The sequence below is a fragment of the Ochotona curzoniae genome, unplaced genomic scaffold (assembly GCF_017591425.1).
Source record: "Ochotona curzoniae isolate NIBS_2020 unplaced genomic scaffold, NIBS_Ocur_1.0 contig_3622, whole genome shotgun sequence".
NCBI lineage: Eukaryota > Metazoa > Chordata > Mammalia > Lagomorpha > Ochotonidae > Ochotona > Ochotona curzoniae.
In genome coordinates, this window is record NW_024465926.1 from 20,613,693 (window position 1) to 20,665,521 (window position 51,829).

General features: G+C 51.2%; 2 protein-coding genes and 1 pseudogene across 2 annotated transcripts; 1 reads left to right on the plus strand and 2 right to left on the minus strand.

The window, feature by feature from the left end:
• Positions 1-5,968: 5,968 nt before the first annotated feature.
• On the minus strand, positions 5,969-16,478 carry CX3CL1 (C-X3-C motif chemokine ligand 1). Its single transcript, XM_040982182.1, has 3 exons — positions 16,409-16,478; positions 8,849-8,975; positions 5,969-6,956 (listed from the first exon to the last, which is right to left on the minus strand). The coding sequence occupies exons 1-3, from the start codon at positions 16,476-16,478 to the stop codon at positions 5,969-5,971; spliced, it is 1,185 nt and encodes a 394-aa protein (XP_040838116.1).
• LOC121158134 lies at positions 13,855-13,955 on the plus strand (annotated as a pseudogene).
• Positions 16,479-22,546: 6,068 nt separating the features above from the next.
• On the minus strand, positions 22,547-26,469 carry CCL22 (C-C motif chemokine ligand 22). The gene is made up of 3 exons (XM_040982112.1): positions 26,397-26,469; positions 25,300-25,423; positions 22,547-22,631 (listed from the first exon to the last, which is right to left on the minus strand). Exons 1-3 carry the CDS (start codon positions 26,467-26,469, stop codon positions 22,547-22,549), a joined length of 282 nt encoding a protein of 93 aa, XP_040838046.1.
• Positions 26,470-51,829: the final 25,360 nt, after the last annotated feature.

The window sequence follows — 51,829 nt, forward strand, 5'->3', positions numbered from 1 at the left end:
GGTTAAGGCCTGAGAAAGCAGTGGAGCATGGCCCAAGTACTTGGACCCTTGCACCCACATGGGCAACCCAGAAGAAGCTCCTGGCTCCTGGCTCCTGGCTTCAGACTGGCACAGTTCTAGCTAATGTCACCTTTTAAGGAGTGAACCTGGGGATGGAAGAGCTCTTCCTCCTCCGATCTCTGTGATTCTGCCTTGCAGATAAATAAAACTTTTGAAGATTTATCTATTTATACTTGCAAGTCTGAGAGAGAGTTTCCATCCATGGGTTCACTCTCTAAATGGCCATAGCAGCCAGACTGAAGCAGGAAACCAGTGGCTTCTTTCGGATCTCCTGTGTGGGAGCAGGAGCCCAAGCACCTGAGCCAGCTTCTGCTGCCTTTGTAGGTGCATTAACGGGAAGCTGAATGGGGAGTGGGACAGTCTGGATTCCAGCCGGTGTCCATGTGGGATACTGTTATCACAGGCAGAGGCTTAGTCTACTATACCACAGCGCAGCCCCACCTCGTGACCTCATTACTCAGGCAGTGAGTTTTTATTATTCTCATTTCACAAAAGGGGAAACCCAAACCCCAGGTCACACAGCCAGGGAGCCCCTGGCTGCTGCTCCCCGCACTGCTGCCAAAGGAGCTGCTCACTGCCAGTTCTGCTCTGTGCCCCTGGGGACTATGAGGTTCCCTGAAGGCAAATGAGGGGCAGCATTTCCTTCCAAATGTGCCCCTGGCAGCATGCTGCTGCCTTGAGAGGTGGCATTCTCCCTACTTAGGCCAGATGGAGGTTATCCTGCACCAGGACCAGCCACTGCACTTGAGTGATTCAAGCAAGCCAGCTTGGCACAGGGTCTTTTCTGAAATTCCTGTGGCTGAGTCATTATTTATCCAGAAAAACACGTGACTGAGCAGAAGACAGCGGCCTCCTGGAGTGCCATCACTCAAAGAGGAGCAGCTGGGCACGCTGCAGCCATGCACACACACAGAAGCACACAATACACACACAGAAACACATAGAAACATACACACATAATACACAGAAACACAGAGAAACACACACATATACACACAATACACACAGAAAGAAACAGAACACACAGAAACACACAATACACACCAATATATACACAGAAACACACAATAACACAATATTCACACAGAGAAACACATACAACACACACACACACAAACCTGCTAGATGCTTAGTATTCAGCCTGAAGCTTGGAAATTCCCAGCCATTCAATTCTCTGTTTTCCGGCCCAGCCTCACCCCAGTGGGGAATGTACACAGGACCCGGGGTGGCTGAGGAGAAGGGCGAAGGGCAGAGGTGACGAAGTCTCAAGTTGCTCCCAGTGTCCTTGGTTACAGGGAAAACAATGCAAAGGAGGTGACCTGGGTCCTTCTCTGCCACCAAAGAAGGACTCTGGTCCAGACAAAACAGGGAGCCAAGTGGTGTTTATTCACAACTTAGAAAACTCCCACCGAAGCAGGACCAGCAGGGAGGCTTCAAGCAAGGAAAGACCCGGGACAACAGTGGGGGTGATATCTTATAAGCACAATTAGGGTGAGCAGAGTAACAGCTAACAATCAACAAAAGGGAGGAGATGAAACCCATCAGAAGGCCATAATTGTAATCTTGCTTAGCCTGTTAGAGATAAGACAAAAAAAAAAAAAAGTCACCAGACAGGGGACCAAGCGTGGTAGCTTAGTGGCCAAAGTCCTTGCTTTATGTGCAGCATGATCTCATATGGGTGCCAGCTCCTCACTTTTTTTTCCTTCTCCTCACTCTCTCTGTAAATGCCTTTTCAGTGAATAAAATTTTTAAGATCTTTTAAAAAGTCTACATTTTGTGTAGTACATAGAAAGGATGGAATGAACAGTGGCTGTCGTATCTGCAGTAGCAAAGCTAATGTTACATCCTCACGACCCCATTCACCTTATGCACTAACGGTGGGAATCGCTTCTGTAAATGCCTTCAGCTGTAACAGAGAGAAAAGGCAGCACGAAATACCACAAGCTCACGGGACGAAACCTTCTCCCCGCACCTACCAATCCAGTTGCTGGGACAAGTGCACCTTTCCTTGAAAGGTCTTGGCAAACTGCTAATAGAGAGGGAATGAGGGAGTGGTCACTGTGTGTGTGTAGGGGGAAGAGCTCCTCCCTGGGGGTGGGAACAGGTGGCAAAGCAGTGGCAGAGTGGTTTTGGGAGCAGGGAGTGTAAGAGCTCATGGCACAGGGGAGGTGGGGGCAGCTGTAGCAATTCCTGCAGGAACTGAGCCCCTCAGAACTCTAGGGTGGCGAACAGCTTGGGAGCGGGAGATGAGCAGGGCGTGACAGGAAAAAAAAAAGCCCTGTGCCTGTCTCAACGCACCTTTTTGCTATTTGTTTTCTGCAAGGCAGAGACACACAAAGAGATCTCCTATTTGCTGATTCACTTTCCAAATTCCCACGCAGCCTAAGCCAGGCTAGACTGAAGCCAGGAACCCAGAACTTAATCCAAAGTCTCCCACAAGCATGGCAGGAACTTGAGCCAAAAACCCTGCTGCCTCCCAGGGTGTGCAATAGCAGGAAGCTGGAGTTGGAAACCCAGCCAAGACCCCCTACTCAGGCGCTCTGAAATGGCTTGCAGATGTCCCATACGGTGGCTTGCCCACTGCCAAGCCAAACACTCACTCCTCTCTATGGCCTACTTTCGCTGGGGACTTTGCTGGGCTGAGCTCTCAGGAAACCACGATGCAGGCAGAGGGGACAGAAGGACATAGGGCCCTCTCCGGTCCTGCCCCAGCTCAAGGAGCAGCTGTCACTGAGGTCTACTTGCTGTCGTCCTGAGGGAATGTTGCCTATGGGGTCAGCACTTCTGAGCATTCTTCTGCAAGAATATAGGACAGTGAGTTGATGGGGCAATGTCCTGCTGTGAAAATGTTGCCTCTCATTTTTAAAAACCCCAGCTAGACACTGACATTATTGATGGCAAGATATTCTGACAAGTAGTAAACTAATAAAGATCCTGCCCATCAGACTCCAACAAACCAACAATTGCAAAATAGATTCCCATTTCAAAGCACATGGTAGCATAAAAAATGTGCATCTGAATCTGGGAACTAAATTCAACTAAATCTGATAAACTGAACTTGACCTGTGACATCCTTGTGCAGTGTCCAATTTGCACAACTGGATGAAGCCATGGTTGTGATGCCACCCCAGGACCCTGGAAGACTTATGGTCCCATCTGTGAACCTTGGGAAGCAGTCACTGCTCTTTGCCTCAGTCTGAGACAGGAGTGATGCAAGGCAGCGACAAGAAGTTGGACCCCGCTTGTCCCCTGAGTCACAAGCTTGTGGCCCTGTAGGCCCCTGGAATAGTGGCTCACTGGGCATGAGGTAGACCTTCCCAAGGGACTCTGAATCCTGCCAGAAATGCCAGCTGCTGGGAAATGTTTCATTTCTTCCTTTTTCTTCTTCTTTTCCTTTCTTTTTTTTTTTTAAAAAGATTTATTTATTTTTATTGGACTGACAGATTTACAGGTAGAAGAAGAAACAAAGATCTTCCATCCACTGATTCATTCCCCAAGTGGCTGCAATGGCCAGAGCTGAGGTGGTCTGAAGCTTCTTCTGGGCCTTCCATGTGGGTGCAGGGACCCAAGGTCTTGGACCATCCTCTACTGCTTTCCCAGGCCACAAGCAGGGAGCTGGATGGGAAGTGGAGCAACTGGGACATGAATTGGCACCCATATGGGATCCTGGTGCATGCAAGGCAAGGATTTAGCCATTGGGCTATCGCGTGAGGCCTGGAAACGTGTCATTTCTCTATTGACACAGGCGAGTAGAACAGAGCCAGGAACCCAGCCCTCCTTACTCCCCTCAGCAGGCTGTAGACAGGGCCCCTCCCTTGCTCCATCCTCCCAGAGGGACTACCCCACTGTCATGGTCCCATCCCCCAGAAAGCACTTTTTGTTTAATTCACAAGACTTTTAAGTTTTATTAATAAAATACAAAATGGCACACATACATTAGTGATGAGGGTTGGGAGAGCAAAAGGGTCAATCAAGTCCTTCCAAAGTCCTTCCCAGATTACCCTTGGCCATGTCAGGCCTGCTGGGAACCCACAAAGTCTGTTACAGGACTAAATCACAGCAGCTTCCTTGCAAGGAAGGACTCCATCTCCAGGTGTCCTGTCCTTGCAGTCTCTCCCAGCCTGGGACAGCTGGGTCAAAGTGCATCAGGCCTGCTGTCTCCTCCAAGCCATCATCAGTGACCTGAGCCAGGCCCTGGGTATCCCACTCATGCCAGGCTGAAGAGCAGGTGGGCATGACCACAGGTCTTCCTCCCCGTCAGGGGTAGAGCTGGGGTTTCTTCCGAGCATGCACCTGCCAGGGACTGTATCACTGGTCCCTGGGTAAAGCCCAGCCCATGAGAAAACAAAGGTTACTGTTAGGGACAATCCGAGGGAAGGGATGAGCTGCCTTCAGGATCCAGAAGGGGGAGACCTGCAAGGTCCCAAGGCTGGTCCACGGGGTATGCAGCCAGCTTAGGTCCCTTCTCGCAGTCAAGGAGGGACCTGCTAACTTCATGGCCACGACCTCCACCTCTCTGGCAGGGTGGAGGGAGGATATGTGCAGGCTCTAGGCCAGGACCATACCTGCAATAGACCCATGGAAATTCCAGGCCCTGCATTAGTGGGGAAAGGGGGAGGGGAGGAAATCCTGGAATGCAACGAACAGTGTTTTCAGGGATGACCAAGGTGGGAGGAGACTCAAGGCCGTGGGAAGGAGCCTGGGGTGCAGGGGACCAAAGGGGATGCGAGCCAGACCACCTACAGTCAGTCCCTAGAAGGGCAGCTGAGAGGGTCACTGCACCCAGAGCTTTTTTCTGGACCTCTCAGGAGTCCCAGCCTCCCCAAGGACACATGTGTCTGGCAGTCACTGAGGCTGGCTGGGAGCCTGGCAGAAATGAACTCCCACAAAACCCCAGCCAAGTTCCCATCTTAGGGAACACAGGGCAGGCCTTGCACTCCCCGCTGCTGCCCCTGCAGATGCCCTTGGGTTGTAGGCCCCATGGCAGTGTCGCTGCAATCCATACCAAGGCTGCCCTTAGGGTCTGCAGAAAGGAGGTCTGGGCCCAGGTAGGGACATCATCGCTCAGGTCATAACCACTGACCCCTCCTCCCATTCCAGAGGGAATGCCCTTGCCGAATGGAGGCTAGAGGCAGGACACAGACACTCTGGAATGGCATGCAGATGTCTCACCGCCAAGCGACCGTCAGGCCCTGCCAGCCTCCAGCCTTGTTGTAAAGGTGCCCTCGCAGCATGACAGAGAGGAGGAGCACCAAAGCCACTGGGTCCCCTGGTCTTCATGTCCCATGAGGCCTCACTGAGGACAGTGCCTTCTGGGAGTGGTCCCCGGAGGCCCCATGCTAGCCTCATGCAAGGCAAGACTGGTCCCCAGGTGGGGCTCTGGGGACATAGCACCGCGGTGGCCCTGAGGGGGGCGGGGGGGAAGGGCAGGGATGCATGTAGCAGGACCAGGAGACACGATGGAGTGGGAGGGAGCAGGCAAGAGGGCCTGGCCGCGGCTCACCTGGGAGATGCAGGACCTTGACAGTCCTGGCGAGTCCTGGGGAGTCCCTGGCCAGAGGGGGCTTGGTGCACAATAAATAACCATTCGATGGGGTTGGGGCAGAGGCTGTGTCAGAAGGAACCTCAAACCAGCCAGCAGCAGAGGAGAGCTTCCAGATTTCAGGGTGGGGTGGGGTAAGAGGTTGTCCTTACTTTCCTCAAGAGGTCAAGAACGGCCAAGGGCAGCCCTGGGATTGGAGCAATTTACATGGGGAGGACCAGCCTCCTCTGTGAGTCTGTGGATGATCCCAGCCTAGGCCTGGCTGTATGGGAGGTGGGGGAGGAGGGGTAGGAACCTGGGAGGTGGGGGGGGGGGCAGCTCATGGATGGAATAAGAGGGTGTGGGCAGGCAGGTGGCAGCAGCGGCTCACACGGGCACCAGGACATAGGAGTTGGTGCCACAGCTCCGGGGCACATAGCGCAGGCCTTCCACCATCTCTCCTGCCATCTTGCGGGGACAGCCCTGGAGGCTCTGATAGGCGAACATGGCCACACCCAGGCAGAAGAGGAGGCCAAGGAAGGCTAGCAGCCCAACCGCCTGCCTTCGGGTGGCCTCCTGGGTGTCAGGGACGGGAGTGATGCGGACGCCCAGCCTCTGGGGCTCCACAGTGGCATGGATGGGCTCCTCGGCCTTGGGGACCCAGCTGCCTGAGGCCACAGGCTCCCTGCTAGGGGTCCCTGCCGAGGACACATAGCCCACACTGCCAGGTCCCCAGTCCTGGAAGGTATCTGTGTCAGCGACCATGGGAACTGTCTCTTGGACACCCTGAAAGTTCTCTGGCCCAGAGCTCTGTGTGGTGACCTCCAGGGAATGACTTTCAGGTCCAAAGTTCTTCTCTGGGGTGGGGTGTGAGGTGGTTGGGATCTGAGTGAAGGATTTATCAGTGGATGGCATCTTGATGGAGGGGGCCTCAGTGGCCTCAGGTTGGAAAGCAGTAGAATGCGGCCAAGGGACAGCAGCAGAGGAGGCAGTGGCTGTATTGACAAACTCAGGGCTTTCAGACTCTGCTGGAAGCTCTGTGGTTCCTGAGGAGCCAGGCACTGCAGTGGGCAGTGCTGGGGAGGTGCCCACAGCCGTCTGTGCCTCCTGGGTAGAAGGAGGCAGCTCAGGGCTCCCTCCATGCCCTGTGGCTCTGGGCTCTGAGACCGCAGCTGATTCGGGTATCCCACTGGGTGCTGCTGTGATCCCCGCCTTCCCCAGGCCCATGTTTGGCTTCTTAGCGCCGATCTGCTTCTCGAATGTGCCGCTGTGTAGGGTCTGAGCAGTGGCCTGGCGGTCGAGTTCTTTCATCACATCCTGGACCCACTGTTCCTCAGGGTCAGCACAGAAGGTCCTGTTTTTCTTCGTTTTCAAGCTGTAAGGAAGACAGGAACTCCATGACTTCTCCAAACACCAGGAACCCAGGCCAGTGTGGTGGGGTGGGTCAGCGGAGGCAGGCCTGTGCACCTGCTCTGCTGACTGCGGATCCTGCGCCCGCTCCCTTCTGGGGCACCTGGAGCAGCTCTGAGTTTTCAGGACCTGGGGCCTCACCTGAGAGCTAGGGGCAGGGAAGCATGCCAGCTTTGGGGGGGTGTGTCTCAGGAAGAGGGACTTCTTATTTGAAACTGGAAAGTCCCCGGAAACAGGGACACATGAGTAGCCTTACTTCAGTGTTACAGTGCCAAGGTAAATTAGCTAAAAAGCTTCGTTCAAAATAGGAGAGAGGAAGAGCTAAAAATAATCATGGTGTTAACTAGCACTTGAGAGTACCTCAAAACTGTCCATAGGAAACAAAGTCCATAGGAAACCGGAATGAAAGGTTTATGGGGGCTCAAAAGATTGTCCAAATCCATACATACTTTTTTCATAGCATGTGTTTCTGGGAAACTTCTGAAAATCTGTGCATAGTTACCATTGAGGCAGGGGGTAACTTTGTTACCAACATGGCTGGGAGCCTCCTGAGCAGCAGGCATGCGACAGGTGAACTCCACAGTGGGAAGGTCTGGATGTCCCCAAATCCTAACTCCTCCCTCCATTTCATGACCACTGCTGCCCTCTGGCTCCTCCTGAAAGGGCAACCTGTAAGGTCCCAGCCCTGTAGAGGATGGCCCTGTTACAACCCCAAGTGTCTTTCCAATATGGAGCCCTCTGCACCTTCTCTCACCAAGCCCCAAAGCTGGTTAGTTCCCACAGCAAGAGTCTGAGCTGAGGGGCCCTTGTTCCACACCACACCAAGGCCTGTCTTTGGCATTCTGTTGCTGTCTGGCCCTCTCAGCTACCCTATAAGGTGGCAACTGCCCCCACTACTGTGTGGGGTGGCACACCAGGCTTCAGGGGGCAGAGTGAATGCTGTGCATATCCCTGCTCTGGAAAGCCAGCATGTGCAGGGAGTGCAACCCTGTGAGGCTGCCCACTTCTGCTTCTGTTTCCCAAGAAAGCAGAGGCCAGTGGTATCCAGGGGAAAGCAAGGCCTACTGGTAGGGCAGGTGAGCAGAGAGGTCAGGGAGGGGCACACTGGCACATTTTACCCCTTGCAGAAACCGTGAGGTGGTGGGATAGGGGAGACTGCAGGGCCACTGGCCATTTCCTGCTGAGTGCCCCTAAATCAGCTTTGCAGAAAAGCTTCAGGGCCGGAGGCTCCAGTAGCAGCAAGTAACCGGGATGGGCAGGGCAGGGCCAGGGGAGTTGGAGGGGTCCCAATAACCAATAGAAAATGACCCAACCCCATCCCTGCCCACAGTCTGGAGTGAGTGCTGTCTCCTTCTCTGCCATTGGTCCAGTGAAGAGAGTGCCCCCTGTTGCTCACAGGAGCTCTGTTCAGCACCATGCCCCTAAGGAACATGATCTTTCATCGTCTGAGCTGTGTGATGGTCAAGGAAACCAGGGCACCCAGCCTGAAAGAGGTGAAGCTGGGACGTGCATGAGATCTGTGGGATTCTGGACCACTCTGTCCCAACACTTGGGTCCAGGATCAATGTGAGAGTGCTTCAGCCTGGTAGGAATTGTCCCTTACTGTGGTTGCTGCAGGCCATAAGCCAAGGTGGCCACCTCACAGCCACCCTGGCCATTCGGGAAGCCACTTGCCATCCTAAGCCCTATGATACCGCTAGTAACATCAGCAACTGGACTGCAAGTTGGGAGCAAGGGGCAAAGCTAGCTCAGGCCTTTGGCTGGGAGCCCAGGTGGGCTGGGCAGGTGTATATGCAGACTGGAAAAGGCCCTGGGCTGTGCTGAGCCTGAGTTCAGGGTCACAGAGGCCGTACTCACATGATGGCATGTTTTTCACAGGACTTCTCATTAAGCTTGTAGCCAGCAAGATGGCTCAAGGGAATCCTCTGGGTCATCTTGCTGTCTCTGCACTCATGGCTGCATTTTTTCATACCGGAGTGCTGACCTGTGACCAAAGAGATCCCTGATCAACATTTGGCCTCCCTCTCCCAATGCACCCAAGCAGGGACCTGTGTCCTGCACACCCTGGCTTTAAGGATCTGGATTCAGTCTCCCCCTTCTCCAAAATCCCCTGGGTGCCTCAGTTTCCCCACCTATAAAACAGGGGAAAAAAGGGTCGACCTCAGGATGTTATTCATGAAAATGAATTCTTTTTGCAGTACTTTCTGTCTGGCACACACGGAGTATTGCATTTTGGAAGTTAAGTTGTGCTTGGTCCATGATTCAGCAAGAGAATGAGACTGACACTGGGGAACTCTGCCCAGGACCCCAGCTCCCAGACCCTCCCAGTCTACAGTCTCACCCTTCCTCCATCCTGCATTCACCCCAGTTAAGTCACCTATCACCCCCTAATATGGATACACCCCATTCCTCCTAAATGCTCAGGGATTTCTATGACCTCCGAGATACATCCAGACCTCTGCCCTACACAGCTCCCATGCCCAGCCTGTGACAGGCGTGCCTGTACACACACACACACACACATATCCACAACTAAACTATAAGGGCCTGAATATTCGTCCCACACAGAACTATATAAACATGTATGCGGCCATGCAGCTGGGTCCCCAGATAGGAAACCTACACACATGACTGCTTTCTGAGGAAGATGGGGGCAGCTGGACAGCCACTGCAGCAAGCTTCTATGTTCTGCCTGAGAGCAGAGGGTGCCTTCATGGCTACCTGCTGGAGTAATTAGGAGGAACAGAGATGGCGGGCATGCAGGTGGCTGGGGACCAAGCACAGTTGGAGAGAAACCCCAGGGCAGGACGGAGCAACCCGGCTCGAGCTTTCAGTATAAGCACTTGAGGTGGTTTGCATTGCGTGTCTGCCTTCCCCCTCTCCCTAAATTTCCAGATTCTTTTCTGCTTGAGGTAAGCTCAAGGCATGGTGAGTTCAAAAATGAGGAAGAGCTCAAGTTTCAGATCTAGGTCAAGGTCATGTGCAGAAGCAGCAAGATCCTACAGAGTCCAGAAACCAAGCTGACTAACTATAGCTAGCATTTCAGGGCCTGCAAGGTCCCAGCTGATAGCTGGGCTCCACCGACATACACACAAGGACCTGTGTGTCGATGTGCCAGCAAGCTCTACTTCCCACTCCATACATGTGGACATGCCAGCATGATTCACTTCTCATTACATGCATGTGAACATGCCAGCAAGCTCCACTTCCCACTCCATACATGTGGATGTGCTGGCATGCTCCACTTTCCAACCTCCCCTGACCCCTCCCCACCCCACCTCCGACTTCTCCACTCCATCACTTGTAACTTTGGCCCACCCCCTGTGGGCTGAGTAGGTTAGGGCTGCAGGCCTGGGCTGGACAATTTGGGCTCCTGGGGCTTCCCTCCATCTGGGGGAAGCAGGATATGAAAGTCCCCACCAGACAGTTTGCCCTCCTTCCTCCCCAGGGGGACCTCGCCATGACTCAGCAGCTGCTTCCCCGGACCTGCGTAGGAGCAGGTGGCTTCCTGGGGAAGCCCCAGAAACGTGGTGCCCCCAGAAACGTGATGCTCCTGAGATAGGAGGAGGCACAGGGCGCTGCACAGAGAGGGAGGGGAAGGCTGTAAGAGCCACAACAAGGACTCCGGGGCCCCAAGTCCCTGCCTCTGCCATGGGGCTGGTTGGTGGCCAGGCTTAAGTTCTGGGTCCTGTCCAGAGGGCTATGTAGCTAACCCAGGAGAGGCCTTTCCCATCTCACAGCTGCCGTTTTCCTTCCTGTAAATGGGAGATATTGCCTCCCGCCAGCCAGTCATCTGTTATCTGCTGCCAGTGCCAAGAGAACGGGGAACTCATCTTTCTTGGTGTCACAGTGTTTACCAGCGTCAAACCAAGGTGGTCACGCCATCAATGTCCACAGAAAGACATAAAGTTTGCAGTTCTCAGTGCTCCTGTGGGCACACAATCACTTACTTGCCCATCCATCCACTTCTCCCACCTGTTCACCTGTCTATCCTCCACACCCCTTCATCTCACTCACCCACTCACCCCTCCATTTCCTGGTCACTTGTTTGCATTCCTTCTGGTTATATGCAAGGACCACAGGCTCTCTTGTCCATAACCTTGAACTCTCCTCCCACAGGTATTGGTGTTGACTTCTTAAGAGCACCCCTATTCTAAACCTACAGGTCATCAGATTCATACATTCAACCAACAAAGGCTGGGCCCACTCCTCCCCAGGCTCTATGCTGGGGAGTAGGGTGACCAAGGCTAGGCTGTGCCCTCACAGGGCTCCCAGCCTAAAAACATGCATAAAGCAGCAGAGGTTTTCTTTTTTGGTTGAGCATATGCTTTGTGTTGGACCCCATGTCACCTGCTTGCATTAACTGCCAGCATCTAGGGCAGACAGGCAGGCATTTAGTGTGGCATTTGGATACGGGTACGTTATCACTGCTGACATTTGAGTCCTGGTTCTGCTTCCAGGTCCAGTTTCCAGCTAATGTGCACCCTGGGTGGCAGCAGGGGATGGCTCAAACAGATCCCTGTCACCCAGTCAAGAGACCCAAGTTGGGCTCCTGGCTTCTGATTTTGGCCTGGCTCTACCCTGGCTGATGGAAGGTTTGGGAATGAACCAATGAATGAGAAATCTGTCTCTCCATTTCTATCTCTCTGCTTTTCAAATAAATCAATAAAAACACAAAAACTATTTCTTACTATCCATTCAAAGAGAATGCTTGGTACCCCCATTTTGTAGGCACAAAAGCCAGGCATCAGAGAGGCTAAATCATTGCTTCAAGCCCACAAAGTTACTTCGTGTGTAGCTAGTTTTTTTCTGGCTCTTAGACCTCCACTGTTTAAGCTACTAAACTGAGTTAAAATTCTACATTCCAGGACATGTCTGGAGCATATTGGCATGTCCACACATATGTACTGGGAAGTGAAGCATGCTGGCATGTCCACACATATGTCTTTGTTGTGCATGTCGGTGCAGCTCTCAGCATAAAGCCTGGAGCCAGGGCAGATGGCAGTGAAGCTACCACCTGTATATCCCATAGGGTATCCCATAGAGTCTCTAGTTCAAATCCTGGCTGCTGTACTTTCCATGAAGCTCCCTGCTAATGCACCTGGAGATGGCCCAAGTGCCTGGCTTCCTTCATCCATGTGGGAAATCAGGATGGAGTTCTAGGTTTCTGGCTTTAGTGTGGCCCAGCCTAGGACATTAGGGAGTGAACCAGCAGATGAAGATACCTCTTTCTCTCTCTCTCTCTCCATTTCTCCTTCTATTTCAGTAATTTGGCCTTTCAAATAAATAAATCTTTTTATAAAACTTAAGTCTGAAGCAGATCTAACCAACACAGATCTTTTGGACCAAAGAACTGTCCTGTGCTGTCTTTAGGCACCCCCTTTGGTTTTGCCAACTCAGATGCCAGCAACCATCACCAAAGCAAAAACGTGGAGTCACTTGTGACAATCAGAACTGTGCACAGCTGAGGGCTTCTGCTGGGGCCACTGTCCTGGCAGCCCTCCTATCCTCACAGCTATGCTCCACCCCATCCCTACCACCCCGGGCAAAAGCAAACACCTGTAGGAGTACTTTGCTTCGAGGTCCTCTGAAGCCGGCATGTTTGGGTCATGGATGAACCTGCCTTTCCCGGAGGAGATAGGGAACACTCTCAAGACACCCTCGGAGGAGGCACCACTGCGTTCTCACTCTCCTCAAACAAACTTCAGATCTCTGTCTTGCTCTTTTGATTATGAACTATTTCTTCCTGTCTGTAGTCCTGGGAACACCCGTGTTCCCACACTAGCTGGCTCTGCCCAAGGGCCTGATCGCACGCAATATCTTATTTGTACATGATTCAAAAACCCACATGTTTTCCAGCTGTTCGCTTCCACTCCACAAGCCGATCACTCGGGGTGCTCTGCCTCCTCCAACTTTGTCCTGTGTACTCTGAGCCTCACTCCTTGCCACCTGGTACATCCCATATAACTGCTCCCTGACTCCTAGCCGCCCACCCCTCCCTTCACAACCCCCATCGCTCCCTTGCAGACTTTTTCAGAGGCCCACCCTGCTTGTCACCTGCCACCAGTCAGAAGTGGCTTTGGCAGCAGTAACTTTAGCTCCCAGGCTGTCCTCTACCAAGGTGACAGCTTGGGCAGATGGAGGCACAGTGGACCCCATGCTTACCCTGGCTGGGTCTGCCTCCCTTTCTATCACAGAAAACCAAGACACTGAGGAAATCTCTGCCACGCTCCGTGCATGTTTGGGAGCAGGACACCCGCTCACCCTGACAAGGCTGGGCTCGTGCAAGCTTGAGGCAGTTCCACAGAGGGCAGAGATGATTGGGCGTGATGGTGGCAGAGGTGGTGGGACAAGAGGGCCTGGCTGGTGTATGAAACCAGGGCACAGAAACAACCCGCGGAGGCGTACTAGAATGCATGGAGTGGGGCCAAGCCAGGATTCATCTCGCAGATGTATAGCATATCATGGAGATATTGGTGAACCCCAGGTGTGCCTCTTGGGGTTGGAGTTTCAGAGCAAGAAAGGGTGTGGGGAGTAGCCCTCAGAGTTGCCAGGGAGGGGACCTGATGGACAGGGTGGGTGGGGAAATACAAAGATCCAGACAAGGAAGGGGTGTGCTTAGCCAGGCCTCAAAACCAGACAGGAAACAGAAGAAGAGGGATCCTATCTATGGTCTGTGGGCCGGAAGCTGAGAGCTGAAGCACATTTGCTATGACTCCACCTGTCAAAGGGTTTGGAAACCGGGAAAGCCAGATCCTGGATTGGGTGTCCCAGGTGGAAGGGAGCAGGGAGCACTGTGGGGTGACTTTAAGCCAGGTCATCTGTGTGCTGTTTTTTATGGTCCCATAAAATGAGCTGATTATGTTCACTTTGGCAGCACATATACTAAAATTGGAACAATATAGAGAAAAAGAGCATGGCCCCTGTGCAAGAATGACAAGTAAACAAATAAATAAAAATAAATAAAATGGGTTGATTATGTTATGGGTTGATTAAGTTGACTTTTTACAAATATAATGAAAAATAACATCTCCAGAAATTGCCTTAGGTCCCTGGAGAGTGAAAGGTGGGTGCTAAAACCACCCCTGAGGCATGAGGACTACTGCCCCGGGCTCCGTCTCAGGGCCCCTCCAATCTCTGCACAGGGAGGCTGGCCCCACCCTCTCTAAATGCCAGCATCTCCCTGTCCCTCTCTCCCTCTCATATTTTTTTAGGGGGAAAAATGTTTAATACTTATTTGGAAGACAGAGAGAGAAGTTGTCACTCACTGGTTCGTCCTCCCAAAGCCCACAAGACCACACCAAGGCTGGACTCAGGTCCTCCAACTGGGTTTCCTCCATGGCAGGGAGGGACCCAAGTCCTTGAGCTATATCACCTGCTGCCTCCCAGGAGGCCCATTAGCAGGAAGCCAGAATCAAGCAGAGCTGTCGCTCGACGTCAGGCACCTGCTCCTCGGCTCTCTGTTTTCTCTCATTCCTGTGCCTTTCCTCTTCCAACCCCTCTCTGGTTCACTGCACCCATTGCTGTCTCCCGCAGCTCAGCTCCGGTTCCACTAGGGCTGGTCTGGCCCCAGCTCTTGGAGCCCAGCTTGGCATGCCTTAGGTGTTCCAGTACATGCCTGGAAGATAGAAGGACTTTGAATTTAAATTTGGTGAGGCCTGGATCTGACATTCTGAATCTGTCCTCCCCTGCCTTCCCCAGTCACCCCCCACTGCCAAGCAGGGGGCCGACTCCAGCCACTTAAAACAGAAATTTTTCTCTCTTGTCGGGACTTGAGTGGGTGTGCATGCGTCAGTGCTGGGCTGTGACTTGCATCTGCAGGTTTTGTTACATAAAGCACGGGAGCCTTCGCCCCGCCCAGCAGCCCCACAGACCTACATGTGGGAATGACGCACAGCTCTCAGCAACCGTGAAGCCCCCCAACCTGCCTCCCGCAGGACTTCCGTAGGAGGCTCCAGGGGAGCAGGGTCCCCTTAAAGCCTAATGAGAAGAAACTGAGGCACAGAAATGATGCCCAGTGCCTCCTGGTAATGTCAACAAACAACACCAGGACCTGGGTCCTGAAGCCCTAGGCTGCTAATCAGGACACCCTGGCACCCCCAGCCTGGGGCACCCTTCCTGCCTAGTATAGGAGCCTCCCACACCCTCCTCCTGCCTCTTCCAAAATACCCTGGGAGACCGTGGAATGCTGCGTGCATGTGCACACACCACACACACAAACACATATATGTATACATGGGAATACATAGGCACACACACATACACACACACACTCCTAGAGAAGCAACAGCTATATTTAAATGTGCAGCATCCGGGACCAAGACCCTGCTCAGAAGCACATTGCAGGGCTGTGGCAAAGCAACCCCCACCTGACACCCCCCTCCTCCGTCTTCCAAGGCTCACTATCCCCAAATGCCCCAAACCTCATGGCCCAAACCTCCAAAGAAGGAAGCCTGAAGCCATTGGTCCCCTACCCCTACCTCCCCACTCACTCCCCTTTCTGCTCCCTGCCCCCTGTTGAGACTGGGCCATGGAAATGCTCCCGCAGCTGGGGTCTGCTCATGTGCTCCCAGCCTCTCTGTGTGCCCTGGGCTGAGTTTCACCTTTTCTGAGCATCAGTCTCAGGGAGGATGAGGCTGACTCCAGCAGTTCACAGAGACTGTGTGACCCCTGGAGGTGGTCAGCATGAGTGTGTGCCCCTTGCTGCAGCCCATCCAGTGGGTCTTCCCTCTCCTGCCTTATGCTGGCTGGTGCTCCCTGAGGTCAGCAGCTAAACCTCTTTGGGCTTCTGACTTCCCCAGAGTAGGTGGGACAGATGGACAGACCTTGCCCTACAGGTCCTGGGATCTACCTGCGAATGACTGAACAGGAGAAAGGCAGTGTGTGATGGGACACTCAGGCACTGTGACCACAGACCCACACAGCACCCCCATACCCCACCCAAGAGCTGCAATGACCTTGACCTTCACTGGTCTTGGGCCCTTTACTCCGGAGGGCTTCACCATCAGGCCAGAGAAAGTACCAGCGCGAACCTGGAACAAGGCCAAGGCTGCAGGTTACACATTAACCCTGGGTGGGTAAGGTAGGGAGCCCCAGCCCATGACCAGCTGGGTCCTCCTTCCCTTCCACCCCTCCACTTGTCATTCTCCCCCTCAGCATCCATCATCCTGGCATACCCACTCTTGGTACCGTGTACACCCCACAGCCCCTCTGCTTGCTGCCTGCACCCTGCACACAGCAAGGGCAGTCCCCTGAGACTATTCCCGCCTCTAGGACAAGGAAGGGTCCAGGCTTCCTCTTTCACAGGGATTTGTGCCTTCGCCAGGCGGGGTATTGGGGTGCTGGGGGGCAGAAGGGGCTGGGGCTCCCCTCCTCCAGTCCCCTAAGCTCTGCTGCTCCAATCCCGGCCACACTCACCAGCCACTAGGATCATGAGATGGTAGAACGCAGCCAGCCACAGCAGCCACGGGCCAGCGATGAGAGCCATGGCGGAGTGAGTCTTAGGTTGGGGCCACGCGTCTGCCCCTCTGTCCAAAGCGACTCAGAACTGCCCCCTCTCCCGCTTGTCCGCCGCCGCTGCCACCGTCGCTTTTTATAACGGGGCTGCGCTGCTGCCTCCGCCTCCAACCCCCGTAGGCAGGCGGCAGGGAGGGGGCCGGAAGGGAGCCAGTGAACGAGCGCAGATTCCTCCCTGGATGTTGCCAGGGAACCGACCTGACTCCGCCGCCGCTGCCGCCGCCGCAGCAGGAGGAGGGCCTGCCGCAGGGGTCCTGGGCCCGGAGCTCTCTGGCCTGCAGTCGTCCTGGGAAGACGATCTAGGGTACAAAGGGCCTGGTACACACCCGTTGCACAAGCCACCTCCCTGCCAGAGCTGATCCACTCCCTAGGGTAGGGCCAGGTGTCCCAGCTCCCGAATGGCCAGTAGACAGACGGCCTGGCACCTCCCAGCAGTGCGGCCTCCCACCTCCCAGTTCTTTTTTGGTCTGGGAGGAATTGTTGGATCCAAACCCTTGACATGAGCTCCTCCTGGGAGACCTTGTTCCTGAATGCAGCCCTCGCACCCTGGAGCAGCCTGGAGAACAAGGGGGACTCAGTGATCCCACCCATCTGTCAGACAGAAACAAGAGGCTTTGGGGGTAGGGAGGACTCTTCTTCCCACTGGCACAAAGAGGGCAAGACACAGCAGGAGTTGGACCACTGAGGACACAGGAGAAGCCTGCCCCCAGCCCCTGCCGCTCCTGCACTACCCCCACCTCCACAGTGTGGGAATCACATGGCTGCCATGCCAACCATCCCCAGTAATGATGATGTACCTCTTTGACGCCCCCTCTTAAATTGTAAGTGGAACTGTTTGAGCCTCAATTTGCCAAAGGAAGGAATTGGGGAGGGTCCTGAGCTCTGACCTTGAAGGCCTGCACCTTTTGGGCCAGGCAGACTTCCCCTTTCCCTGGCCCAGACAAATACAGGCTGGGGGCTGGTGTCAGGAGCACAGTCGGTTCTGAAGGCAGTGGCCACAGTTCCCCAGACTCCAGTGAAAGAGCCAGGAACTGGCTGCACTGGGTTAGGTGTCACTGGGCAGCCAGCCAACAGGAAAACCCGTTCATGTGCCCATGTCCCGGACTATAGAGCTAGCTGTACCAGGTGGGGCTGGGCAAAGAAGCCACCTAGTTCTCAAGGCCAGGGAAACTGTGGCTCTTCAGTTACCTGCCCCCCCTGCTCCAAGAACAGGTGGGCCACCTGAGGTGTGGACATGCCTGTGAGAGGAGGAGCAGCTGGGCATGGGCCAGCGGCTCCCTTCCTCCTAAAGTGTGCAGCTGCAAAGGCAGGAGTTTTCCTATCTCCATTGTCCTGCATTGTGTTTTAGAACTGGGGAAACTGAGGTTCAGAGAGAACCCCAGAAGTCCAGGGCTTTCTCTGCCCTGCTTGTGTAAGAGCAGAAGAGGGAGAAGGAACACGACGAGGGAGAGGAAGAAGAGAGGATGAAGAGAACAAGAAGGGAAGTTGCAGATGGGAGAGTCTGGAGAGGGGAAAGGAAGAGAAGAGGAGGAGGCAGAACTGGGAAGCCTCACCCTTCGGGAAGGGCCAGCAGGTGGAAGTAGAGACCCCTTTCCAACCCAGACAGCACCTGCAAGAAGTGTTGAGGGTTTGGGGGTGAGGCAGCGCCGGAGCTCTGGCACAACTTTTGTGGGATCCGTGGCAGCTTCTCTCCACCTCTCTGAGATTTCGCTTCCTCCTTGGCAAAGTGAGGATAGGAATACGTGCTCGCACTTGCCCTGTTGCACGTGCTGTCCCCACGGTACTCACGGCACTCACGTCCATGGTGCAAAAAATCCCAGAAGCCAACACCCTCTTACACTCTTGTGTGTAGGGACACCAAGCCACGCCCAAGTTCTGAAACTGTCAGCAGCCAGGAGCCTGGATTTATTCTCCTGCCTTCCTTCCCTCACTACCTCCTTTTATTCCTTCCATTCTCTTTTTCCCTTTTTCTTTTCTTTTTGAAACCAGGATCCAGTGTAGACTCAGGCGTCCCGCATGGTTTTTGTTTCACTTCTCCAAAGACTCTCTGTATGTGTTTTGATGACACTGGCTTTTTGAAGCATCAACACCATTTTCTTGTGGTGCAGCATGTTTTACTCCCACTTGTGACGCCAGCATTCCATGCAGGGGCACTCACTCCCATCCAGCTCCCTGCTAATACACCTGGGAAGGCAGCAGATGGCACAAGTATAAGGTTCTCTGCCACCCATGTGGGAGACCCAAAAGAAATTTCAGGCACCTGGTTTCTGGGGTCAAATTGGAAGTGAACTAGCAGATGGAAAACCTCTTTTTCTGTCTCTCTCTGTCACTCTGCCTTTCAAATATTTTTTTTTTTTTCAGAAGATCATCATCTTATACTCTTCGATGTTCTTGTTTTTAATTTATCTTATTTCCTTGAGATGTCATCTAATTTATTTCTCTTCCCTGACCTATTTCCGGTAAAACAGGAAGGCTTGATCAGAATCAGATTGGTTAGTCTTGGCAAGAATCTGTTCTGAATCACACTGCACTTGGAGTGTGTGTGGCTAGGCTCTGCTTAGACTACGACCTTTCAGGATGCATGAAGTGCTGGTGATGGCCGCTGTGTTGCTCTCTTTGGCACCCTGCATGTGCATGCTGCATGTGCACACTGCATTCCAGGTATTGGGGCAAGTCCCACCAAGGCAGAAAGTACGCAACCTCTCTGGTCCCTGGGGACTGGCTAGGGCTGGGGAGCAAGGATGGAGTGGCAGTGATGCCACTGCTGGCCCAGGAGCAAAGGGGTTGGAGGATCAGGGAGGAAATTGTTCATATGACATAGGAGATACTCTCCCAGCCCCAGAAACAGAACACACACACACACACACACACACACACACACACACACACACACACACACACACAGAGCTGTGGAGAGGAGGTTGGGGAGGCTGGGACACTCCCCTGAGGTCCCAGGATGGTGTGTAGGGACGGGGCAAGCTGTGAGGCAGCCCTATGACCGTTCTTGTGGCCCTGGAGGAAGCCCTCAACTAATTTGGTCCCTGCCTTGCCTATTCCACTTCTCCGGCCAATGGGGAGGACTACTCATGCAACTTCAGCATTTTGTTTGTTCCACATTTGGCCAAACTCCCCCTTTTTTTTAAAATTGTGGGTTTTTTTTTTAAAAAAAAAAGCCTACATTACACATCACTTCTCAGCCTTTTGGCTAAGATCAAGTGTAAAAATCTATATAACACAAAAGTTACTGCTTCAGCCAGTTTAGGTGTGCAGCTTGGCAGCACTGGCTCATTCACGCTGCTTTGCGTGATGCTCCCCATTGTCCATCGGCACAACTTGTTCACCTTGCAAGATCAGAACTCTTTACCCGTTCAACAGTGACTTCCTTCTCCCCTCTGCTCCATCCCTGACAGCCAGCACTCTACCTTTTATCTCTCTGATTTTTGTAATTAAAAAAGGGGGCCCAGCATGGTAGCCTAACAGCTGAAAGTCCTCTCTTTGCAAGCACCAGGACCCCATATGGGAGCCGGTTCGTGTCCTGGCAGCCCTGCTTCCCATCCAGCTCCCTGTTTGTGGCTTGGGAAAGCAGTCAAGGATGGCCCAAGGCTTTTGGACCCTGCACCTGTGTGTGAGACCCAGAAGAAACTCCTGGCTCCTGGCTTTGGATTGGCTCAGCTCTGGCCATTGTAGCCACTTGGAGAGTGAATCAGCAGACAGAAGACCTTCCTCCATGTCTCTCCTCCTCTCTGTTTATCTCACTTTCCAGTAAAAGTAAATAAATCTTAAAAATAAAAGCATTCAAGTGTCAGCATTATGATGCAACAAGTTAAGCTACCACATGCAATGCCAGTATTTCATGACGAAGCACCAGTTGAGTCTTACCTGCTCTACTTCTGATCCAGTTCCCTGCTGATGCTGGGAAGGCAGTGGAAGATGGCTAAATTGCTTGGGCCCCTGCCGCTCTTATGGGAGATGAGGACAGAGTTCTAGGCCCCTGACTTAGGCCTGAATCAGCCCTACCTACTTAGGTCATTTAGGAGATTGAACCAGAGGGTTAAATCAATCTCTTTCCCCTTGACTACCCCAGTTCACTCTTCCTGTCAAATCTATAAATAAATTTAAAAACTTAGAAATTGAAAAAAATAAGTTTTTAAATAGAAAAGCATCATGGGAAAAACACATCTTCTAATTCCATTCTTCTAAGATCCTCTGAAGGGTTGGGATGCAATGCAGGCAGGGGACCCTCGCCAGAGTTGCTGCCACGGGTGGGTGAGACTTTTAGCCTCCTAAACAGTGAACTGAATGGATCTCTTTTCTCTATAAAAGGACCCAACCTCAGGGAGTTCATTATGGAAATGAGAATAGACCAAGAGAACCCCTTAGCCCACCTCTTGGAAACAGCAAATGCCAAGGAACTTTGGGGGCCTCCGGCCTAGGGGTTAAGGTGCTCACATCCCACACTGGATGGAGCTCCTGGACTTCATCCCTGGCTCCAGCTTCCTGCAGGTGCAGACCCTGGAGGCAGCAGCAGATGGCCCAGGAGCTGGGGGTCTTTGGCTTTGGTCTTGCCACTCATGGTGCAGACCTGGGTTGAGTTCCTGGCTCCCAGCTTGCACCCCAGCACAGCCCTGACTGCTGTGGGGACTCAGGGGAGTGAGTTAGAAGATGGAGGCTCACTCTCACCGTGATTCTCACTTTCACTCTTGCTCTCATTCTCTCTCTCTGTCTTTTAAATAAGGAAATAAACAAAATAACAAATGTGAGGCAACCAAAGTAGACACGGTTGTAGAGGATTTATTTGCCAGAAGGCCTGAGAGCCAAGGACAAGGCAGAAGGGGGTGGACCCTGGGCTGTGTTCATGAGCAACGGGCAGGTCAGCATGGGTCATCTCCAGCAGGTAGCTGGCCTTGGACTCTAGAAGGCCATGCACACCCCAGCCAGCTGCCTCCGGAGCCAGGAAAGTTCCACTTGCTCCCCTCTCGTACAGTTCCTAATGTTCTCCCATTCATCCACTTGTCCTCTTAGGTATGTACCCTTTAGCAGTATACAAATACACCTATAGCTTATAATACCAATGCACAGGTAGTCATTCACACTCTAGCATGAATTGGATCACCAGCTACTTGGGGAAGGAGAAAGGGAAAGTAGAGGTCTGATCCAGGTGTTGGGGGTTAGAGGAGCACTAAAAGCTAAAGGGAAGGATAATGACAGAGATTCAACAAGTTGGGCCAGTGAGGAATGATGGAAACTCTGGACAAGCTTGGAGCATCATGACGGATCCAGCCAGTCCCTTCCTGTGACTGTGGGAACTGACAGGCAGCAGCTTCCTTGCAGGGGTGTTAGGGAAGGTTACTTTCATTGCTTCAGCTTGCACTCCCTCACTGGGTGCTGGTTCTAAACCAGACCTTGCGCTTCATGCTCTATGCTGCAGGCCAGGAAAGCAGACTAACTCATTGTAGACCTTGGGCCAACCTGTCAGGCTGGAACACAAGGTCCCAGCTCTAGGGGGTCTGGGCTGATTGAGCCCAGCAGTGTGAAACAAGAGCAGAGGGCAGGGGGAAACCTGGCAGCAGGTGGTGTGGACTAAACATTGCCTGTGAGGGGAAGGGAGTGGGGCTGGACACAGGCAGGTGACAGCAGGGTGTTCCAGGTAGCAGCAACCATGGAGAAAAGACCTGATGTAGACATGTTAGGGCTAGGCTTGGAGACCAGGGAGTTGGGCTGGGGGAGCGAGGCTGCAGGCAGGGGTGGAACCCTATGCCCAGCACCTGAAGCTCTGGCCCCAGCTTAGAGCACAGGGGAGCTATGGAGGGGTTTGGAGTAGGGGAGTGACTGGGTAGGATGGAGACCCTGCAGCTGCACTGGGGTGGAGGATGGGTCAGGGGTGAGATGGGAGTGTCAGCGAGCCTGAAGGAGAGATACAGCAACAGGGATGGGGCTGTAGAGTCATCAGCTTCCATGCGACAACAGCTGTGACAGGGCAAAGGCAGGGTTTCTAGAGCTTCCCCGGAGATGTCCAGGCCTGGATCAGAGGACCCCTTTTCATTTTTTGAGCCTCAGGAGGATCTTCTTCACCCAGGGCGCATCGGGGTCAGCACAGATCTCTAGGTGTCTGTTGGTCACCAACCTGGAAAGAGGACAGGGCGACAGCGAAGTCAAGACACCACTCCCTTTCCTCCTGAACCTAGCGGTTATGAGCCACCTTTTGTATGCATGGTCTGCTCTGATGTGTCACCTGCTCTGCGTGGGCATGCCCATTTACCAGAGTAATGCAAACGTGTGAGCCACCTACTGCATGCAGCGCACCTGTTGCAAAAGGGAGATGGGCAGCCACAGCCTTGGAAGCCTGGCCAGGCAGCATGGCCTAGCAGCTAAAGTCCTCTCCTTGAACGTGCCTGGGATCCCATATGGCGCCAACTCTAATCCCAGTAGCTCTGCTTCCCATCCAGCTCCCTGCTTGTGGCCTGGGAAAGCAGTCAAGGACAGCCCAAAGCCTTGGCACGATGCACCAGTGTGGGAGACCTGGAGGAAGTTCCTGGCTCCTGGCTCCAGATTGGCACAGCACCAGCCATTGCATTCACTTGGGGAATGAATCATCGAATGGAAGATCTTCCTCTCTATTTCTCCTCCTCTCTGTATATCTGACTTTGTAATAAAAATAAATAAATCTAGAAAGAAAGAAAGAGAAAGAAAAAGAGAAAGAAAGAAAGAAAAAGAGAAAGAAAGAAAGAAAGAAAGAAAGAAAGAAAGAAAGAAAGAAAGAAAGAAAGAAAGAAAGAAAGAAAGAAAGAAAGAAAGAAAGAAAGGAAGAAAAAGAAAGAAAGAAAGAGAAAGCCTGGCCAGCCCATGAGGTAGCAGCCCCTAGAGGCTCATGGTGTCACTGACACTGTCTTAGGAAGAAGGATGGGGTGGAGGTGCAGGCTGTGGTGTTCAGACTCACATTCTAGCTCATTTGCTAGCAAGTCACTGATCCTCTCTGAGCCTCAGTTTCCCACCTGTCACATGATAATCCCCATTTGAGTTGCACAGGATTGTGGTGAGTTCAGACAAATTCAAGCCCACAGGCAAGCACAAGGCAGGTGCCACATAATTGTGCTGAGTTGACCTGAAGTGTTTGCATTGGTGTAAATTCTTATAACAACCCTCCAAGGAAGGTCCTATGAATTTGCCCATTATATAGCTAAAGAGAATGAGGCCCAAAGAGGGTTTCCCACGTGCTAAAACTGGTGAGAGACGACTCTATTAGTGTTCGCCGGGAAGTCAGACCCTGGGGGACAGGGCCTTTGGACAATGGCCACACCCCCCTTCCATGCCTCCTGAAAGGCCTGAAGCACAAGAGGGGGCAGGCAGGAAGGAGACACTGGCCCAAGTTTGCATAGCACCAACACTGGGCCCAGCCTTGTACCATCCTTGGCAAAGGTGGACTAGGAACTGGCCGGTGGCTGGAGCTGTATCCCTGCACAGGGACTCACTCCCTGACACAAGGCCCAGGAGACACTCATTCTCCTAACCCTTGTCCTGGCTCCCACCCACAGAACTGACAAACAGAATGGCAGCAGTGCTGACTTTGACTGTGTAGGTAGTGGGACTACCCACTGTAGACCCTAAGTAAGACTAGGCCTCTTCCTAAGCCTGCATCTCCCTGTTTGTGAGCCCACATCCTTCCTAGCATCCCTTTTGGCTCCAGCCCAATGACCTGTGTGTGCTCTCTTTGGCTGAGCACTTACTGTGTGCCCAGGCCTTGAACTTTACGCCTGCTCTTTACTACCACCCCCTCAGCACCTTTTTCCTTGCCTGGGGAATGGATGCAGGAATAGCACACATTCCATGGTGCTCTTTTTAAGGTTAATGAATCCATATTTATAAGCTGCTTATGACAGCACCAGGCCCTTTGCAAGCATGCTCAGCACAATGGTTAAACTCACAAAAGCTGTGCTGATGGGAAACTGAGGCACGGAGCTTAAGGGACCAGAACCTGCATTGCCTCATGCTTCAGTCTTCTCCATCATTCACCTGCACACCTTCTGAGAGATGGAGTCACCAGTGTGGGCAAGGAGAGCAAGACCAGAGCAGATGACATGGAGCCCCAAGGAGGATCAAGAGCTCCCAAACCCGACCCCCGGACCAGCCCCAGCACTTCAGGGTGTGACTCAGAGAGGCAGGTGCAGGCATAGCCCCAGGTCAAGTGCAAGAAGCCGAGAGGCAGAGAAGAAGACTGATAGGAACAAAAGAGCCTTGGTGGAGAGGCCAGAAGATCCGGCTCTGCCCAGACACCCTTGGGCAAATCCCTCTTCTCCATGAAGCCCCTGTATCTCTATTAATAAAATCGGAGTGACGGAGCCTGTTGTGGGACTGCCCTGAGGAGCCCATGAATCCACATAGCTGGGTGTACATGTTGGCACATGTTTCAGCTCTCACCAATCAGCTCCAGGAACATGGGAAGGACCCGAAATACTTCCTGTGGGAGTGTCTGCTGAGCCCACGCACCAAGCATGTCCCATGTACTGGATCCTGTATCTTAGAGTCTGATGCTGTCCAAAATGCCAGGCCTCTGCTATTCATTCCCACCCTGGCATGTAGCAAATAGCTGTTGAGCTCATTATCTTTGTTCTAGTACATCCATGGCTGGGCTGAGCTATCACTTCCAGTCAACTTCTTCCAGCTGGCACGAGGAGGCCCAGCTGCATTTCTCCCATCACTTACTGCATGTGGATCACCACCCTAGCCCCACCCCCAGCCCTTCAGCCCTGCCACAACACACACAGTCCCTGTAGCCTCAGCGCCCCCATACTCACACCACGCCAGGCTTCCGGCAGGAGTTAGAAGTCCAATAAAAATTCCTGACCACGCGCTGATGTAGAGGCCGGCGCATATAGCCCTGGCAGCAGATGCTGTCCTCCACGTTGGCACCATAGGGACCTGGGGAGACACAGATGCTCAGCCTGGACCGCAGCCCCAGAGTGCAGGTTCCAGGGCAAGAGACACGGCTGCTCCATTTTGGTGTGCAAGGTCTGGGTCCAGAATCTTCTGGGTCTCCTCCAAAGTCCCTGTGTTAAGGGCAACTGGGGAGGCTGGCTCTTCGGGGAGGCATTGATACTATCCCTGAGCTTCTCCAGGGCACAGTGGGGTCCCAGGGTGGGTACAGTACCAGCTTTGGAAACACCCAAGCCAGTCTAGCCCTGTGGAATCCAAGGTGCGTTTTAACAAGATTTTGGGTGATTTCTGTGACCCCTACCATTCCTGCTTTGTTAGCCTCGGCTCACCGCTTCGTCACCCACTGTTGAGACTGCGGCCCAGAGTCAGGGAGCACTTTCCTGCGGTCACTCAGCAAACCCCATGGAGTTGGAATAAGGATTCAAACACAGGATAGTACCACAGCCATGGGCTGGGGTCCTGCTCACCATCAATTCTCCCCAACCCCCCGAGTGAAGCAGCACTGGCTCCACGAGGTCTGCAGCATGTGGGGCGCTCCCAGGAGACCCTCATCCATGAGGGCTGTTGCTGTACACGGCCATTGACTCCTTCTCCAGTGCTCATTCTGCTACCAGCACAGAGCACAACTGGCCACAGAGGCATGAGAAGGAGGAGGTAGGACTGGGTGGCGATGCTAAGCAAAACCAGTGAGTGGGAAGGCAGGACCAGCACTCCAAGGAAAAGCCCATCCTCTTCCCTCTTTCTCCTCTTGAGCCTGACCACAGCACATTCCAAGAGCCCTGGGATGCTCAGACCACACCTGCCAGAACCTCCCAACCCAGCTAAGGCAGAGCTTTCTTAAGTACCCATTTAGCAGATGTGTAAGTTGAGGCCTGGAGCAGTACCCCTGGCCCAAGGAGACCACAAGAGTTCAAGATAGGCCTCCTTCCTTCCAATTCCTCTCAGTCCTCAATCTTACCTGCCTCCACAGCTTGGAGTATCATGGCAAGGAGGATGAAGGCAGCCAGGAACGAGGCTTGCAGGCTTGCCATGTTCTGTACTGTGGGTCCCAGCCAGGTGTCTGCAGTGGCCTGAGATCAGAAAGGTCCAGTATTTAAGTGTGCTCCACCCACTCTCCCACCAGGCTCAGACCTCTCTTAGTCATTCGTTCCCTAGAGGCTGTGACATTCACATCACGAAAGGAGAACTCCTCACTTCCTCCCGGAGACAGCGGGGAAGCACTGGAGGGGACCCCCACCCCAGCCTGTTTCTAGGTCTCCAGAGACTGCAAAAATCCCCCTTGGGCCGGGCCTCCTGGATGCTGCACTCCTCGGGGGTCTGCTCACAACGTGGCCGTGACTTGGATCGCCCTGGTTGTCTGTTTCCCCAGCAAGGTTACCCCCATGATCCTAACTGTTTGTCTTCAAAGAGAAGATGGCGCCGCCTCATCTGGAAACCAGGGCCTGACCTGGAGCCTACAGGGCCAGCATCCCTGAACTCAATTTCATTTCAAAGGAACAGCCTGCCCCTCCCTGGGCTTCCCTGGGTTTTGGGAGAGCCCAGCAGTTTGCTTCTTCTCCTTCCCACCTCCAGCTGTCCCCGTGTCCCCACTTCCTTGAGGTCTGTCCCCTTGTCCCCATGCTACTGTTCATGCCTAGCATAGGCCACTTCCCTCAGGCTCACAGCCAGGGGTCACCTTGGCGTAGGGCAGCAGGCAGAGTCAGCTGCCCAGACTCCAGCAGCCCACCTTGACCTGGCTACAGGTGTCCCTTGGCACCCCTCCCCCGCCAACCACAGACCCAAGGTCAAGTCCACGCCCCTTGCTGTGGCCACCAAGGTCCACTTCCCAGACGTGTGCTTCCCGGGGGCCTCCCTCACATGAGGAACCCCAACATATTCCTCACGCTTCCTCAGCAAGGTCTGGGGCCCGGCCAGGCCCATGAATGTCACTTTCCACTTCTCTACCTCAGCGGCTATTTGTGCGTCAAGGACTTTCTGACATGTCAAGCCCACAGGAAGGTCAGCCCTCAGCACGTCACGGCATCTGAATGACCTTGCATGTGATGGCTCTGAGCAGTCCCTGTCAGCTCCCAGGAAGGAGAGCATCCAAACCCACCCCAGCGTCTTCTCTCTCTCAAAAAAAAAATATATATATAAATATATTTTAAAATCAGAGTTACACAGAGAGAGAGAGAGAGAGAGAGAGATATTCCACCTGCTAATTCACTCCCCAGATGGCTACAGCAGCCACAGCTTTGCCAGGCCGAAGCCAGGAGCTTGGGACTCCAACTGGGTTTCCGTGTGGGTGGCAGGGGCCTAAATTCCTGAGCAAGGAGCTGGATCTGAAGCAATGTAGTCAGGACTTGAACCAACATTTGGATATGGAGTGTTGAGATTAAAGGCAGTGGCTTAACTCACTGTGCCACATGCCACATCCCATTCTCGTTCCTCTCGTCACTCTGATCACTGCCTCCACCTACAAGGGCCCTGAGAACACACTGGATACAACCAGATACTCCAGGAATTTGTCCGTGAATCAGTCTCTCTCTCTCTCTCTCTCCCTCTTAGAAAGAAGCATACCCACAGATTTGGGGGGTGGAGGATGTGTGCTTTTGCCAGGCCACAATTCTGTCTACCACAGGGTTCAATATATGTTTGTTGAATGAATGAATTGTTAGGCAGATTGTCCTTTGCAAATGGAACCAGGAATTCTGAGTCCCAGGCCTGGCTGGCCTACCGTGTGGCTGTGTAAGCTAGAGCAGGTCTCTGCTTCCCCAAGCCTCAGTATCCTCGGATCAACTCAGCTCCAGCCGTTGTAGCCATTTGGAGGGGTGAATCAGTGGATGGATTTTCTTCTCTGTGGATCTAACTTTCAATAAAAATAAACAGATCTTTAAAAAAAAAAACTTTAAAAAATCGCACCAAAGGGACTGGCACCATACCATAACAGACTAGCTTGTGGTGTTAGCATCCCGTATAGGTACCAGTTCATGTCCCTCCTGCTCCACTCTCAATCTAGTTCGCTGCTTCTGGCCTGGGGCACACTGCAGAAAATGGTTCAAGTTTTTGGGACTCTACATCCACAAGGGAGACCCAGAAGAAATTCAAGTTCTACACTTCCCATCAGCTCAACCCTGGCTTGTGTGTGCGTGTGTGTGTGTGTGTGTGTGTGTGTGACCTTTTGGGGAGTGAATCAGTAGATGAAAAACCTCTCTATATATGCCTTCCTCTCTCTCTCTCTTTCTCTCTGTAACTCTTTCAAGTGAAATAAATAAATCCTTTTGAAAAGATTTTTTAGGGCCCGGTGCCATGGCCTAGCAGCTAAAGTCCTCTCCTTGAACGTGCCAGGATCCGAAATGGTTGCCGGTTCTAATCCCGGCAGCTCCACTTCCCATCCAGCTCCCTGCTTATGGCCTGGGAAAGCAGTCCAAAGCTTTGGGACCCTGCACCCGCATGGGATACCTGGAAAAGACTCCTGGCTCCTGGTTTCAGATCGGCTCAGCACCAGCCATTGCACTCACTTGGGGAGTGAATTATCGGATGGAAGATCTTCCTCTGTTTCTCCTCCTCTCTATATATACCTGACTTTGCAATAAAAATAAATAAATCTAAAAAATTTTTTAAATTTTTTATTGGAAAGACAGATGTACAGAGACAGGAAAAGATAGAAAGGAAAATCTTCCATTCGCTAATTTACTCCCCAAGTGGCCACAATGGCTAGAGCTGAGCTGATCCTAAGCCAGGAGCCAGGAGCTTCTTCTGGATCTCCCACACAGTGCAGGGTCCCAAAGCTTTGGGCCGTCCTCAACTAGTTTCCCAGGCCACAAGCAGGGAGCTGGATGGGAAGTGGGGCCACTTACCATCCAGATTAGAGCTGGTGCCCATATGGGATCTCAGAGCGTGCAAGGCTACAACTAGGCTACCATGCCGGACCCAAATAAATCTTTTTTTTTTTAAGTTGCATCAAAATTAATATATCTTTTAGTTCCATTTTCATAAACTTTCTGAAGCCCTCATATGCATGCATGTATGCTTATGTACATAGTGTGTGTATGTGTGTGTGTAGAGATGACTGTGTGTGCATACATATTTGTGTGTGTTTCACAGAGAGAGGAAGTGGAGAGACTGAGGCTGCAGCTAGGTGGTGGATGTGCTGGTGGCCTCTGAAACCCAGCGACATTCCTGAATTTCCAAATGTAGCAGCACTGAACACTGAGGACAAGGGCAGCGGTTTTTAAAAGGGGAGTCATGCTGTGGAATGCGAACAGGCACAGGAGCACCACGAGTGACAGAACTGGGCTGGTGGCCCTTGATCCAAATTTGGGGTTTTCTAACTGGGGCCCTTCAAGGGTGAGGCCCCTCCATGTATGGGCTCGGGAGCTTCCTCTGGAGTAAACCTAGGTCCCCAGGAACTTGACGGAGCCCCAAGCACCTCCTGCTGTCCTGGCAGCAATGCCCCATCCCCATTACCTCTCCAGGGCTGAAAGGAGGGCAAACCCTGCTTGTGGCCCAAGGTCCTCTGCCCCCCACGACTACCCTTGGTCTTTCTCAGCCTGGGGGAGAGAAGGGCAAGGCGTGCAAGCAACAGCGAGGCAGTGGCTTCCAAAGAAAGGGAAGGGGAGTTCCTGGTGGGGCAGCAGGTGGGTAATCACCAGGTCTTGGGCAGTTGCTAACCGGGGATATTTCCACCCTCCAAGTAGTTTTCACTGCCCTGTCCTTCTGCCCTCACTTCAGTGTGGGGAAAACTCCCAGACAGGACTGTCTTTGCTCCAGTCTTGCTTCTTTTTTTAAAAATTCTTTTAAAAAAATTATTTACTTTTAAATGAAAGGTAGATGTACAGAGAGGAGTGCCAGAGAGCTCTTCCATTCAGTGGTTTACTCCCTCAAATGGCTGCAACAGCCAGAGCTGAGACGATTCAAAACCAGGAGCCAGGTGCTTTTTCTGGGTCTCCCATGTGGGTACAGAGGCCCAAGGGCTTGAGCCATCCTGTGCTGCTTTCCCAGGCCATAAGTAAGAGCTGGATTAGAAGTGGAGCAGCTGTGGGTCTGGTGAAAGAGCCTAGTGCCTAAATCCTCTCCTTGCATGTGCCAAGACCCCATATGGGTGCTGGTTTGTATCCCATCTCTGTGTTTGTGGCCTGAGAAAGCAGTAGAGGATGGCCCAAAGCCTTGGGATCCTTCACATGTATGGGGGACTAAGAAGAAGCTCCTGGCTCCTGGCTCCTGGCTCCTGGCTTCTGGTTTCAGATCAGCTCAGCTCCAGACATTGTGGTCACTTGGAGAGTGACAAAAGATCTCTCTCTCTCTCTCTCTCTGCAAATCTCTGTCTCTATAAATCTGCCTTTTCCAATAAAAAAAAATCTTTAAAAACATTGAACAACTGGGATATGAGCTAGTGTCCGTAACAGATGCCAGCACTTGCTGATAGAGGATTAGCTTGTTGAGCCCCTGTGCCAACTCCTCTTATTGAAACTGATTTTTTTTTAATTGGAAACACATAGGGGCTAATAGTGGATGCAACAGTTAAAAAACTAGAGTGCCTGGCTGGATCCCAGCTCCACTTCCCATCCAGCTTCCTATTAACATACACACACTGGGAGTCAACAGATGACAGCTCAAGTCCTTAATGAGTTCCAGCTCCTAGCTTTGACCTGGCTCAGTCCCAGCTGTTAGTAATGAAGCAGTAGATGAGAAATCGCTCTCATTTTCTCTCTATGCCTTTCAAGTAAGTCAAGTCAAAAGGAATAAATAAATTTTCATAAATAAACAAGTATATGAAGCAGCCTCCACCGGGCCACTGCACAGTGGGCTAACTATCTCCACCCTGTTGCCATGTGGTAGGGTGGGCTCCTAGGGGACTAGGAGTGTGGGCCTGCAGGGGGACTGGGGGATGGCACCAGCAGGGGTGTGCAGAGACCTCATCCCAGGACTCATGCCCAGGAAGGTAGAGCGAGCCTGGGGCTTTCCCCCACGTGCCTGACCTCAGGCAGGGGTTTGGGAGATGGAGGGGGAAGGAGCTGAGTCCTGGATTAGTATGCTGGCGTGGAGTGCTGTAGGACTGGGCCTGGGAACCCGTGAGCTCCCAGGTGCAAGGTCTATGGATGAATCAGGGTAAGGGATAGGAGAACGTGGGGGAGGAAGGACTGCTGAGGGACTCCAATCCAAAAGGCCACAGTACTTGCAGGTAAGCAAGGGTTTTAAACAGAACGGTTAGGAGGGGGAAAGCCGCAGGACTTTTGTGGGTCAGACAGGTGCACCAGCCCCATGGGAGATCTGAGCTGGCTATTTGGCATGGATTACAGTTTACCACTACTCATAGGCCCATACTAAAGCTAGAGCTGGGGCCTACCTGGCAGAGATAGATCGCAGCATCCACCAGTGGGAGTTGGAACAGGGGATGGGTAATGTTAAGTTGGGCCATGACACTAACCGGCATAAGAGACAACCAGGTCTGGGGGCAGATTCTGTGGGGGATATGAAGGCCCACCCCTGTGGAACTGCAATGTCTAGTGGTTTGCTTAAGAATTGGGAATGATTGGGCCCAGCGGCGTGGCCTAGTGGCTAAAGCCCTCGCCTCGAACGCTCCTGGGATCCTATATGGGCGCCGGTTCTATCCTGGTGGCCCCCACTTCCCATCCAGCTCCCTGCTTGTGGCCTGGGAAAGCAGTTGAGGATGGCCCAGAGCTGCACCCGTGTGGGAGACCCGGAGGAGCTTCCGGGTTCCCGGCTTCGGATTGGTGCAGTACCAACCATTGCGGTCACTTGGGAAGTGAATCATCAGACAGAAGATCTTCCTCTCTGTATAACTGACTTTGTAATCAATAAATAAATAAATAAATAAAATCTTTAAAAGAATTGGGGATGGTTACAGGCTGAGCTAGGCATAACCATGCCAATAATTGCTGAGGTGACAGGCCATGCTAGACTGGGCCGCAGCACCTACCAGCACATGTGAGACCCAGCAGGGAGGGGTGCAAGCTTAGTAGGTGGGCAGCGCAGCTTCTCCTGTTGGGCCAGTGCTCCCACTAGTGAGCATGAGAGCTAGGACTGGGGGCAGACCAGACTGTGCAGGTAGCACCTGTTGGTCTGTATATGAGCTGGGTGAGGGGGAAAGCCAGGCTGGCCTAAGCAACTGTGCCCACTGGTACAGGTATAATCCAGAGTAAGTGCAGGCTGGTTGGGCTTTGCCACAGCATCAGCTGGCAAGTGCTGGCACGGAGGGCAAATCCTGTAGAGCTAGACTGCAAAACCACCTGGAAAGTGCAAGATCCTAGACTGGGAGTGGGCCCAGTAGCGAAACTGCGGGCACCTCTCTGATGGGCTGCAACTCCCACTGATGAGCATGAGAACCAAGTCTGGGGAAAGGCCTGACTAGACAGGTGGTGGTACCCACTGGCATGAGGGTGGGCTAGATAGTTGGGTCAGTTGGATTGAACTAGGCTTTAATACCCATTAATGTGTACAAGAGTTGAATGGGACATGGGACAAACTGAACCAGTCTGCTGCACACATTGGTAAGCACAGGAACCAGGGCTGGGAGCAGGCCTGGTGGAGGTTATTGGGGGTTGCTCCGACTGAGCTGCAGTTCTCACTGGTGTACACGAGGGCCAAGTGTGTGGTGGGAAGGGTTGGTTTGGGCTTCAGCATCCATTGATTTACTTAAGAGACAGGCTGGGCAGAACTGACCTAGCGATTGCAGCTACCAGTGTGTGTGTTGGCTGATGTGGGTGATGGACAGAGCCAGACCCCGGACTGGCAAGCACACAAGAGTCAAGTCTGGGAGCACTTCAGAAGAGGGTTCTTCGGGGATACCCCTGACTGACCTGCTGGACTCAGAACTCCAACCCTGGTGAGAATCGGAGAATATATGGCCAGATCGTGGAGTGCAGGTGTCAGAACTGGGCTTCCTCAGTGGCTTAGATGGAGCAGTGGACGGCATACCTAGATACACATGGAGGATATGGCAGTCCATTGGAGCCTGCAGAAGACATCTGATACCATAGCAAAGGAAGCGGGCAGAACAAATTGGTCAACCACTTCAGTCAAACTTGACACCAGATTTCCAGGCAGATGCAGACTCTAAGGTGGACCAAGTCAGCCAATGGACCTTGGAAGGATTTCCTCATCCTTGGATTTCAGAACTATCAAAACCACTTGATCAGAACCCTCGGAGTGTGTTCCACATTGGGGACCCTGGGATAGCATCAGCTGTCTCTTCCCATCCCTGAATACTGATGCAGTTGGGAGGCTGGATATGGCTTCTCCCCTTGTCTTTCCCCTTCCCCCAGACATAGGAGGAAGAAAAAGAAAATTTGGAAACAATGATCTCACCCACTTTCACCTAAACTTCGACCTTCCCACCCTAATCAACTGTGTAAACGCCATCAAAAATCAAGTAAAAATAAATAACATTATTTATTTGAAAGAAAATGAGCACACACATACACAAACCAAATATGTGAAGCTAGAATTAGTCAAATGTCCATCGACTGATAAATGGACATGAAGTAGTCAGTCAACAGTATCATCCAACATGACAAAGGTCACTGCGACCACACCAGGAACCTTGAGGCCACTGGGCTGAGTCAAATAAGCCACCAGAGGCCTGACATGAAGCCAGCATTGTGGTGCAGCGGGTTAAACTGCCCACACTGGCAGCCCATAATGGAGTGCCAGCTTAAGTCCTAGCAGCCCTGCTTCGTTTTCAGCAACCTGCTAATGTGCTTGGGAAAGCTGTGGAAGATGGCCCCAGTACTTAGGGCACCTGCACCCTTGTAGGAAACCTGGATGGAGTTCCCGTATCTGGCTTTGGCCTGATCCAGCTCCAGCCATTGCAGCCATTTGGGGAGAGTGAACCAGGGGTTGGAAAACCTGCCTAGCTTCCTCTTTCGTATCACTCTTTCAAACGAATAAAATAAATCTTAAAAAGTAAAGGGTAAACACTGTACAATGGAGTAGTTAGCGTCTTAGAGAAAGGACAGGGTGGTTGGCAAGAGCTGGGGTCGGGAGGGACCTGGTTTCCGTTCTGCAGAGGGAAGGAGGCAGCCCCAATGTGCAGCTGCCGCGTGAACTCACTTAGTGTACTAGTCTATCAGAGCCCTCACGTCAAGTGGTGTGTGCTGCATCGCGATAAGAACACAATATAACCTAAAAATGGGAGCTGATACCAAAGCATAGTTACGTCAGGAAAGACGCCAACGACTGAGAGCCTTTGTCACCTTTGGGGGGGTTTGAGCGGGTGCTCAGAGCAACTTCCCACCACAGGCCCTGGAATGTGAGCTCAACCTTTTCCCCCACGCACATATGTGACCCACAGAGGCCCATGAAGCGCCACACCCCTGCAGACAAAAGGGGACTGGACTGCAGAGCAGGTCTGCCTCACATCCCTGCCCCCACCCTCCACCAGTGTTTCCTTTCCCTTCCTCAGAGGCAAATAGACTCCGGACTTCCTGTTTGTCCTTCGGGAGTAGCCATGCTTGTACTCAGGAAAAGCAGGACAACGGGCAAGGAGGGAGGAAGAAGGCTGGGAGGTAGGGAAGAGAGAAGGCAGAGGGGACCGGAGCAAAGAGGGAAGAAGGAAGCAAAGAGGGTGAAAGGGAAGGATAGAAGCAGAAAGGGAGGGGGGACAGAGGCGGGAGGGAAGGGAAGAAGGGTGGAAGGAAGGAGGGGCGAAGAAGAGATGAAAGAGGGTAAGAGGGAAGGTAGGAGGAGGGAAGGAAGGACAGTTACTGTTTTGCACCTGTTTGCTTGTTTAAAATGTATCTTGGAAGCAGTTCCCGCGCAATGCACACCAACCAGTCTGGGTTGTGCTACTACGGCTGCGTGACCTGCCGTGTGGATGCACCACAGAATGCATGGTCAGGCCCAACAGACCAACCGGCAGGCACTTGGGTTTTTCCAGTCTTCATTTACATAAAAACTCCAAAATCACCTCCCTTGACCGTCCTGCACAGGAGGCAGCATCATTCCTAGAAGTAGGTTGTCTGGGCTTTTACTTCCACCCTGGGGTAAGAGAAAGTCCCTGCTCAGAGTGGTTGCCCTGGCACTTCCCCATTTCTGCAGAGGCCTGGGGGTGGAGGTGGGGGTGGGTGCCCTGCACCAGGGCATCACCCCAGGCAACTGACAAGCCTCCTCTGCTTGTCTGGATGGAGATCAGTAAACCCAGCTCGTGCCAGAAGCAGAAGGAAAAATGGACACACCTTTCAGAGGGCCTAAGGCTGGGGACCAGCAAGACTGAGCCAGCTCTAAGCCAAGAGAGCTGGTTACGAGCCTGTCAGGGTTCCAGGACTTGGACACTGAGCTGAGCCCAGCACACAGGTCCACTGGGGAGCCTGTGCAGTGGTTGAGAAGTCTGAGACAGAGGCGACAGAGCTGGGGGAGGCGGGGAATGCCGGGGGGAGAAGTGAGGGACTTTGAGAGCTGTCACAGGGACAGCCACCACCCCTGTAGTAATAGTCATGATCATCACCATAATAAATGGAGCAATGAGCACTTAGCATGAGATTCCCCCGCCCTGCATTTCACAGTCCTGACCTCATCAGGCCCTAACAGCAGCACCCAGAAGGGCTGCAATGACTAAGCCCAGGTCTTAGGTGAGGAAGCTGAGGCCCACTGAGTCCACTGCATGCTAACTGCTCCCTGAGACTGGGGTCAGAGCAGGGAAGCTGCAGGGACAGTAACAAGCCACAGCTGGGTTTCAGAGTGGTCCTCCTGAGAACAGCCTGTCAACCAAGGCCACACTGCTGGAGTCCACATTTGCCTCCAGGTCTATCTTTTTGATTAAAAGATAAACTCCATCATGCTCCATAAAACCTACTCCCTTTTAAAAGTTTATTTATTTTTATCTGAAAGGCAGAGTGAGAGACAGATATCTCTCATTGGCTGGGTTGTTCCCTAAATGCCCAAAATAACCAGGATTGGGCCTGGGCTGAGGCTAGGAGCCAGAAATTCAAACCAGCTCCCCTGCGTGGGTGGCAAGAACCCAAGTACTTTTAAACCATCATCCGTGACTCCCAGATGTGCATTAGCAGGAAGCTGGGTGGGAAACAGAGGCAGGATTCAATTTCAGGTCCTCTGATTTGGGGTATGGATGCCCCACCCCAAACTTGCCATGAAAAACCTAAAAGGTGACAGTTTTTAACACACTCATAAGCCTGCGTAACTATTTCCTGCTCTCTAATTTTAGCACATTTTCATCATCACAATAAGAAAAATCCCACGCCACTAAGTCCTGATCCATGGCAACCACTCAGCCCTCTACTTTTCTGTGGATTTACCTCTAGCGGGCTTTTCATATTAGTATAATCTTATACATTTAAGTCATCACTGATGTCTCCCAGGGGAACACATGGGACGAGAAGCTGGCATCAAGAGTAGAGCTGAGATTCAAGCCCAGGGACTTGGAGCCAAACACTGATAGGAGATGTGAATGTCCCCAGAATTCTTAACTGCTGCACCAAATGCCTGACCCTGTACGCAAGTTCTAAGTGAACGTGGTTACTCCATCCTTTGGGATCTGTGTGTAGGAGCAGAATTTCTAGGTTGTACGGTAATGTTGTTTACTTTTCTGAGAACCTGTTAGATTATTTCCAGAGAGGGACCAAAGTTTTTCCATTTTTCTCCGGTCCTGAAAGGAGGGTTTGATTGGCCCATTTCCTGGCCATCTCTTGTTCTCGCCTGCCCTTTTGATGAGAGAACCCTTTGGGTATGAAATGGTATCTCTGCGGTTTTGATTAGTACTTCCTTAATGACGAATGGTGCTGAGAATAACATCATGTGCTTATTGATCAAATGATAAGTGGATATTTTCTTTGAAAAAGCCTACGCAAGTTCTCTTCCCATTTTTAATTGGGCTGTTTGTCCTTTGGCTGTTGGGTGTGAACTTTTTTTTTTAAGGTTTATTTATTTTTATTGCAAAGTCAGATATATACAGAGAGGAGGAGAGACAGAGAGGAAGATCTTCCATCCAATGATTCACTCCCCAGGTAGCCGCAACGGCCAGTGCTGAGCCAATCCAAAACCAGGAGCCAGGAGTTTCTTCCAGGTCTCCCACATGGATGCAGGGTCCTAAGGCTTTAGGCCATTCTCAACTGCTTTTTCAAGCCACAAGCAAGAAACTGGATGGGAAGTGGAGCTACTGGGATTAGAACTGGCACCCACATGGGATTCCGGCACTTTCAAGGTGAAGACTTTAGCTGCTAGGCTATGGTGCCAGGCCCATGAACAGTTCTTTATGCTGTATCTCTATCATATAAAAGAGTTGCAAAATTTTCTTCCATTTTTGGTTGTATTTTCACTTATTTATAATGTGTTTGGGATATTATCATTTTTTTGACTGCCAATTTGCCTAGTATTTGCCTGACTATATGCACCCTACAGTCATGTCTAAGTGACCCTCACCCCATCCTAGGTCATGAAGATTTACTCCCATGATTACTTATAATTTTAGAGTTTTGGCTCTTATATTTATGTATTCCATCAATTTAGGGGTTTATTTTTTTGGATATGATGTGAGATGTGGGCGAGACCCACTTTGCTTGAATATGGATATGCAGTTGTTTCAGAGCCACTTAGTAAAAACACTGTTGGTTCCCTGAATTGTCTTGGCACTCTCACCACAAATCAACCGCCTGTCTGGATTTCACTTGTTTCTAGACTCCCAGAACTAGTCCATCGGTCACGCTCCTGTTCTAAGGCCAGTTCTGTTCAGTCTTGATTATTGCACTAACTCAATACTGCATGCTAAAACCTCCTCTGTTTTTTTTTTCAAATTATCAAATAAAAATTGAATGAAGCAGACATTCAGAAAAGTAAAACAAACCTTGGGATCTCAAACATTGACTTAATAGGTGTTGATATTTTACTGTATTTTATTCCTTAAAAAAAAAAAAAAAAAAAGGCTGGGGGCACAGCACTGTAGCCTAGCAGCTAAAGTCCTTGCCTTGAAAATGTCAGGATTCCATAGCGGCACGGTTCTAATTCTGGCAGCTCCACTCCCCATCCAGCTCCCTGCTTGTGGCCTGGCAAAGCAGTCAAGGATGGCCCAAAGTCTTGGGACCCTGCAACTGCATGGGAGACCTGGAAGAAGTTCCTGGCTCCTGGTTTTGGATTGGTGCAGCACTGGCCATTATGGTTACTTGGGGAGTGAATCATCAGATGGAAGATCTTCCTCTCTGTCTCCTCTTCTCTGTATATCTGCCTTTCCAATAAAAATACATCTTTTTTTTTTTTAAAAAAAAGGCTTATGTATTTATTTATTTAGATTTGAAAGGCAGATATAAAGACAGGAGAGACAGAAAGATCTTCCACCTGCTGATTCACTCCCCAAATGGCTGCAATGGCCGGAGCTGAACCAATCTGAAACCAGGAGCCAGGAGTCTCCTCTGAATCTCCCAGGGTGCAGGGTCCCAAGGCTTTGGGCCATCCTTAACTGCTTTCCCAGACCACAAGCAGGGGCTGGATGGGAAGTGGAGCATCCGGGACATGAACCAATGCCCACATGGGATGCCAACAAATAAAAGGCAAGGATTTAGCCACTAGGTCATTGCACCAGGCCCATTTCTTTTTCATTTTTCATTTTTTTTTAAAGAAGTAAAATATTTTCTCAAAACCAAAGCTACCCTCATCCATTCCCCTCCTTTTTTTCCCCATGGGTAACCATAAAACCACCGTCCTAAAGCTGCTGAGATCCTTCTAAGGTTGTCCTATACTTGTAGATAAAATACAAGTCCTGGCTGCTTTGCTTCCATCCCAGCTTCCAGCTAACGCACCCCAGGAAAGAGTGGAAAATGGCCCAAGTTTTTGGATCCCTGTCAGCCATATGGCAGATGTAAATGGAGTTCCTGGTTTTGTGTCCTGACAAGGCACTGCCATATACATTTGGGGAGTGAATAGTTGCATAGAAGATCCCTCTATCTGTTACTTTGCTTTTCAAATAAATAAAATAAATCTCACTACAGCCATCTCTGCTCCTCGCTGACAAGTAGAGCCCCCAGTTCTCAGTCATTCTGTGGTGCTGACCTTCTTTCCGCCAATGAACTTGCTCTCCACCTGTCTCAACCCTTTGCACCTGAGGTCACACCCTTGATCGTGTCATTACCGGTAACCGCTCTTGCGTTAATAATTGCAACTCCACACACTCCTCTTTCCAACCACAAGCTCCCATCAGTCCCAGCTCATGCCATGAATCCATCTCCGATAACGCCAGACCCCACCCAGACGGATGCTGCCTTTCCCTGCGCCCCCTGCTTCTCTGTTCCTCTCCTGACTCAGCTCAGCTTCCCCGAGCTTTGATCACCAGCGCCTTTGGCCCACATCCTCAATTCTCTTCCCCGACAGCTCCACTTCCCATTCTTCTTGATACGTCTTGACAAAGCCGTCGAAACACTCAGCTCTACCACTCTGCACTCTGCACCAGTGCAGCCAAATGCAGATGGAGAATGGCAACAATCCTGCCAACCGCAAAGTCAAGGTCACTGGCCTCCCTCATCCCTTAATACTGTTCCCCTCCCCCAATGTCTGCAGTCTTTTTTCCTGCCCTGTCTGTTTTTCCCACTCTCCTGGATCATTTCTCCATTTCTTTCCACCATTGAAACCTTCAAACTCCTCCTCCTCATCCTCCACATGCAACTGACAACCCTGAGAAAAGAGAAGCTACCAGAAGACGCAGCGGCAGCTGTCCCGCTAGCTCCAGTTCTGCATCTTCCTGAGTGCTAACGCCCTCTCCTACTCAGCACACTCCAAACCGCAGGCCTCAGACAAGAGGGTCTGGCCTCCCACGTGAAGGGAAGCAGAGAAGGGCAAGGAATGATGGTGGGGTGGCCGGAGAAAACCCACACACGGTCATCCCGCAGCCCACGCTTCTTTCCACAAAGCCCTTATCATCTTCCGGTTGCTCACTTGCAGCTCCCCACCCCCAGACCCAGTGATCCTGACACAGAGCTGGAGAGGGCATCCTCAGGGCAGCTGGGAGCCTCAGGAGCCTTTGGCAAACGGACAGCTGCATGGGCACTGCTTCCTCGGTCCATGGCCTCTAGCTCCAGAGATGGGCCCGCCAGGACCAAGTGGGAAGGGGAAGCTGCCTTCCCTGTGTTCTTTCTTTTTGATCCCTGAGAAGTCACTGCCTTGGAGATGGATGGGGTTCTTCTGAGAGCAAGGACAAGGCAGGGTGGGAAAAACTGCGTGTTTTACAAATCCTTTTATTTATTTGCACCAAAGTAAGCTTATTGTGTAATTCCATTTTTCAATGACCTTTTTCTTAAAAGTTGTTTATTTGAGACACACACACACACACACATAAACACAGAACACCTAGCTTACACTTGGGAACTTACCCACGAACTTCACTCTTTAAGCATCTCTAATCCCAAATCCTAAATGCGTCAAAATCAAAACTTTTTGAACTTTTTGATACCAGAGCATTTTATATTTTTTTATTATTGTTTCCTTCATATATCTGAGGTAAAGGGGAATTTTAAGGGAGAAGCCCCACCCAGGCTCCACCCACCCCAGGTCCCAGATGTGGGGCATGCTCCAAGGGTCTTGCTCAAGCGATTTTGATAGTTCAACAGTTATGAATTGCTGCCAGTCTCGCCACTCCAAGCACGATGAGGTCCTCGAAGAATCCACTGATTGACGTAGTCCATCTTAGAGTCTCCGTTTGCCCAGTTTTTCACTGCAAACATGTGGCTGAGGTGGTTGATTGACTTGTTCTGTCCTTTGTCTTTTCATGGTTAGGGTTCTGAGTCCGGAAGTTCAATTTGGGGCATCCCCAAGGAAACTTTGTCTGAGGTGTTCCCAGACCAGATTCTTATATGTACTAACAGGTACAGGGTCTGGCACAGTCCATCGCCCCAGTCAGCTGGTGGTTGCAATTGCTGGGTCGGTTCTGTTTCTAGCGCTGTCTTCTACTGGAACCAATGGGTGTTACAGTCCAGCCTGGATACATCACCAATGGGTGATACAGTCCAGCCAGAGCATTTTAGATAGGAGGTTTGGAAATTAGGGATGCTCAACTTGTATTTTTGCAAATTTCCGCAAGTTTGAAATTACTGCAACAAGTTTTTCCCCGCCCCCCAGTAAATCAGCACCTAAAAACTCCCTCATGACTTTTCCCCACCATAACTCTCCCTAGCGACCCACAACTCTTCCGTTGTGACTCCTAATACATAAATGAGTTATTTCTATTTGAATCATGTGGAAAGCCTTTTTTTTGTGTCTGACTTCTCTCATTCATCATGAAGTTTGCCAGATTCAGCCATTGCAATGCTTGTACATGTAGCTTAGTACATGCAATGCTGCCAAAGGGTAGCTCATCTTAAGAATTGATCACATACGGGTCAGAGGTCACCATGGCCAGGCTAGAAGCACTGAAAATTTTGTTGTGTCCATCTGGGGAGTGACTCAGCACATGGAAGGTGTCTCTCTGGCACTCTGCCTTTCAAACAAATAAATAATTTTTTAAATCAATGTAATATACTATATTAATAGACTAAATGACAACTAGCTCAGTAAACAAATAACAAGAATTTGACCAATGCCAACACCTTTTATGATTTAAAAAAAGAAAAACAGAAATACAGCTCAACAAACTAATAATAGAAGGGACTGCCATGTGATAAAATTATGAAAAGGCCACCACTACCATTAGCCTCAGTGGTAACAGACAGAACGTTTTCCCTTCAATTCAGGAACATGATAAAGAGATCTGCTCTGGCCACTCCTACTCACCATTTTATTGTAGGTTCTGATAAGGCATCTAGACAACAAGACAGACATCCAGATCAGAAAGGAGTTAAACCAATGAATTAAACTATTCCTATGTGAAATGCTATCACTTAGGCTAGAAAATCCCAAAGGACCTACAACAAAATCCCATGATAAAAATAAGGTAGTAGCTCCAGCTGTGGGCAATGGCCTACATAGCATTGTACCTAGGCAAGTGTTATAATGCTAGGAGAAAAGCAGCTAATAGCTGGTGGACATCCCAGGCCTGATTAATGCCAAATCTGTGTTAACCATACCAGTGTGCCAGTATAACCACCTAGCCTATTCTGGTTTTTTTTTCTTCTAAAGATATGTGTGGGGGAGGGGGAGGAGGGTGTTGGGTTCATGAGTGCTTGCGGCAGGGGCGCTTAGGCCTGCCTATATGGTGGGCGCCAGGTCCATGGCCCCTGGGAAAGGGGGTATGATGGACCCCTGGTCAGGCGACTAGGATGCCAGCTGCGGTGGGTGAAGCCTGCTCTCGGCAGTGTGCTGGTAGGGGCTTGGTGTGTGGAGTCCAGGGAGTCTGGGGGATGGCACAGGTTGGGGCATTCGGAGACACGAAGGCTCACATCCAGGATTGGTGGTCTGATTATAGAATGTATATGTCAGAACTGGACCTCCTCAGTGGAAAAGATGAAGCAGTGGATGGCACATCTAGATGCAAACGGAGGCTATGGCAGCCCATTGGGACCTGCAGAGGACATCGGTGCCATAGCAAAGGAAGGAGGACAGAACAAGTTGGACAACTACCCCAACCAAGCAATAACAGCAAATATCTGGGCAAACAGACTCTAAGGTTGATTATGTCAGCCAATGGACATTGGGAGGATTTCCTCATTTTTGGACCGGTGAGATGGACAGCATTTCAGAACTATTGAAATCTCTTAAGCTGAACCTTCAGAACCTGGTCTACTTCCAGAACCCTGGGTTGATAGTGGGTTCCGTCCCCCAGCCCCCACATTCCTGGGTACTGGGGCGGTTGGGAGGCAGGGTGTGGCTTTTCCCCTTATCTCTGCCCTTCTCCCAAAAACAGGAAGAAGAAAAAGAAAATTTAAAAACAATGATCTCACAGACTTTTCCCTACCCATTGATTCTTCTCACCCTGATCAACTATATAAACATAATAAAATAAATAAATAGATAGATAAATAAATAAGGTAGTAACAATATCTTTCTCCTTTCAGGCAACCCCCCATTTCCCTCTCTGGGAGGTACTTTCCCCTCCTTCTTCTTTTTACATTTACTTGTTCACTTCACAAATAAAACTTCTTCTCTGTTTGCAACTGAAAAAAAAAAGTAGCATCTCAAGACTGCAGGATAGAATAACACTATAAAAAGATCAATTGCATTTATTTATGCTACAAAGGAGCTTTCAAAATGAAAATAGATACTATGAAACAAACTATGAATTTCAAAATCTTTTGCATCAAAGAACTTGCTTCTTAATTCCATTTTTCCATCAACTTGTTAAAGTACTCTTGAATTTAGAAATAATCATAACTGAAATTAGGACAACTATTCCATTTACAATTGTATCAAAAAGAGTAAAATATTTGGGGGTACTTTTAGCAAACATATAAGATTTTTACCTGAAAGTTAGAAAAATTTTAAAGAAAAGCTTTTTTTTCCCCCCATTTCAAAGTCAGGATTACAGAGAGAGGGAGGGAGAGAGAGAGAGAGAGAGAGAGAGAGAGAGAGAGAGAGAGAGAGAGATCTTCCATCTGCCAGCTCATTCTCTAAATCACTGCCACAGCCAGGCTGGGCTGGTCTGAAGCCAGGAGTCAGGAACTTCTCTTTGGTCTTCCACGCAGGTGCAGGGTCCCAAGGCCTTGGGCTGTCCTCCATTGCTTTCCCAGGCCACAAACAGGGAGCTGGATGGGAAATGGAACAGGTGGGACACAAACTAGTGCCCATTTGAGATGCTGGTGTCACAAATGGAGTATTAACTCGATACACCACAATGCCAGCCCCCAAATGAAAACCTTTACTGAGAAAATTAAGGAGTTACATGAACAGAAAATCTTCTGTGTCTAAGGATTGTGAAACTAATGACTAAGAGAGAATTTCTCCTATTTGACCCATTGTTACAACTCAACCCTTACCAAAATACAAGTAGGATTTTTCTTTTCACAAATATAGGCTAAGCATTTTTTCCCCCTAAAATTTATGCTAGAAGGCAAAGAAATGAGAAGAGTAAAAACAACCTTGAGATAGAATGGCCAAGTTAGAGGACATCATTTTACAATTTCAAAAATCGCTTAAATCTACTATAGTCCAGAGAGTGTGGCATGGATGAGAACAAGCACATGGATCAATGGAACGGAAATTCCAAACCCAGAACTAAATGCTTATATTTAAATCAATTGATTTTCTACAAAGAAGCCAAAGCAATTTGTCAAAAAGAAAAAAAAAAAATAGCCCTTTTCACAAACCATGTTGGGACAGCTGAATATCTCTATGCAAAAGAATTTAGCTGGATCCCTACGATACATCATTAATACAGCATTAACTAAAAAAGAGAGAGTGAGAGAGACCTCAGTGTGGCATTATATTTTATTCAGTTATTTCAGGAATACATAAGTAATTAATTTAAAAGAGAACTAACATAAATGTTCAAGATGATTTATCAATTGCCCTCCTAGCAAAATGAAACATATATCTCCCCAACGCCTTGCATATGAATGCCCACAGCTGGGTTACACACAGTAGTCCAAAATGAACACCACTCAAAGCTCCATCACTAATGAGCGAATAAACAGAATGCAGGGTACCCATGTAATGGAATACCGAATGCCTGCAACAGCTGGGGCTGGGCCAGGTTGTAGCCAGGAACCCAGAATTCCATCGGGCTTGCCATGTAGGTGGCAGGGGCCCAAGTGCTTGGGCTGTCACCTGCTGCCACTCAGGCTGTGCCTTTACAGGAACCTGGAATTAGGAGCGAAGCTGCCGCTGTAACCCAGGCACCCTGTTGTGGGAAGCAGACATCCCAAGTAGCAGCTTAACCACAGCACTAAACGTCTGCCCCCGATTGGCTTTTTAACATTGAACCTGATGCAGCAACTGTGCTGAATCAACTTGTTGAATGGTTCACATGTGGGTTCTTTGAGAAATGTCCTGTATTGCATCATGTCAAATGAATGATAACAGCTTTGGTTTTTCCCTTTCTTATCCTGATGTCCTTTTATTCTTTTTGCTGACTGATTGTACCTTTAAGTATAATTTCAGGGAATGTGTGTGAGAGACTGGGTTTGCCTGCTTTTGAACATGTGAGACACAGAGGCACCGAACCCACACGTACCTGGAGGCCACGATCTTTCTGGAAGAACATGGTAGAAACTGGCAAGCTAGCACCATGCCATTACCCACTGGACAAAGGGGTCCACGTGGAGCGCTTGACTTACTGGTGGCCAGTATGATGAGCTGGTTTGAGCGCTCAGCAAAGAGGAATGTTCTGGAGAGGATGGATGATATGTCTCTTCAGACCTGTGGATACACACAGCAGAAATCAGACTCCCCCTGGAGGAGGTGCCCATCAGAAGGGTTTTAGCCACAGCTGGCAAAAGGAGGTGCCCCAGAGGCCAGCCCCTCTCCTCTGATTGCCTCGAGGGCAGGTCCCGACCTGGCCATCCTCTGGCCTCTTCTAGGAAACTCTCATGTTGTTGCAAAGCCTTTCAGTCCACAAATCACCATAAAAACGACTGTGGAAAAACCCGGGCAGGCAGTCAGCCTCAGGAACAGGGGTGGGGTGGTGAGTGGGGTCAGGGGGTGGTAGAAAGTCTGGTTTGTGCGCTGTTGCCCATGCAGAAGCATCACTGGTTCAATTACTACCCATGCATTCTATAAGAAAAAGGCCAAAAAAAAAAAAAATTAAATGCTACCAGGCTGGGGAGTTGGGGGCTGGGAAGGCCCCCCAGCCCTCCACACCCCACCCCCACTGTGTGCTGGTGCCTTGGAGACAAGGGCACTGGCGGGAATCTGAGGCCACAGGTGGGCATGGTACCTTGGGGTGGGGGTCGACTAGGAAGTGGGGATGGCAGGGAGGTCGAGGCCCAGAGAGAGCAGAGCACTCAGCACAGGGATAGGCTGTTCCCCTCCTAGGGACGGAACCCCAAAGCTGGGGCAGGAGGCTGGCTGGGATGCACAGGCTACTGTTTCCCACCCCAGCTAATCCTGGCAAGTTCTTTAGGGGATTACATCGAGCTATACATCTATGACCTCCCACTGGCTGCCTCCCTCCCGCCGCGGAGCAGGGACAGGGAAGTCTCTCCACTCTGTTGAGTGGGGGAGGGGAGCAGCTGCTTCCTAGACAAGCCCCTCCCCTCACTGGTCCTCCCTCCCAGGCATGGGTCACATCTTGGAAGTTGGGGATTTTCCACTGTCCATACCAGGGTCTCTGTGGTGGGGTAACGCAGCTGGGAGGGCTTCTTGGAGTCCCGAGTTAGCAAAGAGCCAAGGGCAGAGGAAGACGCCCTGGGCAGGACTTCAGATCCAGCTGCAGTTCACATTCAGTTCTGCCCAAGCCCAGGCCACTATGTTCTCACCAGCAGTGCCCAGTCATGCCCACCCTACCCCACCCCATGGCTTTATTAATCCAATCCTAACTAAAGTCCTTGGTGGCAGAAACTGTTTTCCTTCCTATTACATGGAGGTGGAGACTAAGGCACTAAGAGGTGAGGGTGCTTGCTTAGCTCTGTTAGCTACAAAGCAAGTCAGACCTCACTCCTCAGTCACAAAATCTCTGCCTCTATGCCTTCAACGCATGCGTTCTCCTGTCTCTCCCAGTCCCCATCATAGTCCTGCCTCTGAGCCCTTTTTGTTTCGTTTAAGATTTATTTATTTACTTTGAAGGCCGGGCAAGATGGCCTAGCAGCTAAAGTCCTCACCTTGAATGTGCAGGGATCCTATATGGGTGCCGGTTCTAATCCCAGCAGCCAAACTTCCCATCCAGCTCCCTGCTTGTGTCCTGAAAAAGCAGTTGAGGACGGCCCAAAGCTCTGGGACCCAGGAACCACGTGGGAGAATTGGAAGAAGCTCCAGGCTCCTGGCTTCGGATTGGCTCAGCTCCAGCCGTTGCGGCCACTTAATGTGAACCTGTGGATGGAAGATCTTTCTCTCTGTCTCTCCTCCTCTCTGTATATCTGCCTTTCCAATAAAAATAAATAAAATAAATTTTAAAAAGATTTATTTACTTACTTTGAAAGTTACAGTGAGAGAGGGAGGAGGGGGAGGTAGAGAGCAAGCCAGGAGCTCCATCTGGGTCTTCCACATGGACGCAGGAGCCCGAGCTCCTGGACCCTCCTCTGTTTCTTTCCCAGGTGCATTAACAGAGTGTTGAATTAGAAGTGGAGCAGTGGAGACAGGAACCAGCACCCCTATGTGATGCTGGCACTGCAGGCAAGGGCTTTCCTTACCATGCCACAACACTGGCTCTGTGTTGTCTCTTTCCGAGAATGTCTTCCTTCCCCTCTCCACGTGACAGAATGCATCCTCCCAGGCTCCTGATGAGTCTCCAGCACATGCATTTATACAACACAGAGTCCCACAGTGTCCTCTGGGCCCGCGCTTCCCTCCAGCACCGAGCAACCCCACCTGCCAATTTCACCCAGGTGTGACTCATTGTGTGGAGCCAGGAGCACTTCCAGGCCAGCGCTGGGGCCTCATCCATCACACGCCCTCAGCCCCAGGCATGCAGTGACCATCGCCATGTGCTACTGTGCTACTGCTGTGCCAGCGGGGGCTGGACTCACCCTCCAATGTTCTGTGGAACTTGGGGTTGGGTGCTGTTCCCCTCCCCGCCCCTCCCCTCTGGCTTTGCTCTGGCCATTCCTTCTTGTACAGGGAAAGAGGCTGACCGCTCTGTGTCAGGAGAGGGAGAACAGAAACACTCCAGGTCTTCTGTCCCAACCTCCACATCTCCTATCCTGGCTGGTGGGGGATCGTCCAGTAACAGTACCCCCCATAACAGTTGTGGTGATTAGTGTTAAGTACCCCCAATACAAACACACACACACGCACTCACTCTCAGTGCTGTGCGTCTCCCCAGCCAGGAGGGTAAGCAATGGGACACCTGGGACAATAGGCTGGGGTCAGAGTAGAGCTCCAGTCCCAAGGCTGTCGCTTCTTCCCCTCTCTGAGCCTCCTTTTCCCTCACCTGTAAAACAGGTTGAGTTTCCTTGTACGTCACCGGTAAGGCCAGTCTTCGTGTGTATGCCACACAGTGTTGGCACTTAGAAAAATCTCACTCCTGGGAACCCTGAGGCTAGAAAAGGCCAGCTGTTTACCCAAAGTCCCACAGGCAAGGTGGCAACTGAGGCAAGGCCTGGGTGGGACCAGTAGTCTGAATCAGGCATAGGCTTGCCCATCATCCCAATGAGAGGGCTCCAAGCAACTCAGGGACAAGCGACAGGTGCCTGCAGCATGGGACAGGCATCAGAGAGGCCTAAGGAATGTTCCATTACACTCAGCCTGAGGCTTGCCCTCTCTCCGCCTTGCTTCTCTGCCTGGGATGGACACAGGTGGCCTCGGCTCCCTGGTGCTAGGAAGACAGGTGGTGGCCAGACAGAGCACTGGCCGGGGTGACTGCTGCCTCCCACCTACATAACTGTGCGACGAGGGAGGATTCTCAGACTTCTCCAACTCTCATTTTTCCAAGCAATAAAATGAGTCCAGATTCTCCGTGTCTACCAGGGATTTTTTTTAATTCCATTTTATTTGAAAGGCAGAGAGAGAGTGAGAGATCCTCCATCTGCTAGTTCATTTCTCAAATGCCTACAACAGTCAGAGCTGGACATGGCCAAAGCCAGGAGCCTGGAACTCTACAGTTTGCCACATCAGAGGACAGAAGTCCAAATCTTTGATCACCAACTGTCTCCGGGATGCTCATTAGCAGGAAGCTGGAACTGGAAACAGCTGGGGCCCAGACCTAGGCACTCTGATACAGACCTCAGGAGTCCCTCGTGGCCCTAGGGGATGTGTGGAGGCCTCAGTGCATGACCAGTGCCCGGCACAGCCCTGGCACATGGTAAGTGCTATTGCACATGAGACAATTCTAAGGTGAGCAGGCAGGTGGGTAGGGAGGCAGGGCTGAAGGGCTATGAACCAGGGACACTTCTGCTGCAGAGTTGCAGGAAGGACCTCCTTGGAGAAGCTGGTCCACAGAGAGTGGCCCCCACTCCAGTCACAGCCTTGCGACAGAGTCTGTTTTGGTTGGGCTGCCAGCTGGCCAACCGGCCAGCCCAGCCAGGAGTGAGTGAGTGATGGCTCCTGGGTATCTGGGACCACTCCCCCAGCAGACCAGGAATTCAACACTCTTCAAATGAACAAACTCCATCTGGACGTAAATTCAGTGTTACTCAGTAAATGAGATAGGGTGGGCCACTGCATTCCAGCAAGTTAAGCTATTGCTTGAGAGGCCCAGCTCCTATCCATGTGCTGGTTTGAGTCCCTGCTACTCTACTTCCTTCCTGCTAGTGCCTGGGAGGCAGCAGGTGAAGGCTCAAGTGTTTGGACCTCTGCAACCCACATAGGAGACCTGGATGGAGTTCTGGGCTCCCAGCTCTTGTGGCCAATTGGAGAGTAAACCAGCATTCTTTTCTCTCCGTCATCCTCGCCATCCCTCTCTCTCTCTACTCCAGTGATGATTTATTTTTCAAATAATGAATTTTTTTTAATGGAAAAACAAACCAGATTTACAGAGAGAAGGAGAGATAGAAAGATCCTCAATCCTCTGATTTACTCCCCAGATGACTGCAATGGCTGGAGCTGAACCGATCCGAAGCCAGGAGCTTCTTCTGGGTGCCCCATGCGGGTACACACTCCCAAGGCTTTGAACTGTCCTCTATTGCTTTCCCAGGCCACAAGCAGGGAGCTAGATGGGAAGTGAAGCAGACAGGACATGGCATCTCGGCCCTTGCATGGTAAGGACTTAGCCATCGAGCCATCATGCCAGGCCCACAAGTAACAAACCCTGAAGGGAAAAAAAAATTGACATCTAAGCACAGGGATTTTATTTCTCCTCATTTCACCCTCCAACTGGAACTTGAGGCTAGACTGGATTCTAGAACTCTCTGAGCCTCAGCTTTCCCTTCTGGGAAATGGCCAGATTTGACAGGTATCCTTGTTCTCTTGCAAACAACTGCCAAGACACACTGTGAAGTGGAGGGAACAGAAGGGATGAGGTATTTTATATGGAGGATCCACCTGCCAGAGGGAACACCTGTGCCTGTGGGACGATCACAAAGGATTACAAGCCAGCATTTTGGTACCTTCGCAACTTATAGCATTGCCGGCACCTGGGGCTTCGTTTTGTTTCAAGAGATTTCTTTTTATTTTTATTGGAAAGGTGAATTTACAAAGAGAAAGAGAGACAGAGACAAACTCACTCCCCAAGTGGCACAGTGGCTGAAGCTGATACTATCCGAAGCCAGGAGCTTCTTCTGGGTCTCTCATGTGGGTACAGGGTCCCAAGGTTTTGGACCATCCTCTCTGATTTCTCAGTAATACACTGAGTTTCAAAAAAGAACTTGCTCCCCACACACATACACTCACCCAACTGCTGCTGATAGTCATGAGTTGGCCAAGGAATGTCCTGGTGCTACGAGGAGGCTGTGGGGCAAATGACCTAAAAGGGAATGCAAACCTGCCAGGGAAAGGCACAAGAAGGAAAGTGAAACCTTTCCCGGGCCCTTCCAGGAGGAACAGGAAGTCACCTTTGAGAATAGATTTGGTGATTCATTGGCAGGATGGGAGACAGGAAAAACAAATAAGAAAGGGAAATAGGCATTGTGAAGACCAAGTATCCCCTTAACTCTTATTCTCCGGTGGGGGAATTTGTCTGTAGGCAGCTTTGTGCCAAGTGTGGAAGGCATTCTGTCGGGGGCAATGCTGTAACATCCTGAGCTATAGAAGGGGAAGTTCCCCGACAGCCTGTCCAGCTTCAAGCTCTGTCCCCTGGCAAATAACCTTGCTCCCTGGCTGTGGTCTGCCCTGGTCCTTGGTTCCTGCAACATGCAATGGCTGCCCAGACAGGCTGAGAAGGAGGTGCCAGTGCCTTCATATAACTTCTGCTGTGTAACAAAAAAGTAGGTGAACCTGGTGTGAGATCCCAAGGGCGTGGAGGGGTGGGCCCCTTTTCTACACCCCTTCCCGGAGCGAGCCCATATTCATCAGGCCTCCTGGTGCCATCCCACGGTTAGCCAATAGGGCCGTCTGGGAAATAGGAAAGGTAAGCACGCCCATTTCACAGCTAAGGAGCCTGAGGTATGGAGAGAGGTGTGTTGAAGCCATGCAGATGGAAAGTAGCCAAATTGGAACTCCAACATGGCTTTCCTGGTCCCCAAATCTAGAACTTCTATGAGTCTACCAGGGGTAGAAACTCTGAATGGCTTCATGCCAACTTCCTAGTGCTGCCCTGCCCCATCCTGACTCCCTTCCCACCACTAACCCTCCCAGTGAGCCCCCCTTTAAGGGCACCTGTTGTGGTGCAGCAGGATGGTCCACACCCCATATCCGAGGACCTAGTTTGAGTCCTGGCACCTCTGCTTCCAATCCAACTTTCCTGCTAATGTTCCTGGGAGGCAGCAGATGATGGCTGAGTGACTGGGCTCCTGCCACTCAGGTGGGCAGTGGCTGGGCGAGTCAGCAGAGGCA

Bases quoted from the DNA above. Each gene is read 5' to 3' on its own strand.
- CCL22 (XM_040982112.1), bottom strand. From the start codon at position 26,469: ATGGCAAGCCTGCAAGCCTCGTTCCTGGCTGCCTTCATCCTCCTTGCC. The intron at 25,424-26,396 runs GTAAGATTGAGG...GTGTCTCCCCAG, and splicing joins ACTCCAAGCTGTGGAGGCAG to GTCCCTATGGTGCCAACGTG. The intron at 22,632-25,299 runs GTGAGTATGGGG...TCCTCTTTCCAG, and splicing joins TGCCGGAAGCCTGGCGTGGT to GTTGGTGACCAACAGACACC.
- CX3CL1 (XM_040982182.1), bottom strand. From the start codon at position 16,478: ATGGCTCTCATCGCTGGCCCGTGGCTGCTGTGGCTGGCTGCGTTCTAC. The intron at 8,976-16,408 runs GTGAGTGTGGCC...CTTTGGTCACAG, and splicing joins TCTCATGATCCTAGTGGCTG to GTCAGCACTCCGGTATGAAA. The intron at 6,957-8,848 runs GTGAGTACGGCC...TCTTCCTTACAG, and splicing joins TGTGAAAAACATGCCATCAT to CTTGAAAACGAAGAAAAACA.